Below are 72,089 nucleotides of genomic sequence, written 5' to 3' on the forward strand. Positions count from 1 at the left end.
TGATGGAAATGTCAGAGGCCTGTCTCTATTCATCCAGAGCTCTGTCACAGACTTTTCTCTCACTTTTCTGCACTGGGCTCTTGTGAAGCTGTCAAAAACAACCCAACCCCGTGACATTATGCCAGAGCTCTGTTGGTGATGCTCCTGCTGCTCTGGGCAGGGGTCGCCCCGGTCGACCTAGTCCACTCACAGAGCTTCAACAAAGAGGTCAATTAAGCAGAGAGAGCTTTTGCTGATAGAGGTGTTCAGTGGGGAAGGGGGCAATTAAGATGGTGAAGGTGTGAGATAAAACATGTTTAGTAGACATCTACTAGAGGTCATTATTTAATTACGGTAATAAATATTTGTATTTATATCATGTATGTACATCCAGAAAGACAACAGCAACATGAAAAGATGTAAAACAATATTAACTGAATGTTTTCACAAATAAGATCAAATAGTAAAACAAACTCCATCTCTCACATTAAATTAAATCTGTGTAATTCTAGTATATCGTATTTGTCTATCAAAATGGTGTAAAAAAGAGTAAAAACAAATCTCTATAATCTTTGAAGTTCAAAAGCGAAGCATTAGAAGGTTTTTTTTGTGGGGGCTGTATGGGACCATAGTGACAGACTGCATGGGTGTCAAATGAATGACTGACTGACATCTAATGACAAACCAGTGACCATCCCATCTGCCTACGTCCAAAGTCAGGTCCACTTTTGTTCACAGGCAGCAGATAAATACAGGGATCAGGTCTAAAGCACCAGCTATTAGGGCTTCAGAATGGCTCAGCAGTTTATTTGAGGTCCTTGAGGTTCTGGTATCAGAATCTCAGCCTACAGCAAGTACAATGTAGGATGGTCAGCAGTCCCAAACCTGAAATCCACTGGGCCAGTTTGGGTAAGACAAAAATCAGCTCCTGGTGCATGAACTTGTCTGAATGACCTTTTGCTTACCGCTTCACCCTCCTAGCCCCAGTGTGATGCATTGTTGTGCTGCTTTGGTCAGAGGCGGTAATGTCTGGCCCCTGTTCTTTTAGACAGCTTGAACTGATAGTACATCTTGGAGAGTGATTGGCCAGCTCTCCTCTTGAGGCAGATGAAGCCATCTCCTGAGAACCCTTCCCGACACTGGCAGCGATAGGAACCAGCAGTGTTAGTGCACAGTGCATTCCGACTGCAGTGGTGTTTGCCAGTCAAGCACTCATCCTGATCTAGTCAGTGAGAACAGAGAGACTGTTAGACAATGTGGACTACCATATAGGGTCAAATAATGTGCAAACACTAATTAGAAGGCAATATTATGGTGTTTACAGTTTTCCCAGAGAGGGGGTTCACCAGTATACAAGCAAAAACAATGACAATAATCAAGAAGGACACATCCTTCCATTCCATGTCTATCCATTATTAAGTCTTCATGGTGGCATGAGGCGTCTCAGACTCTGGCCTGGGGGAGGCTTTGATGTCTGCTGATGCACATCATATCTCCTTCAGTGTTAAAATCATGGGTCCTTTCTGTTCCATAAAGATTCTCCATGACAGAGCATTCCCTTAAACCACATTATTATGGACAATCATTGGGAAACTGTGTGATTCCTGTCATATCCTGTCATTGCTAGACGTGCCTCTTTGTGTATTTGTATGAACAATGAAAGATTTGCTCTATTGGCCAGCCTTTCTACCATTTTACAGGGCTAACCCACTATGAAATAGGCCATTAAAAAGTGCTTAGCTCAGTAAAGAGTGGTGCGAGAATGTCGGTCATGTACGTCACTTGACTTGTTCTACTTTGTGTGGGTTAAGTAATGGTGACGGTTCCAAAGCACTGGGATGAAAGTGTCACAACACTCTCCAGGCGCTAACACAAAACAGTTACTCCAGCAGGTCGACATACTGGGAGCACAATAAATATCAGCACTGTCACTGCCAGAGCTTGTATCTTCAGCCAGACTCACGACTCACTCAGCCCGTCTTCAGCTGGTGAGAAAAGCATGCTACCAGTGAACAGGCCTCTAGCTGGGGGAGACGGAGAGTAGAGGAGCAGGTGTGGAGGTACTCTACTGTCACATGCTGCAGAGGTTCTCTCACTTTCTCCACAGTAATCTATTGGCTGTGTACTGAGGTTTATGGAGCTCTGCACATGAAGCATAGTGTACTTCCATTGCAACTAGCACTCCAGCAGAGGCACCAATGGATGTAAAACATCTCTGCCTCTCTACCATTCACCATAATGTGGTGGCCCATTTTTCAACAAGGCCCCACAAAGAACTCTACCTTGTACTTATACCTCTGCATGTGATAGAGTTGTCCAGGGTGCCGAGGATGAAGCCTTGTTTGCAGACACACACAAAGCTTCCAAACGTGTTTTTACAAGTCTGATGAACTGGACACACTTCAGGTGAGCTCACACATTCATCTATGTCTGAAAGGCAAGAGCACGGAAACATTCACCAACAAGGACATGTACTCACACAACACTTGCCTGTCCAAATAACCATTACTGCACTCAAAAGATGAAAAAGACACAACAAATGACTGTTTTGGCTCTTCTCCTTTGAAATGGACACCACTGTAGTAAGTCAGAGAATAAATCAGCAGGAGCAAGCCCTATAATGTAACAGTTTGTGACACTATATTGTGAACTGTTTCACATTCATAACAGGCTTGTGCAAAATTCAGAATTGAATTGAGAATGACTCCTAAATTCCAATTCAATTCTTGAGTTTGAACTGAATTTGAATTGAGGTCAAAGACAGGATGCAGCTAATTCGAATTCTAATTAAAGGAAGTAGAATTAATTCAATTAAAATCAAAGAAAGTCATATAGGCCTATTTAATGGTAGTGTTTAACAATGAAGTTTCACAAAATATATCAGATATGATTGCAACAAACACACCACTTATAATTGAAAACAGTAATAAATTACATTTCCAAAATAACCTTCCCAAAACTGAATGTATGTGAGATTCAACACATTCTTCCTGTTATGTGATTGTGTACTGTTTTGAATTGCCATGAATTGAATCCCACTTCCTGTCATTCCAATTCCAATTCCAATTCAACTTCCTGTGGGGTGGGGCCAATTCAATTCAAATTCCAATTCATGAATTGAATGGAGGCCAATTCTATAATTCGAAATTGTGCACAAGCCTGATTCATATATTTTGTTTCTTGAGCAGGGTAAGTCGTAAGGCAGCAACTATCTTTCCCTCTAATTTCATAAGCTTGTAAATGATATCATCCCAGCTATTCTACATCCATACATGTCTTAAAAGCTGCCATATAGCTGCCTCATCCCAGTCAGTCTCCAATGAGTGGGCTACTGCTAATCATCACCCACGTACACATGGAAGTGTTAATGAGTGGAACTATTCTCCTGAGAGGACACTGGGGTGGCCTAAAAGGAGTTTGCCAATGGTGTAATGTTTCAAAGGGATGGGACTGGAACGGGCTTTATGAACAACATGGAAGGCGTCACAGAGAGTGGTTTTGTGAGATTGAGAGGGCCTGTTCACAGGCAAAGCAAGGCGAGGTCATGCTAATGACCACTTTTGTCCAGTACACTAACATGACTGTTTAAGGGCTGTGTCTGGTTTTCTGAAGGCATGGCTAATGACAGACTTTATCACTGTCTGTTCTTAATAGCAGCCCAGAGACAAAGGCCTTTAGCTGGGCTTAATTCTGTTCTCTCAAGTGGTCTGAATCACAGTAACTAGTGCTTTTATCTTTCAAGTTTGGGTCTGAATGACTGATAGTAGTTGAAATTTTGCTACAGAACTTCAGAGCTGCCTCAGTTCCCATAAATCCGTGGGTTCATGGGTGATGGAAAATAAACTAAATTATGCAGGAATCAAATTTTTCACTCAAACTCAATTTTATGTAGCCAGTATGCGCTGATTAGCAAGATGTTGTGTGTTCTCACCTTTGCACGTCCTGTTATCTGCAGCCAGTGAGAGCCCTGGAGGACACAGGCAGCCATGCCCACCTCCCTCTACACTCTGGCAGCCATATTGGCAGCGCAAGGCCCAACATTTTGGCTCCTCTAGAAGGCACAGATAGACAATAGACATCATAGTTGATTGGGTATGACAGAAAATAAATGTATACATTTGCTGTCCTGGTGGTAAGAATAACAATATGCCCTGAAGCACATGTCTTATAATTCACAGTTCATAGCTTGCGTTTATGATAAAACTGGTCGGAACTGAGAGAAAATCACAATGTAAAAGGCTGAAATTAGACTTTTGAATCACAAGACCTAACAGAGATGTCAGTGAACTAAAATATATGTACAAATGACCAAAATTATTTTCAATTAATCAATTTCCAATAATGTTTCACTGAAGTATCTCCAAGACTGAACTTTAAAAAGAACCTATTACTGTACCTCAGGTATGCAGCCTTTACCGACTCTCATTTACTAGGGAAGTATTTACCATGTTCAGTTAAGTGATTGATGAACCAGAAACATGTGGCCTTAGGGAAAACAGTATGACAGCAGTGCAACACTGGCCCAATGACCTGTACACTTTGACTTCTGTTGCTGCTTACTTGGGTTGCTTCAGAGGCGGCTGTACAATTGTCATTGCTCTCTTCACAAACACCTCCAGACACCACATAAAAGCTATTTTAAACTCAATAAAGCCTAAGTTATTGTCAATAGCAATAACAATATTTTACAAAAATATTGTCTTACAATCTCAAATATTTTAACTGTTAGCTATAACAGACTACAGACAAAACGAAAATAAAAACCCCGAATAAATATTTAGCTCACCAAGCACAGGGCAGATATGAGAAGAGAGTTTAAGGGATTTTCCATTATTTAGATTAGATTGGATTGTCAATGGCTTTTGACACAGAGGTAAACTCCTGTGTGTGAGTTCAAAGAGGAGTTCCTCAGTGTGGGGAAGCTAAAACTAGGACTGTAATGTACACGGTATACACTGGGCCTCCCTCCTGTCACACACACACACGCCTTTGGTCAGCCATTATTCTGAAATATGATCATTATGTTTAGGAACATACAACCAGCAGCACCAATTCATATTTTCCAAGAATAGTGACGTCATTTCATGCAAAAGCCATCCTTCTGAGACACAAAAATAGTAATAAGAACACCAATCTAAATGTTCATGTGCTCATTGGATTATTTCAGCATCTCCTTCGATTCTGCTATTTTCTGTATACTCACTCGTACAGGTTGTCTGGTCCATGTTCAAGGAGTAGCCTGGGTCACAGTAACAGCGGTAGCTCCCAATGGTGTTCATACAGCTGTGAGAGCAAGGCCTTGTGGGTAGGCCACACTCATTTACATCTAGAGGCACATGAAGGCAAATATATCAGAGTAGTCACATTAGAGCAGTGGTTCCCAAGCTATTCTGGCTCATGGCACCCCTAAACATATCTCTCTTCCAGAGCACCCCTATTTTTTTTTTTACTCTCAACCTACTTTGTGCATTGTACTTCCATGCCATTTTATTTAACCTTGTGATATGTTGAATAGGCCATAACTGCTTTCATTATTATAGCATTACTATGAGAAGGCGAGGATTGTCTCATTTTTGTTTCATTCAAATGAACCACTCTCTTTAAGTTAACTCATTTAAAACTTTTGGAAAACAGAGTATGAACAGAAATATCAGGAATAGGCCTTCAACTAAAGTGCACAAAACGTCTGTACGTCCATCACAACTGTATTTTGAAATTGATAGGCTAATTTCTTTTAAATATGTCAATAAATGATCAAGCCTGGGACTATTCTGCGGCACCCCTGAGCATGCGTCACGACACCCACAAAAACCCTGAGCCGGTACCATTTCTGTGCACATCTTACAATAAAGTAACACAATATAGAAATGTGCCTTTTTGTCTGTTTAGCTGACTGGGTAGGCTACACCTTGCATTGAGAACTGACAAAATGGTTAATGGCAGAACAGCAAAGCTAGATAGTGTAATACCAGCTAATCCAGGTGCACATCCACAACGACAGGCACGTAGTTCTGACTATTATTATTAAGTCTTTGTATCATCAAAATTATTCTGAAGAATAGAAAGGCCAACTCTGCTACCATGCAAAATCATTTAGAATAATTTGCTCAATAAGATAAGCAAATAATGATAACTGGCTGACTATGTGAGTGTGGAGGCAGTGTGCTGCAGCCTTACCCTCACTGCACTGCTGGCCTTGGTAGCCCTCTTGGCAGGAGCAGGCATCAGGGCCGACACAGCTGCCCCTAATGCAAGGCTTCACACAAATAGCTAAGCGCAAGAGAGAACACACCGGTCAGATGGGGCCATGGGCCACATACCCAGCACCATGAACATGGACACATCTTCAACGGATTAGTAGTTTTCCAATATTGTTACGATAATACTGGTGTATTGCTATACATTTGTGAATATGTACCGTACTGTGATGAATAAATTGTCAAATAAAATATTTCAATCAAGAATATTCTGCTGTGTTCGGTTAGTAGTCTAGATAATAGATAAACTCATTTATACATTTTAAACTCAGATGGTCAAATATTGCGACTGACTTGTATCTATTGACGTAATGCTAAAAATGATATCAACTTGTCGACCATTTAGTTATGTGAATTGGCAAATCATTTGAATCAGTGTTCATTGGGCTCGCACTCACGCTGGCAAAAGCCACTCTCATTCCTCCAACCATGGCAGCATCCAGTAGAACGCCCAAAGACACACACCCCCTCTGGCTGAGTCCACTTCCACTGGTTCAATATCCCTGTGTCAGTCCTGGGGTCCCAAAACACATCAATCTCTCACATCCAGACATTGAATTCCTAACCACATAGGCCTTCTACCTGACAAGATATTACATAGACCCTGTTACTGTGATAGACTTTACAATGTTACTACTAGCCAAGCTCAACATCGGAATGGATAGAGTATGCCCTCCTTCTTAAACTAGAACTCTGTTTCTCAATGGACATTAATTCAAATGTTGAAGTACTGAGCAAACAAAAATAAAACCAGTTTTTTTTTATTATTATTTAAACGGTTAGATAATAGGCTGTTGAGGTGAACTAGGCTATATTCACAAACAATCCACTTTTCAATTGGTTAAGATTATCTCAATGAGCGAATGGGCCAAATAGGCCTGAAGACTCAACTAGCGGACTCAGGTAAGGAGCTACATCTGTTATGCCTGCACTAGCTATCTGCCCTAGGAGGTTAGTGTTGCATAGCTCTTACATAACCGCTTGTACCTGACAATTTACTTATTCGCACAAGGTTTTAAAATATTCAACAAAATTTGACAGCTTCATTTTGCGCAAAGGCCTACACCACATTGTGGTGACTTAATCACGTCATAAAATACGTCTCATAAATCTACCTCACCATCATAAAACCACGCATTGGTCATTAAAATGAATTTTCTCGACCATTAAATGAAAACAAACAAAACAACCAGTCAATCAGTCAAGGACTACACATACCTCTCACCATGAAGAGCGGCTGCGTAGAGCGCAGCAACGGAAAAAATAGCCATAAGGAGACGAAAAACGATGTAACCTCCAAGCTGCATCTTGTTGAAGAAATGTTGCATGCTGCTGATCACGAAGCTGATCACTGGTGAGTTTAAAACGATGTAGCACAAGCAACCCCCATATGTCCTTTCATTCGGAGACTGAAGTGCAGGAACTTTTGGAATTCCTCCGGCAGATGGAACAGGTGTGTTTGTATTTGTGTGTGTGTGACCGCCTGCCCATTAGAGTAGCTTACATGCTCAGACGAAAGCTTACCTGAACAGGTCATTAAGTTTTGTGTGACAGCAATGGCTAGTGACTGCCAGTCAACTAATGCTTTGTTTATTTATTTTACACCTTGAATGGTGTATTGTAAAGCGTGTGTTAATGTGAGGTGCCAATCACAACAGTTTTGATCACAGAAAGCATTAATTTATCACCTAAGCACGATGCGACACCATAAAGTGTTTGTATCGTGTCCATAACATCTTGAGAGCACATGATTCAAATTCGGCATTAAATAATTATTATATATTTCAAGATAGATAGATAGATAGAGTCTTTAATAACCCCATGGGCATAGTCGTTTCCACACACCATTCCATGTTCTACAGCTAAGATTGTGGGCACAGCACCACAAGACATGTAACACATCCGACATGACATTGGAGCATTGCTAACTCCATGTATTGGACTATCGGACTATATAAATACACCTTCTGTAGGCCTACTTCAGCAATAGCTATTGACATCATTTTGTTTCGCACTTATTTTGGACATTGCATTCTGTAACTGATATATTCCTTGAGTCCTTGAGCATATCATACTGTTATTGAATAACTGTTTTAGGACAAACTTTACACAGCATGGATTGATTACAGTGTATGAATGTTCTCAAAGTGAGAATTGCATTTAGTCTTTTGTCCACAAAATGAAGAACACAACAGTTTAGTGCATGACATTTGTCCTTTTTTTTTGTTGTTGACAAAATTATGTGATCTTATCCGCATGTTGTGGACTCAAAGCTAGCATATTTGAGTTTTTCGTGGACAAAAGATATTGTGGTACAACATGTTTTCAAATGACTTAATGCTTGACATAGCGCAGAATGCATTCTGTCTACAAAAATGGTCTATTACACTTGGCGCCCCATAAATGTGAGCCAGGGTGCATATGAGGTTATTTCTCATAGCACAAATCTGAGTGGCTTCATATTCCTACAGAAACCACTGACAGAGCTTAAATTCTGGGCTTCCCTCCCAAGCAGATCAAAATGAAATATGTCCAAGAACAAAGTGCTTTGGGAGCCCATCAGCAAGTGTAGTGTTAATTTATGGATTGTGTGATGTTAGGCAGGGAAATCATCTCTGACAGTGCCAGTGCCTTTGAACTGGGAAGCCACGGGTGATTTTTCAAAGAATGATCAGTGAGCAATCGGCCTGCATTAGCCTTAAGAGCCAAGTGCGTGCCTAATCATCTCACGGCTCATTCGGTGGTGGGCTGGATGAAACAAAAAACACACATATTTCTGTTTAACATGATTGTCTTGGTTCAAAAGCCCACCTTAGGAGACTTTTTGTATCTCTTTGATGGTTCTGTATAGTCAGGCCGGGCTGAACAAGATGTCCACTTTTGGCAATAGCCTAGCACATGCATGTATCCACTAATCCACGTGCCATGTCTGATTCTGTCCCCCTGTAGCCTAATCCTAATCTTTGTCTTGCTTCTCTTAGAGGCTCATGGTGTTCGTGGTTTATGAACATTTATTTTGACACCTAATAATTAAACTCAAAAGAGCTCAATGATTTCCCAGAAGATGTGTAGTCTATTATGTGTTCAACTTTTGTAATGGAGGTGATTCATGCTGATTCTAAAATTTCATAATGTTGCTTAATTTGTTTGTGGTTAAAGTGGTTTTTGCAATTCCAGTGCCATGATCTTTTGACAATTTCATTAGCCAAAGAATAGCCAAAGGAATGCCAAGAGGGAGAATGAGAAGAAGAATGAGTGTAGTTCTGGATTATGATGAGGTCCCCACATTCAAATGAATGCAATCCATCAGGCCCAAAACAAGTAAAGATGCACAGTAAAACTGCACATTTTCAGGCAAAGGCAGATTAACAGGCGTTGTGGTAATTTATAAGATTGCTGCGGTAGATGGCTCACCCCTGGGCCCGACATGTGAAGGGGGATGTGGGAGATCAGAGGAAAGTGTGAGGAATTTCAGTCTTGTGAACCACACAGACTCTCTCCAGTCTTTACTGTTGAAATCATTTGGAATAGGGAAAGGGAGTGTGTTCGTCTCTCTCTCTCTCTCTCTCTCTCTCTCTCTCTCTCTCTATCTATCTCTCTCTCTCCCTCTCTATGTATTTGTGTGTGTGTGTGTGTGTGTGTGTGTGTGTGTAAAGGATGTGTGTGATGTAGCGGGATGTTGAGCCAGTGTGGTTTTGTCAAGTGCACTGCTGTGCATCAGCATGCGGGTTGGGGGACGATGAATGGTCCAGCATGATCAGCCTTTGACTCCCGGCCAAGCCTCCAAGCCCCGTTCGTCATTATAATACAATTAAACATAATCCTGGCAGCTGGATGACAGAGAGCGAGGGAGTTGGGAGAAGAAAGGCAAGGCGCATTAGACGTGCTGGCCCTCTCTGTGTGTGGCACGTGGAGTGTGTGTGGCTGCTCGGCTCTCTGTGTCATGATGATGGTGTATTATGGCTAACCTCTCCTTCTCTCATCCTCATTCCTACTCAAGCTGTTTTTAAACCCAGGGCTCAAAAGGTTCTGACATTTTCTGGAAACCTGTGCTTTGCATAATTATGACCTATTCGTTTAACTCCTCTTCACATATAGAAAAACAGCATCAAGACTAATACTTACTGTAACTGCAAAATGTCTAAAATAGCCTTTCACCTGATTGCTAGTCATTTTAGGTTGAAAGACACATTATTTCTTCACAGTGACAGTGCAGTTGCATGCTGTTGTAGTTGCCTGCTTGAGAGCTGCACTGGAGTGGGAACAGTGATGTGTGGAAGGGCTGCCACCTTCTGTCAGCTCTGTGAAGATAGGCTCAAACAAAAGCTTGGAGCATTCACACAGCACCATATCTCTTCTCTTTTGTTCTCCTGAAGCCGCTGGGACAGCCATGAAAGCACATGGGAGCACTAATGCAGGAGCTGTTCCCTTCACAGTTTTTACTATTCCATGTCTTCCCTGGCACCGGAATTGCAGCATACAGCTTGGTTTGTACAACCTGTAAAGTTAGTGGTGAGAATTCAACGTCTTATGCATTTAGTGTTGGCTAACTGCATTTTCTAGCATGTAACAAGCCCGCAAAATGTTGGCAGAAAAATGATCTTGTAGATCTTATCTAACTGATACCATGTAAACCCTCTCAAAGTCATATTGAAGATATCAGGATAGATTTCCTTCCCCAGCCCCTGATGTGTCTAACAGGTGCCCCTGATGACTGACAGGCCCGGGTCACATGGGGCATGCTCAGGGCTATACCAGGTGCTGGGGTCAAGGGTCGGGGCATGTGGGTCAGTGGTGGTGACAGGGCACCTGCAGGGGTGCTAGATATGCCAATGACATCACACCTGACCCTTTGTCCGAGGGAGTGCATTGTTTGGGCGGTGTGAAGTCGGAGGCCACTGAATCCATCAATGCAACAGCCTTCAGCCCCTCAATGGGCCCACCTTGTCTCTGTCCCTTTGTGAGCGCCGAATTGCCTGTGACAGACAGATGCTGAAATGTTTCCTTCTGCTTCAGATGAAGGCCTGAGGTCCATCAATAGTGGGATTTGGGTCTGCATGTCATCACAGCTTCTATTCACATCTACCACTGTTTAGTTGCGTAAAACATATTTAAATCTTAATGTAATGATGAGATTAAAGTAACTTAGGTCAAAATGCATTTGATATTTTTGATCAAAACAAGGAAATCAGGGAGGGGTGTCAGGGCGGGTGGGGAGATGTAAGTATGTTATGAATAATGCTATGTTTATGTTGTATTTTACGGCCTCCATGTGATAATTCATTTTTGCAGATTGCGTTTAACAATCTGTGTAGGATTGATTGCGTAGGTTTGCTACGCAAAACGTTTGCTTTTGTATTCTCTTGGGTCTGACTGTCAGCTTGCTATGACAGACTTTTTCCAGTATTGAGGAGAACCAAATGGAGCGTGCTGAGATGATAGGGCCTGGAGGGGGAAACAGAGATGTCAGAGCATGTTCAGTTACCACGGCGAGCTTTCCACCGCTCCTGAGCTTCATTAGGGCTGTTTTGGAAATGGCTGTGACACTTAGACAGCATTTTCTCCATCAGACTAAATGGAGGAAACAGAGAAATGTCAGGAGGTTTTCCAATCATGACGTGATTCTCTGTCCTTGTTTATGTGTTTATGAATGCGTAGGTGTGTTTTGGAGGCCTTTTGAAGTGTCATCACTGATGCTGCCAGTAAGTAACACACACGCACGCACGCACGCACGCACGCACGCACGCACGCACGCACGCACGCACGCACGCACGCACGCACGCACACACACACACACACACACACACACACACACACATGCATATTACACACATAGATATGCATAGTGTGCTCAATGTCCCCACTCTGGTGACAGTAGGCAGACATGAAAGTACCATCAAACAGATCTGTGCAACCAGCTGCAGCTACTTCACTTTCTGAGCCTTGGAACAGACACCTCCATCTGTATTTGGTCTTAGTCCAGGATGGTATTGATATACAGTATCAGATAGTAGGAGTTTAGTTCAGCTTGATGTGATGGTAGATGGTTAATATAACCCTATGGCTGTAAGGTCTTATTTGCTTTGGAAATGGCAGGACTGAAAACTCAAGGTCACCTAGTACTGCTGACTTTCGTATTGGTCACCTCTGTGCCTTCATTGCTTAGGCCTGATAGGACAATGAGGCATTTGGATGGAATGTGATGGTGCCGAGTGAATAGGAGATCTAACTGGTTTCTGAATGTCTTTTTCTAGTTTGTGTCATTTGGGTGTTATTGTCAGAAGTGACACCTTCTAAGTGTTTGTGCAGTAAATATGTCTAGAGCAGGGAGGAGCCTTCACATTGTCTATATTGGCTTCTGTCTGTCATTTATGCTAGTTCCATTCACCTTATTTGTAGAGATGACATAGCTACTCGGAGAGTGTTAAAACAGACTCTTAAGCAAATAAGAACTTTTGTTTGCCACTTTAGACTGGAACTGGAGTGCGTAAAGCTGTTCCACACCCGTGTCTATTGGGACTTCTTTGCTCACTTTTTTGTGCTTTTTCCACCTCTTTTCAGGCAGACCCCCATCTCCCTTAGACGCACAAACCACATCATGTTGGCTAGCTGTGAGGATGTTGACATAGCAGTGTTGACTTTTGGGTGAGGTAAGCGCGATGACCCTGGCTGATTTGGAAAAAGAGAAGAATTAGTAGACGTGTGCCAAGATGAGCCTTGGTGTATACAGGTTAATACAACAATACGCAGCAAGTGAGGGGCCACCATAAACCATTTGCATAGCTCCTTTTAATGTGTTTGGGAAAATTCCGGACCTTGCTTTGAAAAGATACCTGGACATGGAAACTTTCCCCTAGGTGGTCTGCCTTTTCCGCCTCCACTTGTTTACTGAGTAGAATTCTGAGTCACAGAATTCGTAGTCACACACACCATCACACATACACAATCAAAACACACACACACACACACACACACACACACACACACACACACACACACACACACACACACACACACACACATACACACACACACACACAGCTATTCAGCTGGTACTCTTTGATCAGAGTCTGGTCATGCACCTTGAATTTTACTGTCTTCTTGTACCTGTCATCACTTGTGAATCTCTCAGTCACATGCCATGTCTGTGTTGTGTGTTGCGTGTTTGTGTTTGTGATTCCCTCTCCTACACACTTGGATTCTGTCTCTGTCCGTGTCTCTCTCTCTCTCTCTCTCTCTCTCTGTGTCTATGTGTGGGTCTCTCTCTCTCTCTCTCTCTCTCTCTGTCTGTCTATGTGTGGGTCTCTCTCTCTCTCTCTCTCTCTCTCTGTGTCTATGGGTCTCTCTCTCTCTCTCTCGCTCTCTCTGTGTGTCTATGTGTCTATGTGTGGGTCTCTCGCTCTGTCCCTGCATGTGCATGTGTCCTCTCTGTGTTCTCTGTGTGTTTACATGACAGCTTGGACCACAGTGGGAACCCTAATTGCATCATTTCATGGATGCAAGTCAGTATGTTGGGTTAGGCTGGCAACTATATGGACACAGCCCCATGTTCACAAAGACACAGATACTCAGACACATGAATGTGTGTGTGTGGATGAAACACACGTTCCCACATACATTCAAAACAAAGCGTGTATCTCAGTCAAACGTGGTGAAAACAGAAGCAGCATGCAGAAGTAGATTGAAGAGGAATAAACACGCTGTGACCTGAATGAATCCTGAAGATGATTAGATTTGGGCTTTTTTTGAGAGCAATGAGATGTAAGTAGGGATCCTAGATATTCCTTTTCAGAAACACTCATGAAGTTAGAGACTTACTTGCCTGACTTATCGGCTCATTTGACTCTAGAATGTGAGCTATAAATAGAAATGAACCAGATCAGAGTTCTATAGCCTGTTCCCACTTCTGTTCTCTCATCAGGTCAGGGAGCCCTGAGCATTGTGTTCTACTCAAAAGTACATTTTGCCTCATTCATTGACATATTCAGAAAATGAAAAGAGGGTGTCTACCAGAACCGTTGGCGATTTAACGCTGTAAAAGCCCATTTGGGCTCCAGTGGAGCGGAGCCCACTGAGTTTGGGAATATCAGCATCCAGACGTATGTTCTGTGCGTCAGCTCCCATAAACACATGAGCTCATCTGACACACAGGGTAATTAAGAGTGCTACACAGCCACATGCGCATTGGAGAGAATCACCATGAATGGAAAGAACGCACAATGTTTACCCAAAATATTTGCCCAATCCATTATGTGGGAAATCAGTATTGTGGAACTAACATGTCGAAAACTGCTTTCAGCTTTTGTAATTAGCGCATAGGTACATTTAAAAGCTAGATTTTTCCCCCTGTTTTTGCATGAGCAAACCTGTCATTACATTTGCATATTTTTCTTCTAGACATGCAACTAAATCTGTTAAAAGTGTTTTTGTTTTGAGTATGCATATTTATTTGAAAATATGACTTGATAGCATGTTTCAGAGACAGTGCTGCCTATTATCTACTAGTCCAGCTCTTCAGCTGGTGTACACAATATAATAACTCCCAACCATCTGAGTGTCGCAAATATTTAGTATACAGGGTCCTGGTGTTTACTCAGAGTGCAGGGTTACAGTGTTTATGAGAGATAGCCAGATGAGGGCCCTTTGGGGGAGAAAAAGAAAACCATTCCAAATGCAAAGCAATGATTCATGCCACAGATAGTGTACAAACCAAAATAATATCCCCCCAGACACCACCACTCAGTTACCCCGGTTCCAGTCCACGCAATTTTGATTGGCTCTGAACAGTGCACAGAAAACGTAGTATTGCATTACTCCAAATACGTCGCCCGGGACAACTGAGGTGGGTGGTCTCCACTCATTATCATTACATCCACTCAGACTGATTGATATTAGGGGATGGAATTTAATAATGCCAACCGGCGTCTGGATGTGTGTGCACGCATGTATGTTTGCTTGATGGGGTCTTTGAGGGCACTTCTTTCTTCCCTAAAAAAGCTGCCTCCCTTGCATGGAGAATAAAAATTGTAACATGTTCAGTAGATTATGGTAGATATAGTTTAAATATGTGCAATATATATATATACAGTATACAGTATATATGCTGTATATACTGTATTGCTCCCATTGGTCTTCTAGGACAGGTTCAGTCTCAGTCTCAGTTTGGTTCTGGTGGCTCATTCCTTGACGCCGAGTTCACTTTCCAAGCAGAGCTCTGCTTCAGGAAACACCCAGGAGAACACCGGGCTAGTGGCCACTGCAGCTTCCCTCCACATGACAGGCTCTTACCTCAGTCCAGTCTGGAGGAAAAAGGGAGAAGAAGGAAAAAGCCCTAATGGAAAGATGGTGTGTGACGTACATGAAGTGGCAACATCCCGGTGGAGCATCCCAGTGACCAGCCAGAGCACTCGAGCATTCAGGTCCTAAAGGGACAGACCATTCTCCAGCCTCCTTAGTCTCACAATATGAATACTGTATGTACCTTTTCCTTGTACCTCTCATCTCCTGCGTATCAGGATTTGTAGTCACATTGCCAGTTAAAAGTATTACAAATGACGTACATATGGCATTGAATCTGTCCAAATAGAAATGTGAGTGTAGATATCCTTTCAGTCCCTTGTGTGCTCACTGTTGACTGTTTACGAGCATGTTCATTATGTTTATTCTGCCCAGTTGGGACTTATTTTCCCACAATGATCAGTGGAAAACAGAAAGATGAGACATTCAGTTTCAAACATGCTATAAACTTTAATAGACATATTGATATTTCTGAAAAGAATACCAAGATAGCCCTAGACTTATTTACATGATCAAAATCTTCACAGATAATGGTAAAAACAACATAGAGAACTTAAATAACTTTATGGCGTAACTACTTAAATAAGGAAGAAAATGGAAGAAAAGGATTTCTCTATTCACATGTTGCCTTCTCAGCAGCTGCAATGCAAGTTTCACATTAAGTGCTTAAATTAAAGGATAAACTTACAGCATGGATACTTTAACATAAACTACGACCACAGCACGGCCAATCAATTTCAAAAATACATTTATGAAAACAAAACAAAAAAAAATTGACAAACAAACAAAAAATGATGCAACAACCAACAATGATAACAGCATCTGCTGTTGATGGAATCCCTCCAGTAGGGCAAGCAGTGCTGAGAGGGATGCACCCATGATGACTAGGAGTGACAAATCAACAAAAACAAGCTGATGACTGGCAGCATGCATCAGTTACCACATACCAATGCTAAAGAAATGATGACATGTCATGAACATGGGAGAGGGTTTGGCTTGTTCTCTTGACAGGGCTATAGGGCAGAGACTGGGCTGCTGCCTGCAGGGCCTCAGGCCCACGAGCACTGAGCACCAAGACTGCCACACAGAGCACAGGAGGAACACATGAGCCAGCCCAACATTTGCTTCCAACAGTTGGGAGAGTTTGTCAAATCCGATACGATCAATAATAACCATTATTGATCTTAATCTCATTTAGTCGCTCTTTCACCATTGAGGGTGCTGATGGATGCTGAGGTGTTTGCCTTGGTACGTTTTTAACATGGTGGTGATGGAAATACAATGTTTTCAAACCAAACAACCAAACCATAGACATCAAAGTTAGACAACTCTTACAACACCTGTATAATTGAATGTTGTCACACTTTATTTGTGTTCCAAAACTGAAGCAAAGGATATGCAGTTCTGTGACTTTCAACTGAAATACAACTAATTAGTCCATGCTTGAATGATGGGAAAAATAATTGACAAAACCCCCCCATGTAAATAAAAACACTACTGGTAATCGACTGGGGATTACACAGTGTTCGCAGACACACTAATATATTAACTGTGCTCCTGTTAAAACACATGTTTTGATTAGGAAAAAGAAAATGAGGTGTGAAAGCAAAAACCTTAATGTAAAACCACTCTATAAACATCCTCCTCTCCCATATATTATCACACTTACAAAAATAAATGCTCCTCTATCAAACAACAGTAATGCTATATTATTTTGTGAGGCTAAAGTAGTACGTCTCTCAGTACAGTTCTGTAAGAAATATACAACAGCGTGTTCTGTCCCTTTTGTAGCTGAATGCTGAATATGCTGTAGTATTCTTCAATATAGCTCGTATGTGTTCCCAAGGGGGTCAACCCTGGCCCTGCTCTTCTGCTTTTGGTCTCTGTACAGTATGTCTGTGTTGTCTAGTCATACACATAACATTGCCTGCTTTTTCAAAGGCAGGCTCTGGACTGTAGAATTGGTTGGACCCTATTTTATGCGGAAAATCTTTTAAACATGATTAAATCGATCCGAATATTCTTTTTCAAATTGGCATATATCAACTAACTTGTATCATGGTATCAAAAAAGAAAGCAGCTTCCATGGATATGGTGAGTAAGTAGAGAAAGATATGTGTTTCATACAGTGGCACTTGTCTCAAGAACAGAACACTGACCAAGTTCAATTCCCCAGCATGGAATCTACTTGACATCAACAACTGTAGGTACTGCTACTTTAAGACATTTAGACTCTTACGTACCTAGAAGTAAACTAGCATATTGATGTACAATAATGTATTTCAAGATGCAATATTTCTACAGGTCTGAAAATACAGATCAAGATGTTATTCATCTGGACCTCTTTTCATTTAGCTGTGCTGCCTATGGCTACATACATATATCAAGAATATACTGACTAGTCTTTTAACTACTGAACAGGTTGTGATGAGGAAAGCCAATGATGCATCTAAATCTCAAACAGACTGACGACTGGCCCTTTTGATAGTCTCTGAACCAGTGACATGGTCCGAGAAAATGAAATGGATTTGGCACCATGATCCTCCAGCAGGGCTATGCTTGAAAAGCTCTGACAACCGTAATCTTTTTTTGGGGGGATCTCAAGTTTACAAAGTTACAATGCAGGTTGGAGCCATGTAAATCTCTGAGAAGATTGTCACAAATATTCTTCATCTTGTATGCTTATTCTTTTCAAGTTAGCATATCACTAAATCGTGAGCTTTTGAGTTTGTGTCAAACTGACAGATGTGCATTCATTTTTAAATGTTTTAACGTGAAGTCTTTAAGAAGGCAAAGACCAAGGCAAGCCCCTGTGTGAGGTGGCCTTAGGAATCCTGGTGAGAATGTGAGTTTCTCCAAGGTGCAGTTCAGTTCCATGGACTGCTGCCGGGGGCGGGGGGCTTTCCTATTGCATGCCCACAGTATCCAATCTGTCTGCAAGTCACTGGATTTTTCATACGTCTCCTGCTGACTCCGTAAACAAGCTGGCCTTTAGGGGTAGTGTAGGGGGTGCAGGCCTGGCTCCACTCAACTACACACTTCTAATCAGATCTCTTCAGCTCTAGAAGGTCTGAAAGGCTGTTGAACAAAGTCAGGGGAACCATCAGCGATGAAGGGAAAGCTCACAGTGGCTGTTAAGACCCAAGAAGCTGGAGGAGTGTTGAGGGGTGCTGTCTGATCAGCCTGCATGCATGCATCTGCCTCTGGTGCTGGTGCCGTTCAGCATGTGAATAAGAGTGGGAGCTGGGCCAGGAGAGGGGGAGACCTGTGCTGGCTATCTCTGAGGTGGAGTGATCTGAGTGCTGCTCGGCTGCTTTGTTCAGGGTTGGTGAGGGCTGGTCACTAACTGGGGGGAGATCTCTCTCCGGGGGCCAGCCTGCCCAGCAGAAAGGAGGCCATGCCGAAGATGCTGTCCAGGAGGCCGTCTTTGTTCTCGTCCCCCTCATCGTGCTCGGAGCCCCGCTCGCCCTTCTCACACTGGGCGCCGGAGAAGCCGCTCTTGCACAAGCACTTGCTGGGCTCCACACACACGCCTCCGTTGCGGCACGCCGGCTCACACTTGGCTGAAAGAGAGCGCACACAGGGGGGGGGGGAGGGTTAGTGATGCTCAGCCTGGGCTAGCACACAGTACAACATGGAGCCTTGAGACATGGAGCCATGGCACTGTCCCTTGCAACTGTAGGAAGGTTGGCAGCCACTCACCCACTCTACAGAAGGGGCCCTCCCAGCCTGGGGTGCAGCAGCAGGCTCCTGTGGGGGTGCAGTGTCCATTCTTGCACTGGCGGGAGCAGGGGCTACTCAGCATCTCTGGGGCCTCCACTGGACGACGGCATTCTTTAGGCACCGGGGGTCTGGACACACAAGCATAGCAAACAATAGGTCTCTCTCTGAACACAAAGAGTGAAGGGATCCTACAAACATTAAATAAGTTCAATCCATTTTCCAGTACACAACACAAACTCATATTTATTTTCTCTCTTTCTCTCTTCTCCCGTAATCTGACACACAGATGCACGTGTAGAATGGATTATTATTAGAGTTAAATTAGCCCTGCTCTGATCAATTATATCAAGCCCTCATCATGACCATGTCTGGAAACAATAACAGGCTTGTGCGTAATGGAGTTGAAGCCTCTGGAAACAAACATCCTCTTGCCTCTGTGTGTGGCTGTGTGTGTGTGTGTGAGAGAGAGAGGGAGGGAGAGGGAGAGAACATGTGTGTGTGTGTGTGTGTGTGTGTAAAGAAGTGCGAGAAAGAATGACAGAGTGTGCATGTGGGTGGGTGTGTGAGGGCACTCGGAGTGTATATGTGAGTGTATGAGTGAGTGTGAGTGTATGAGTGAGTGTGTGTGTGAGTGTATGAGTGTGTGTGTGTGTGTGTGTGAGAGTATGAGTGAGTGTGTGTGTGAGTGTATGGGTGAGTGTGTGTGTGAGAGTGTATGAGTGAGTGTGTGTGTGAGTGTATGAGTGAATGTGTGTGTGTGAGGGCACTCGGAGTGTGCGTGTGTGAGGGTGAAAGTGTGACAATACAACAATGACAGTATGTGTGGGGTGCAGGAGCCCGGGATTGTCCTGACAGCCCGTGTGACTGATGGCTGGGCTACTGTGGCAATGTGTGTGTGCGTGTGTGTGTGTGTGTAGTGGGAGGTGGGGGGTGGGTGGAAACAGGCTCTTGTGTTGAGGGTGGTAGTTCCCATGCTCCTCTCCACTGTTCCCCACACCCACAACACAACACATGCCTCCTTTCTCCTCCGCACAGCACTCCCTTCCACTTGCTCCCCAGCGCCCCCCTGCCTTTGTGTTGTTGTTGTTGTTGTGACAGCCTGTATATTGTTACTAACAATGAGAAAGGGAGGGAGAGACTGAAACGGTGAGAGAGGGAGAGAGAGAGAGAGAGAGATCCAAGACTCAAGGCTGTGCGAGAAGAAGGGAGAGCTCAGGGGTGAGACGAGGAAGGCAAAAAAGAAAGGGGGATCTCCCCAGAGGATTGGGCTGCCACTGTTAATGGCTCGGGAGGTCAGTGGCGCTAGCGAAGGGTCTGTGTGTCTGCCAGGGTGGGCTTGAAAACAACACCTGCTGCTCGCAGCACCAACAAAGGCAGCTGGGTCAACAGGCAGTGTGGGAATGAGGCAGCCCAGGAGGCCGCACATACAGCACGCAAGGCTGATAAATTAAAGAAAGGAGGGACCGCGGCTTATTGGTTTAAGGCTGTCCCCAGGACAGTGGGGAGAGGGCTGTGCTGCTCTTTGTTGGGAGGGAACAAAGCGTTTGTGTCTGATGCCAGTCCAGCCTCCCTTCTGTGTCTCCCCATGAAGCTGGTGATAAGACACAGTGGGAAAAGACCGGCCCGGAGTGACCAGACCAGACGGAGCGCAGGTCATCTCTGTGGGCCGGCCCACGTGACCACGCCTCCGGCTGAGCTAAGAAAACAGAGCAGCCACAGCGCAGGAGTGGAGGGCTTCCCGAGTAGCACACACACACACACCCTTGGCCTTGGCAGCTCAGGTTAAGCCAACAAGCAGAGGTGCAGAGTCCCAACCAGGGGGTCCTCCCGAGTGAGGAGTCTCCACAGGGACAAGTCAAGCCGTCTGAGCGAGGGACAAGGAGAGAGAGAGAGAGAGAGAGCGCGCGCCATATTTCAGTTTCCCACAGAATGCATCATCCAATGGCTCAGAATCCCTCTCCCCCACAACCTCCCTATTGTTCTGCTCTCTGTGTGCTTTCATCCCTGCTTTAATTGTGTCCAGAATTTACTGTGTATTGTAGCGGTGGCCCTATTCAGCGCGCCTGGCCAGAGGCCTGGGGGTGGGAGCAGAGCAAGAGTGGGCCTGAGAGATTTAAGAGAGATGGGCAAATGTGCACATTTCACTAGTGAAAAGAGCTGGACGCAAAGTCACTCTCTCTTTCTCTCTCTTTCTCTCTCTCTCTCTCCCTCTCTCTCTCTCTCACACACACACACACACACACAGATACACACGCACACACACTTACGTAAACACTGGCATTGCTGAAGCTAGAACTGCACGCAGTGACAGAATTAATATGGACAATTGTTTCATTTATTTGTTTGTCTTATTGTTGTGGTGATCCAACTCCATAGCTCAAACCCACAGAGAAATATGGTTGAACCATCTGTCAATCTCTCATCCCAAACTGCCCAGCGTTTGACTCATTGTGTGTTTGTTGTTGTGCTGCTCTGTGTGAGTGTCCTCTCTGCTGCAGCACACTATCTCTGGCTCAGGCGCTCCTCATCAGCGCGAGGAAATAGCCTCTGGTCCCCTGGGCCTCTGTGCCTGCGTGTGGCAGGCCAATTGAGATAAGAGCCGCTTCAATGATGCATTTCTCTGTCTCAATCAGACACTCCACTGGGCTCATTACAAAGAGGGAATAAAGACTCGGGTTAAGAGAGGAGAAGGAGAGCAAGAATGTGGAGCTCTGTCTGTCATGGGCCCACCAGGCGCTAGGAGATGTTTGTTAAACAGTTCCATCTCTCCGTCAACGGCAGCGGCTGATAAACAATCCCATAATACTCGGCCGTCCACATGGGACAGCGATGTCTGTGTTGCTCATGTTGAGCTGTATTTATTATCCAGAGTTAGGCCCCCGACAAACAAACGCTGGTGACAGGCGCCCTTATTGTGGCATGATGTATTTATTCCAAAAACATTGCAGACATTTCACTTGATGCTACAGGCGAACCCTCCCAGTCTCAAACACTCCACCACAGCACACCAAGTGCCCCGCTCCCCCTGCTGAAGAATGCAGGGAGATCAAATCCAAACATGCTGTGGTTGTTGCCCAGCCCCACACACACCCTCCCTCCCTCCCCCAAACAGAGCAGGGAGGCCTCGGGGTCTCAGGTACACAAGACCACCCGACGCGATCTCGCGCTTGAGGTCAGCAATGTTATCCGCTTCCCTTGCCCTGCTCTGTAATGAGATCCTACATGATCGCAGTGTGTGTGTGTGTGTGTGTGCGTGTGTGTGTGTGCATGTGTGTGTGACACTCTGTGTCTCTGTGTGTGTGTGCGATGTTTGTGCAAGCATGTGTACATGTGCATGCATGAAAAAATATGGAACCAAGCAAAGGAACACCAAAGGTCTCAGACAGACTAAACAAGCCCAATCGATGGTGGAAAGAACTGTTCCTAGGAAAAAATGTGTGGATGCCAGAAAACGTAAATAAAAACGTTTGAGACGGAGGGGCCTCAACATGGGCAGGGACTCTGGAAACATCTGTGAGGTAATTAATTGTGTTAAGTCTTGGGTGGCACTGTCATCACCTAGGAATAATTAGTTAGGGGTCCATTTCTATTGTAATTCCCAGCAAAAGAAAAACAAAAGCGTCTGCGGAAATTGAGCACAGAGGAGGGAGTCGGGAAATGCTGGACTGAACCGCCACCCCCGAGGCCTCTCGCTGGGCGGAGGGGCCCCGGCTCCCAGCCTCCTCACCAGCCAAGCAAAGGTGATGCTACAGAACCACCTCAGACAGACGAGTCCAGCTGTGTGTATGTCTGCGTGTGCAGGCTGGGGTGGGAGGGGGTGGGTGGGGAGCAGATGCTTTATGGGTGCTTGGTTTGAATTAGAGGCTGTGGCGGATCAGCTTGTGCCTATTGAGAACTCAAAGTGCGGGGCAGACATCTCTTGTTCTATTAAAAGCGCGCTCGTCGCTGGAGCTGCTTATGGCTGTGTGGGAATTCTCACGCTTCATCTGCACATTTCCTAGTACTGCGGCCCGCACTGCTCTTCACATACACTTGGCTTGACACAAACAACAGATTTTAAAGATCCATCATTATTGCAAATGTCTGTCTAACATATGGGACACATTACAGCCTATTGTGAGGTGGCGTGCGTACACACACAGATACACACAAAAGACACCCAAACGTTAAAAGCAACTGCAGTGGTTGATGCACATCTGCTACGAGAGTCTTCTGACACATAATTCTAAGACAGTTTTGGACCAGTGAAGGTTGAACTGCATGATTTCCCTCTCTCTGGCTCACACACACAGTACTCTCTCTCTCTCTCTCTCTCACACACACACACACAGATACACACACACACACACACACACACACACACACACACACACATGTAAACCTGCAAATTCGCCCTGCCATCTGAAAGAAAACATTCCTGTGTGCCGGCAGGTGCCTGGGTTGCTCCAGAGTGTAAGTTCTGTCAAATCTCGGAAAATACCCAGCAGACCACACAAGCTCTGCAGTGAGCCTCCACCGGCCCAAGCCACCTAGACAGTGTTGGTGTTAGGAACACGCTACACTAACATTTGGAAATACTATGCTTACCCTCCAATTATGAGCTGCGTTTGTGTTGGCTATAGTCGGCAGTTGTGTGATGATTTGTTTAAAGGGGATAAGGCCCTAGTGTGGGAGCCTGTGCATGTGTGAGTGTGTCAGTATGACGGGCTTATATGTGTGTGTGTTAGTCTATGTGAGTGTGTGTTTGCACGTGCCTCAGTAATATTAAGGGGCTTATATGTCAAGAGAGTGTGTGTGTGTGTGTGTGTATGTGGAGGGCGATGTGATCTCCTATTGATGATCTTAGCTTTGAGTAATCAAGCCATGCGCTGGCCAAAACAAATCAGCCCCAGAATGTGTCTATATGTAGAGTGTGTGTGAATAGAGAGAGGGGCTCTCACTCCACACTGCACTATATAAACTATGTGCCTGTCTAAAGGGAAAGTCAATCACCACTGTCCCTCATAAGCCACAAATACACGCACACACACACACACACACACACACACACACACACACACACACACACACACACACACACACACACAGAGAAAGCGGGAGAAAGGGAGAGAGCCTTTGCAGCTGTCAAGGTTTCTGATGCTGCCTCCCTATAGCTGAGAGAGTGCCAATGTTCTCCTCTGCAGATGAAGCACACCTACTGTAGTAATGATGGCAACATGCTATCAGGTATCACCAAGCCACTGGATTTGTGTTTCTGTGCATGTGTATGTGTCTGTGTATGTGTCTGTGTCTGTGTATGTGTATGTGTATGTGTATGTGTATGTGTATGTGTATGTGTATGTGTATGTGTATGTGTATGTAGGTGAGTGTCTGTACCTCTTGGGGTCCAGGAGCTTGTAAAGTTTCCCGCTGTGAGACTGTGCCATGCTCTTGCTGGAGGTCAGAATATAGATTTCACCTGTGGAATACATACAGAGAAATTGAAGACAAACTGAAATTAGTTTCACTAAAGCAGATGCTTTGTTGATCTCAGATAACCTTTGCCACTGCTGTTAATTCTAGCTTTGAAGCTTTGAACTCTACCCTTTTCTAAGGGAATGAATTGATCCCAGAGGTTGTGTTTCTACAGTATGCGTGCTGCTACACTTGACAAGAGGATGAGGCTGATGACTTGGGCTCGTCTGGAATCATGCAAGACGTTTAATTAGGAGCAGGCGGCAAAGACAGAGCCCAGCAAGTGCACATCACAACCATGTGTGCGAGAGAGGGAGCAGCACCACACACACGTCTGATGCAGCCTCCCTGTAAATCACTAACACACCACACACATTTGTCTGTGCTTCACCAGCGCCATAAAACACCTTGCCGTGACCGAGCACGAGCCTGTCATTAGCACTCAGTGTGCACACTCGTGAATGTCTCTGGTCATTACTGGTGTTTGTGCCTGCTGACTTCTGAAAACGTTCTGCGTTGGTGTCCGATGAAGAGAGGGAGAGGCTCACTAGCTGAGTGGAAAGGGACGTGGTTAGCAGCCAAGCAGTGTTGTGAGGCTGAGCTCGGGGAGGCCTGTCTTGTGTCCTTAAGTCCCTGAGGGGGCTGGCAGTAACACAAGTCATTAGGGGTGTGTGGCGAGAGGAAGAGGACAGCAGAGGGAAATCCAACACGCGGGGTGATCCCTCTGCCCTCCCAGTCCCAGCCGTATCTGCTGTCGGCAGCAGCCGGAGGGGAAACGATCTGTCAGGAAGCTCCAGGAGTTTCATGTCACCCTGGAATGTGCCACAGAGGAAGAGGGTATTGCGTATCAGGAACACACACTCTCCTCTCCTCTCTCTGTCTGTCTCTCTCTCTCTCTGTTGTGTGTGTGTGTGTGTGTGTGTGTGTCTGGGTGCGTGGGTGTGTAGGTGTTCTTTGACCCCTGTTGGCTGGCGCTGCTGAGGATTACTTGGATATCTCCTAGAACTGGATACAGAGAGGTTTCCCCCCAGCAGAAGTAGGTGTGTGAACAGCTCCAGCCTCAGTTCCACCCTTCCTGTCTCATCATTCCATGACCTCGCCTGACGCATGTATCTCTGCTCCATGACCACATCTGAGACTCCACTCTTTCAACCCCAAGGCCCACTGAATGGACACAAACAAGCTTCTTGCTTGTGCCATTTCACTTGCTAAGCTGCTACATATAATAGTACTCTGAACCATTTATAGACACGAATAAATGTACAAATGTCAAAAGCCTGTCATATTCACACACAGCTTACATGCAATCTTGAAGATCTTCATGTTTTTATCATGTTTTTATGTATTTTCCCTAAAAATCTACTTTGCTCACAAAAATAAACAGAAGGGAGTGATGGGTTAAATTAGTCTAACAGAAGCTGTTATCATTCGCAAAACCGATGGCCATCTGCAAGCCAATCAAAACGTCTTTGCATCCATTTGCACACATATTCCACTTGAGCGCATCTGCGTGTTGCTTAGAGCTGAAGGTGCCACTCACCCAGCTCGTCCTCCCCGAAGCCCAGGATGTTCCCGGTCAGCGAGGCTCCGCACGAGGTGCTGCTGCCCAGACAGAGGCTCTTCTCCTGCCAAGGCCCATCTTCTCCACTCCTCTGCAGGATCTGCAGGTTCCTGACCACCAGCAAAATACACAACACTCAGTCTCCACAGCAACACTTAACACTCAGTCTCCACAGCAACATTTTAACGCTCAGTCTCCACAGCAACATTTTAACACTCAGGGACAGATGTACTAACGCTTTTGCGCCCACTTCAGGCGTATTTGTTTTGCAACGTGCGTATAAAAAGATGGCGAGGTATGTACTAACAAGCCGCAATGAGGTGAAGGCGCAGACTGCCTGTCGTGGGAACTGAGAATGGCAAATTGCGCTTTTCCGTCTGATGCATATGGATTTATGGGAGTGTCAGATGATAGTAGGAGGTTCGTGTTTGCTGTTAAATGCATCTATAAGAGAATCATTCAAAGACAACAGAATCGGTCATTAGACCACCAGTTTTGCGTCTTTGTACTACATCAAAAGCAACCTTAACTTTTGTTGGCCTTTCGAACGTCTACTTTTACTTTAAAGCCATCAGCTTAAACTTTCCTACTTGTTAGATTTGATAGATCTTCCATAGCCTACGTGCACAAGTAAGCCTAGTTTGAGTAGAACTACTGCTCTTCATTATCTTCCTGCTTGTTGACATTATGCATTATATTATTTCATGATCGCTAAACGTTGGATTCCTTTTAATGTTGTCATCAGTTAACTTCATTCAACTGCGCTTCTGATTGAAGTGTCGTTCAGTTGTTGTCCTTCTCTAATTGCGTTAGGGGGCGGAGAACGGCACAGATTACCCAACGAATTTCAGGATTGGTAAATAGGACGTAAACTGAAGTATCATAGTGTGTGCTTTCTGCGTGTTGGCCTTGGCGCAAAAAACGTTACGGTCGCTAATCTACGTACATCTGGCCCTCAGTCTCCAACAGCTCTACTTTAATGATGTCAGTTCACATGTTTATGGAGAACTGATCTGTTCCAATTGTACTGGGAATTATAGAGCAGAAATGGCATCAATGGAAGCCAACTCATTGTAAGGGCACAGGCCCTCACACCCACTTCATCTGAGTACAGGCCAGTTCAGGCACATTGTAATATGGTGCAAAATGGGCGTTGAAAACAACTGTCTGTGACTTCAGTGCACAGAAGAACATACAATAGCAGGAATGGAACTGTATCTGTTGAGAGAGGTGGAGCTGGAGAGAGGGACAGAGAGAGAGCGAGAAAGAGGGAACTTGTCGACCACCCTATATTTCCTGTGTTTACTCTAGAATGGTGTACTGACACCAGTGGAGGAGGATGAATGACAAACTAGTGGTAAGTGTGAACAACACAAGGTGGTAGCCAAATGACATGGCAGGAAAAGCCAGCTCATTTTACACAGAATGACTTGTTTTTTCCCCTCTTGACTTGATAGCAAAGAGCATTTACATTGGCACAGATGGAGACACAGGATTGATGGAAGGCTATACTGAGCAATTCTTAATCAAAGCAAGACAGAATTTCAAACATTGGGAATATACAATTCAGTTCGAGAGGACCTTGATATGAGAAAACCTTCATGGGCTACTATTGCCACATTCAAGTACGCCTAACTACGTGAGAACTACACCACAGTTATACCATCTGAAGGCAGACAGAGTATTCATTCATTAAAATGGAAGCTGATAAGTGAATATGTAGGCCTACCCATTTCTGTCCCCAAAGACATAGCTGCCATAGAGCCGCCTTGATTGGCAGCCTCTGTAGATGAAACCTCCAACGGGAGTTGAAATGCCAGTTGATTTCACATCAAAGATGGATGGCTCATTTTCTGCAGCAAAATAAAGACAGAACATAAAACTTGGATTTAGTATCATCTGTTGAACATCCATTCTAGAAATGTCCTTTCTCCCACTACAACAGTTAGATCAGACCAATGTGCACTAGTGTGGAGAAACATCAACAATGGCAACTCCTTTGCTTTAGAGTGTAAAAGTCTGTTGTGAGTGACTTAGTGTTAGCATCTGGGTATATTACTTAATTTCAGCAGAGAGGTTGAGTGAAGTAATTCTGCAGTGGTGTGAATGCCTTTACTCACGTAGTTATGACTTCATTTAACATATTGTCATTAGGGTTGGTAATGACTTGAGGTTGATTTACACACTCCCTAATGAGAGCTGTTTTCTGTGTTTGTGTAGGAATCTGAAGGGATATCCATGTTTACTGGAGTCTGTCAAGAGTTCATTAGTGCGTGGCACAGGGTGGTTTTAATTATCCAGCCCTCAGCTCGTTAAAATCTCTCCATTCTATCGTAACAGATTTTAGAGGGATGCCAACAGCATTCACTTTCACAAAACACCTCAATAAACATAGATGGGTCTCCACATGGCCAGATACAGTAATACACAACGTCTTTCTAGTGATGTTGTGGATATAGTTGTGTGTGTGTGTGTGTGTGTGTGTGTGGAAATGTGCGTTCAAGTGTGTGTGTCTGTGTGGCTTAACATGTTAACATGGATAGAGTGGGGTTTGGGGACGTTGTAGTTTGAAATACTTTAAAGGGGTATATTTTGGTGGGCACTAGATGACATGTATCATTGTGTGTGTGTGGCAGGGGGAGAGCACTGCTATAATCTAAACCAAACAAGAACAAAAATGTTAATTTTTTGTCTCTTTTCCCCACAGGAAATAGCATTTTTGGGAAACTCTGGCATTGATTAGCCTTGGGGCTCAATCCCCACCACTGAGGGATGGACTGCCATCATGGTCGCAGCATTTCAACAACACTAAACCAGAATCTGGGCTTCAATTGTTGCTGACAGTTATAAAGCGTATTCATGGCCACGCATTCACATTCCCTTGGCAAGCGGGACCTTATGTGGGAATCACAGAGCATTGTGTCTAAAGGCTCTCTCTTGCCGCTATATTCTGTTGTGCACAAGTGCAGATGTTTCACTACATGTCCAGCTGGTGATGTCCCAAAAGAGCACAAACACAGAATCTCTGCACTGCGTTCATGAGTACGGCTGCAGTTTGGCTTCGTGGAGGAGGGCAGCATCACCTATTTTCAAAACTTACATTCAGGCATACCTAGAGAGGGTATTCAAAACACTGCATGGAACTCATGTAAATCAGTCATGTTTTCTGACATCCATATCCCAAGATGTGGTTTTCTCGCTGAGGGAACTTGGCCCGTATTGACGCACAACTCACCATAGTCTTTCCCTTTGACGATCTGCAGTATTCTCCCTGTGCTTGTGTTCCTGCCTGAAGAATCTGTGCACAGGATGAGGAGACTGCCGTTAGTGTCAGAGCGGTGCCGGTCCACCGCACACCTGTGGTGGAGACAGAGGGCGGATTAGGGGACAGATGCACTTAGGAGAACACCACACAACATGGCGCTCAGCAGCTCAGCTGTCACAACAGGGCACCAGTGGCTTCCATTCTCTGGGGCACCAGTACTCTTACGGTCATGACATACATTGTTGGGCAATGTTACAGACAGATGCTTGGCCACTTTCCCATTGAGCAACAGATTTGAACGATTTTTAATAGATTCTTTAATCATCAGTAGGCAACTTGTGATCATCAAATCATGTGATTGCCTGGCAACATTTTTGATGGCTAACAACTAACAGACCTAACCTCATACAGCACAAAACGCAAACAAAATACAACTCAAATGACCTCTTGGAACAGTAGAATGTAGCATCAGACCACAACTGAAAGCTTTGATCAAGTCTGCACACACTGTACTATTGATCACCCACCTGCCCGGATCATGAAGGCCATGGGCATAGATCTCCGGGGGCTGGTTGGTGCTGTTGAAGTAGGGGTTGTTTTTAGGGATGGTGTAAGGAGAAACGCAGGAGTCCGTGTCCACGTCTACTCTCAGAACTGCTCCTGTGAAGTCACTGCCGGGGAGAACATCTTAATTCAGTTCTATTGATATCATAGACATCATCATAATACTGTGTCTACTAGGAGTACTATATATTACACAGGAAGCACATGTAGGAGAAACGTCTACCATGAAGAAAAAAGTGAAGGTGTGGAACAATGATGAACACCTTACCTGAGGCCATCCATCTCTTCCATGTCATCCAAGGTGATCATGCCGTCTCCCAAGAAGATGTGCAGCAGGCCGTCGGGGTTGAAGAGAAGCTGGCCTCCCAGGTGTTTCCTGTGCAGCTCAGCCACCTCCATCAGCACCCTCACGGTCCTAGTGTCCACCTGATTTGGATTTTTTCTGCCAAGAGTAAATCCAAACTATCGTCAGATGTCTTGAGTTTGGATACACATTGTTTCATGACTTGAAGTCATTTGTGATTTGTGAGTTGGTCCTGTGTTAAATTAAATTGAATATGTTGTGAACTGAACTGGTTGGAATACCAAGTTCAATAGAACCAACCAGAAGAGAGAATGCCTAATCCCCGATTATTGCTTTAAAATGTGTTGCCAAGAGTTAGTTGAGTGAAATTTAAAAGGCCATATGTGTGTCAGGTGTTCTTTTAAATACTGCTGGGTTTAAAGTGGGCATGAGCACATGAAGGCATTCAGAAGACAGATATGGCATCGGCCTCTGGCCCCACATGGCCATTAGCACAATGGACTGGAGCAGAGTTACTGTGGAGCGGCACCTGAGCACACTGCCTGCAGTCTTACTCATGCCCTCATCACCTCACCGCCATGATAGGAAAATGACTGCGTGTCAAACTGAGCCCACAACAGTGATTAGGATAATAAAACATAATACTTTTACTAGTTTGTTAAGGGGACTGTTGTTTTCTTAATCACCAGGTGTGATTTAGCAACCTTAGTATCCAAGCAGCAGTAGCAGGAGACTCATCACCCAAGCCATGAAAGCAGCCATATAATTATATGCCATGATTAGGGTTTTGGATGAAAACATCCATCACTGTCAGCCAAACGGAATTCAAAAGTTATGTAGGCTCTCCCTCTCTCTCTCTCTCTCTCTCTCTCTCTCTCTCTCTCTCTCTCTCTCTCTCTCTCTCTCTCTCTCTCTCTCTCTCTCTCTCTCTCTCTCTCACACACACACACACACACACACACACACACACACACACACACACACACAAACACACACACTTTGTTTTCATAACTACACGTTCTTGTTTCCCTGGTATCTGATTAGTACTCACACATTACCTGGAAACGGTGTACTCAACCACACGGAGTATGTGGTCGTGCGGTCCGATGGCCCAGCGCTCCTGGTTGGTGGTGTAGGACACGTAGAGCTTTCCATTCTTCCTGTAATTGGGGTGGAATGCGAGGCTTAGCAGGCCCCTTTCATCTCCAGCCTGTCAGTGTGGGGGAACCACAAAGGATCCAGAAGTTAATTATGTTCCCTGTTCTCCCACTCTGCCTGTGCCCCACGCTCATGGCCAAATCCAGGCCCCCCATGTCCCTTTCTCTCTCCTTTTCTCTCTCTCTCTCTCTCTCTCTCTCTCTCTTTCTCTCTCTCCATCTGGGACCACTACATATCCCTATGCCCTAAAAAAAATCTCCCCCTCTTTCCCTGACGACTGCATTACAAACGATTATAAAACATTTGACTCTGTGCAACAATGCCACCCCCCAACCCAACGGCGTGCCTCTCTCAGCCCAACCCCCAGCTTGGTTATGCGCGCCTGTCTTAGGGCCTGGGCCCCTGTCAGACTCCTGGGGCCGCCCTGGCGGCCTCCATTGTGTGAGTGATTTGTGTGTGTAATCTTTGGGGGATATCCGTGAATGCAGTGCAGAGTGGCTCAAAGAATTTATTAGCTCACTCGCAGTTCATAGACAACACAAAAGTCCAGGAGTCCTTCACTCCCCCCCTTCACCCCCTCCCTTCCTCACCCCCTTCTCTTTTTAAAAAAGTCTGTGAAAAATCTATGCAAAGGGGAAAAAAGACAGAAAAAACACACTATAATAAAAGAGAGTGAGAGAGAGAACTAAACAAGGAGTGGGCTGCCAACTCCCACTGTCTTGGCAACATGTTTAGAAAACAGTGAAATTGCTTGTGTAGTACATAGCGCTTTGTTTGGCCTGGGGGCAGATACATCAGTTGTCACTACTCTGGTGGTCCACTCATCATAGGCCGCTGTAATAAGCGGCTATATCGTTTCAGTCCCAAGGCAAGGCAATCAGGTTGGCCTTTCTTTCTCTTGCTTCTCTCTTTCACCCAGTCTCACAGTCACCCACTCTGGCTTCGCCTTCTCTCTATTTTCACAACCAATAAAAGAAAGAACTGAGTTTCTGGTTGATGTGCTACGAATGTGTTAAAATAAGATTCTGATTCATATATGTGACGTACAAATGTCCCAAAAGCCTACACTGTTTTCTGCCACTGAATACTGAGAGATATTCAACTCTAACTCAGTAGATTCAGTAGATTTCATAGTAGTCCATTTGTAATCCCTCACACCCTTTACACTACAAGAACAGAAAGAGCATAAGTGGGAATATGGACAAGTCACTTTTACAATAAATACACAGTGATTAAATGCATATAAGGTGATATCTGACAGTAGCAGCAGGTTGATTTCAGTTTTGTGCTTGCCTTTATATATATATGTTTTATTTTTTTTCTGTGTGACTTTTTGTGGTTTTGAGCATGTGGAGAAAATATTCCTCATGCACCTTCAGGAGATTGACCCATATGCTGGATTTGAGAAGCAGTGACCTGCATATCCCAAAACAAACACACCCCGAGCAGGACGAGGCTGGAATGGCAGCAGCAGGAGAGGGATCCCTGGCTGAGGACCACCAAGGAGTCAGCTTGAGCTCCTCTAATGACCATACCTCGGCAGAGTCAAGAGAACACACGGAAATCACACACCCCCTTCAGAAACAAACAGCGGCCTCACAAGGCTGTTCCTTTGGGTCGAATTGAACATTAACAATGATTAAGTGAAGGCAAACTCCAGACCAGCTTATGGGCCATCGATCACCACAGCACTGCTGGGAAAGAGCTCTCGCAGACAGTTTACTGGCAACTCTCTAACTGTGTGTGAGTGTGTGTGTGTGAGAGAGAGAGAGAGAGAGAGAGAGAGAGAGAGAGAGGTTGCTGTTGTTTAAAACACCTAAGGTATGGACGTGGTCCCGTCCTATGTCTACATTTTTTTGGAGAGAGGACAGAAACTGAGCAGAACAAGAAGTATGCATATTTGGCGCCATTTTTGAGAGCAGGGAGAATGGGAGCAGGTGGAGATCTGTGTTTTTGTGTGTGAGGGTGAGTGTGTGTGCGTAAGCATGGGGGGTTGAAATATCCGGGTTCTTCACTAGAATGTCAGTGAAATTCCACGGGGAGCGGAATCGGAGCCAGGAGGAGGGAGTGTGGTGGTGCGCTACTGTTCCCCCCGCGCTCCGCACTCCCCCCCCCACCCCCCCAATCCCACTGCGGGCAGCTGCCTTTGAGGACGTGATGCATGGCTTGGCTGCTGCATTGTTGCTCTGCACCTTTTGATCCTTACTGGCTCGGGCGAATCCACAGCAAAGACAAGCATTCCACATGAGCTGATTGGAGAAGAACAATGCATGCCCACCTCAAAGGCAATCGGAAATCTTCCAAACTAATGCAGAGGTTCCTGGTCAGCCGAAACAATGAAACTAGAGATCCACATCAAATCAAACCATCACCACCCCCTACACACACACACACACACACACACACACACACACACACACACACACACACACACACACACACACACACACACACACACACACACACACACACACACACACACACACACACACACACACACACACACACACACACACACACACACACACACACTTCCACCTGTTGATACGCATTAATCCTGTGACAGGGAGGGAAACTTGGGGTGAAGATCACTCTGTCAGAGTACGGGAGGGGAGAGAGGGGGTGGGTGCAGCCCAGAGAAAAGAGCAGGACAGGAAGCATTGTGAAGATCCCGCCCCCCGCCCCAGTGTGCGCCCACCCCGTCTCTGGAGCAGGCGCTGGTGGAGGGAGCTCCACTTCACAACATGGGCCTGATAGAGGAGCAGGCTCCCCTGACAATGACAGAGAGAACTCTACTTTACTGCTCTGCCTGAGAAAGCCTGACAGCTGTGTATGTGTGCATGTGTGTGTGTGTGTGCGTGCATGTGTACGTGCGTGTGTGTGTCTATATGTGTGTGGGATATGTGTGTGCGTGCATGTTTGTTTGCATGATCTGTGTGTGTGTTTGTGAGTGTGGTGTGTGGTGTTGGGGGTGGAAGAGCAAAGCAGAGAATAACATGCTGTGAACTATTTGTTTCTTTAAGAAATGCTTCAGGGTGGTGCAAGAGCCCGTAATACACACACGCACACACATGCACATCCAGGCTCACACACACACACACACACACACACACACACACACATGCTATCACATACAAACACTTACAGATTGCCAGCAGATGTTTGCTGTGATTTTACTGGTGCACACAACAAAGTAACAATGCAGAATCCTGGGCCCACATCATTGTCTAGGTTCCCATTCTGTTGTAAATGTGCATGAGCGGAGCAGCTGGAAGCCTTCACTGGGGCTCCACTGAGCAGCCCGCTCCACTACCAGCGTTGGGCCACTCATGCCACACAGCACACAGGACTACAGCCACAGCAGATTAGGCCAGAGCGCTTTACAGTAGGACAACACTGGAGACAACTCCACAGATCTGCCAAGAGCACAACGCTGGCACAGGACTCAGAAGCGAGCAGTGAAGACGAGCACACTGCTGAAGGTGTTGGAGCAGAGCAGCTACTAATACTCTATCAACAGTAATGTGGAATTGAAGGAGACAAATTGACAACAGTCTATTTAGCACAACCGCATGACAACAACAGGTTGGTAACACATGGAGATGAGAATGTGTGTGCATGAGTGTGTGCATGCGTGTGTGGATTCCGAGGATTATGTATTGTATATACTATTGCTCTGCGTGTGTGTATGTGTGTGTTTGTATGCAGGGTGGGGGAGTTTGGTGCACACAGATAGTGTTTCATCCCAGAGAACACCCACGGTGCCTCGGGCCACATTGTTTCAGAGCAGCCTGACTTAAGTGACACGGTGTGCTGGTGGGGGGTTGGTTTGGGACGCCAGCGCTCGGAGGAAACACACAACATTAGAATCAAAGCGGTGATAAGGCCACTATCTCTGGCCTTCACTCACTCCACAGCTCCCCGCGGACCCTCGCTCGTCCAGCGGCACAAAGCCAGCGCGGCCTGTTGACATGCCTGGTAAACAGGGCTGCTGCTCTGGGCCGGGACCGCTGGCCCCCTGCTGCCAAACGCTTACAGAACAGCTCTCTGGGGGCCCAGCCGGGGCTTGAGACACTTCTAATGGGTGTAATAAGGGCCTTTATCCGCAAACAATTAACTTTAATGATGATAAGGGATTGTGGGGGAAGGCTTTCCCGGCCTGCAGCGAGTGTCCAGTCGGACCCCCTCCCCTCCCATCAGGATTTCTTCCCTTGGAGGGAGACAGTAGGCCTGCGTCATGCATAAACACCCCCTCCAGTCCCCGCCTACTTCACATCCGGTACGGGATCTAAACAAGGCCCTCTTTTGTGAAAAAGAGGCAGTCTCCAGTCACCATGGATATGGGTAAACATCCGATACAAGCCATGACACACTGTTGGTGGTGACAGACATGCACAGCTAAATTGCACAGCTGCCGACGTGCGGATGGCAATCCTGTAATCACACGGTGAATTTTCGAGCCGTCTTGAGATCCGTGGCCACTAAACAGATGATGTTTCCACAACTGGCAGTCGACAGGACCAAAACAACCCCCTGGCGCACTGAGCATAACTATGTGTCACTGTGCCAGCATGCCAGACTGCATCCAACACCCGAGTCTTGCATCCAAGGGCACGAAGAAATGACTGAATAAAATCCCATTCTCATTCAACCCCTGCCCAAATGGAGGCAAAAAAGCCCTCTGAATGGCGGGACTAGTGGTGTGATTGCGCTTCTTATTGGTCCTCGTGGGTGGGTGTGCTTCTTCCCCCATGTGCGCTCCTCCACTGTGGAATGGTGCTGTGGGGGGTGAGACTGCTGCACAGTGTGTGTGTGTGTGTGTGTGTGTGAGTTCCACTGTCCCCACTGTGATCATTCTATCTTCACTGTGGTATACTGGCCATTACGCCACATTCCATTGTTGCACAAGCTTCACAATAAAGTCCAGTACATTCCATTACGTGCAATGCTGTATCCTGACTTGTTGTGTCCTACGCACCTTGTTTAGAACTAGCAAAGGTCAACGTCTAATGACCAGAAGGTGAAATGTGCATGAAATTGATGACAGGTGTGGACTGAGATGGAAAAAGACCAGAGGCCCAAACCAGCAAACATAGATATTGACACAGAGAAAAGATTAAAGGCCAGGCTTAGTTGTGTGCCTGAGAACCATGGGTGAATCTTGCTATTTGCTGTCCACCACACGAACAGCAGTTGGACATACAGAATGCTGTCTCTAGGGCTCCAAGGCACTGAAATTATATGCAATTTAACTTCTGCATCTCTTATTTACTAGTCATTAAGTGCTGATTAATTTACGGCTTGAGGTATTATGAAAGTGCGCAATTTGATGGACACCCATTATGAGATTACTGTGACAACATACTGTAGTACTACACAGTAAATTCACAGAGAGACAAATACCCAGACACATTTCTGTACATTAACTATCATCCAACCAAACTCTTAACAACCTTGGAGGTCAGGCATTTCTATAGTTGCTTTTGACTTATGTCAGGAATATACAGTCCATCTGTGACAAGCTAATATACTGTACTTCTATCCACAAGAATGATGGCAGATTGTGCTAACAATCACTGAGGAGTATGGAATGTGATGTTCAAACATGGGTAGATAAAGTGTTTCTGATTTCTTCTAATGTGATTTGGTAGTGAATAAAACACTTTCTACACATCACATAGGCACAGTGGTGCAGACATGTAGCCCTTTGGAGACTGACTGCCTTACCTTCATGCCGCTCTGGACCAGCTTGTGAATGTCAAGGAACGGCTCCTTGAGCAGCTCCATGGTGTGTGTGAGGATCCGCACAAAGCCCTCTTTCTCTAGAATGAAGAGGCGATGGGAGCCGTCTCCACAATGCACCACTCCAACCGGCTGTCGCAACTCGCTCAACACCTCCTGCACGCAGTAGCAGTTGTGTTTGTGCTTCCTGAAAGCAAAACAGAGATGGGGTCAATTGCTGTTGGAATATTTTGAGAATGCAAGTTTCCGGTCTTATCTCGGCTCGGCTCATATCTGCGCTCAATCAGGAGCTGGTTTCAGTGTACTGGTTGCCCATAGTCAGACTCCCTTTTTAGGCTGCCAAGTCTTTCAGTCATAACGGTCATGAAATTCAAAATCATGTCCTCGGTCTTTCCTGTTTCTCCTATCCTTGCCATCTGGACATATTGTCCCTCCCACCTATCCTTAACCTTAGGACGTCTATTTTTGGATAATAATGAGTGTAAACTTACCTTGGGGACCAAAACAACATTATTCCAAGTAGTTGTGAGTGATACCGGAATATTCCTTTACAATGGCACCTAGTGATAGTCTAGGGCAGTGGTTCTTAGCTGGAGGGTCAGGGCCCACAAGTGGCTCTCCGAACTGTTCTGGGTAGGTTACGGAACTTGTGCTTAAAAAAATTTACAGTAAAATGCTACCCTATCAGATCTAATGTCAGACCTTTATTTTGATAGACTTTATTTGTTTGCCAGTCTTTGCCAGGGACATAGACAATGCTTATGTGACAGGTCATGGTAGACATCATTTCAGTAGTAAATATGGCAAAACAACCCTGAAGTATGGATTTACATCACAACATAAAGTGACAGAACCCCCAGTGCGTAGTGTGCAGTGACTCACTGGCACATAAGACCATGAAGCTATCAAATCTAAAATATCTTATGGAGACAGAGCACCCTACTGTGAAAGACACACATGTTGAGCACTTTGAAAGGCGACTTTGTATAACATCAGCATGTTTCAAACAAGTACGGGCACTTTGCGTGTCTTACCACATAGCTCACCATATCAGTTGTCTTGAACGTAAAATCTACAACTAAATGACCATGGGAAATGGAGAGGCCCACAACCACAGCAGTTAAGAAACATTTGTGTAGGGGCCAGCTACGTCAAACTACATGATATCAATTTGAACATCAGCTCAACTGGATGACAACAACTTCAACTGATTTCAACTGAATGACAAGAAAGTGACAACAAGAAAAGCTTTCTATGCCATCAAATAACCTATTAAATCTGACATGCTCATTCGAATCGGCCTAAAAATATCCTAGACCCAATTGCATTACAGCAGTGAGGTGAGGGGTGGTAGAAAAGCCACGTTCAGTAAGTCCTTAGAGGAGCATACCTAACAATGCATGGAGGGCCAAACTAGGCCAAAATCAATTCAAAGAGAAAAAAGAGCCATACAGTTCATTAAGAGATAAATGTAAACACAAGCCCCCTCGTCTAGCTCGTCTCACACAAACTAATATAGCAAATGAGCATAACTCAGTTACTGTAATACAACTACTGGAGCAGTCAGCCTCAGGACCATGCCATGGCTCAAACTAGTCTGCGGAAAGCAAGAGAGCCGCACCAAGATATGCTTGGCAGAGAGAGAGGGAGTCACCTCATCAGTGAAGTTAGTGCACACACGCACGCACGCACGCACGCACGCACGCACGCACGCACGCACACACACACACACACACACACACACACACACACACACACACACACACACACACACACACACACACACACACACACACACACACACACACACACACACGTTTGTTTACTTTCCTTTATACTGTAATTTACTACCTGTAAATTATGAATACTTTGGCTCTACTGTACAGTTGAATTGAATTGAATTGAGAGAAAGTATGTGTGTGTGCACCTGTGTGCATGTGAGTGTGTGTGTGTATGTGTGTGTGTGTGTGTGTGTGTGTGTGTGTGTGTGTGTGTGTGTGTGTGTGTGTGTGACTGACTAGTGAACATTCTGTCAGTGAGCTTAACATTCCTAATAGATCCCCTGTCATTGATGTACACACTGTACACTTTTAAGGATCTGCAAAGGAAAATGCAAAACATACATTTAAAGTAGTATGTTTATAATGATCAGACATTATAGGGGCCCATGTGTCTTTGTGCATTTCTATAGGGGCCTTTCAGGCTCTCAATAGTCAACCCGGGAGTCAGTGGGGCTTCCTTCATGCAGGGGTGGCCCCCTGTTATCTCCGGCCAGTGCCTGGTAGGCCAGCCTGTGTGTGTGTGTGTGTGTGTGTGTGTGTGTGCGCATGTGTTTTTGCACAAACAATATGCCAGTGTATGTGTCTTTTCATGTATGAGTCTGTGCCTCTGTGTGTGTGAATGTGTCTGTCTGAAACTTGTGTACACTGCCAATGTGTCTGTGTGTACAGTATGTGTGCATTTGCATATGTGTATGTGTGCCTGTGTGTGTATGTGTTTGTGTGTGCTTGAGTGTTCATGTGTACCTGTGTGTGTGAAAGTACAAAAAATATTTAATGCATGAATCAAATGTGCACATCCACTAATATGTCAGTTGCAGTGCCCCCTATGGATGGAATTGCACAAATTCAGTGTGTATGCACGTTCAGCAAGTCAGATCTTGAATCTTGAAAACACTGAACCATAACATCATGAGATATTGGCACATTTCTTGACATGCTAAAAAGTGTCAGCCGAGGCCCCGTCGTGGCGCTACTGGCTGGGGCACCTGCACCGCGCGCCGGCGACCCGGGTTCGATTCCCGCCCCGTGGTCCTTTCCGGATCCCACCCTACTCTCTCTCCCACTCGTTTCCTGTCACCCTAAACTGTCCTGTTTCATTAAAGGCATAGAAGCCCCAAAAAATATCTTAAAAAAAAAAAAAAAAAAAGTGTCAGCCGAAGCGCCCCCTATGGATGGAATTCCCTCAAATTGGACATCTGAAGAATGTGGTGGTCAGAGCCCCTTTAGGGAGAGCCGGTCCACTTCCTATTAACTCCATTGTACCGGATTGTTCATGCAATCTGTTGAAATTCCGCTAGGGGCGTTGCCGAGCAAGTGATTCATGAATTGTGGTCTATGGGGCTAAGCGGCTAGAACTCGTTTTTTTCACAGTTGACAACTTCATTTCTTAATGTACATTGTCGTAGTAGCTACCTGAGTATAGGTTTTCCACTGGAAATGAAATGAAAAGTCACTCATGTCCTTTCTGCTTTTCATAGGATGGGCCGTTTTCCCTGTAACATGCTAGCATTTAGCTCATGGATGCTCGCGACAATCGCGACCGATTACGACCGTCGTGAAGCTGAACCTTCTTTTAGGTGTATGGCCGTAAAGTGGTTCGCTTGTGTCACGTGACATGAAAACTTTGAAAGGGTTTTTAGGAATAACAACACATATTGAAAATTGTATTGGTCAGCTGATTGTCAAGTCAAGTTATCCTGCATCGCATGCATTAATGCAATTTCAGGAGAAAAAATTATATAACGAGAAATGTGGTACTGGGGGGTTCAGCTCCATTGCTACCCATTGATTCATCACTTGCTCGCGATCGCCCTCTAGTTGCAGTACCATGCGGAAGTATTTCGCTAGTGGTCCTTCTCCCCTTATTAGACATTCTCTGGTGGTGGTGCTGTCACATCAGATCAACTTTGACCCTTCATATAGCGACTGGCTACTGAATGTTGATTGGCCGTTGGTGGTCATTTTGTTGAATGCACCGAATGAAGACATGAACAATGTTGCCAAGTGTAAATTGTGAGCCAAATTTCAACATAGGTTACGCAATTCTAATGATAAAGAAATATGCCAATTGCAGCTCCCCCTATAGAATTTCATGAATCTTGGCGTGGGTACAGAGGTCGTCATAGTGATCCCACATGTCAAATTTCATGTGGTTCTCACCTTCTCACAACAATATATTGGCAATCGACGTGTCCAATTTTGCATTACATCTTCCACAAAGTAGCGCTACACCACAAATGAGCGTTAATGGGTCAGTGGTTTGATGCGCTTCCATGAGACAAACATACCACAGAAATGTTGTCATTTTGGACAGTTGACGATTTATTCCATGAAAACTGCTTTTGGCCAAGCCAGCTTTTGGGAGGCCCAGTGCAGAGGGGATGGGCCCCTAGAACCAAAATGTTCTATTCCTTAGTTATCAGCCTAGTGGGGCTACATGCCCACCAAGGTTCAAGAGCCCTGCTGTTTTGGGGTCCCAGGAATCATCAACTGAAAATAGCTGAACAAAAAGTGCTAGTGCTTGTGGCAGTCATAACGAAAGCAACAAGGCAACAATCAATCAAATAAAAAAGAATAACAAACATGTCTGTAAATCAGCCAATGCGGAAACACAGCATAGAGAACTATGGGAAACTGTGTGCAGTGGCTTCAGTGTGGATGGGGCTGAGTGGGTACAATATCACCATAATGATTCAACCAGACTGTATTGCATCCTCAGAAGATTAACACACACACACACACACACACACACACACACACACACACACACACACACATACACACTCCAGTATATCCCCAAAACAATCTGTGCTGTATGAACTTGAGTCATGTAGGATTGGCAGGAGCCACCCGTCGCTGTGAGAGCACATTTAATCCATGTGAAGTGAGGAGGGCCTTCAAGCTGTGAAACAAGTGTTCCATAAACCACAGCTTCCATCAGATGTGGACGAGCTCGCCCAGACCGCGCATTAAATATCACACATGGAAACGAGTCCCCAGTATAGACACACACACACACACACACACACACACACACACACACACACACAGTGCATACACTGTCTAACAGGTTATACTACTGTAAGTTATTTTTCTTTTAGGCCTTTGGGCAGTCCAGTACACACAAACAGTGTGTGTGTGTGTGTGTGTGTGTGTGTATACATACAGTATCTATGGCTGTCTTTTGAGCATGCTTTTATTGAAGGACTGTGTATTTGTATGCTCATGTTGACAGACCATGGGTAACAGGTGACGTGTGTGTGTGTGTGTGTGTGTGTGTGTGTGTGTGTGTGTGTGTGTGTGTGTGTGTGTGTGCATGTGTGTGTGTGTGTGTGTGTGTGTGTGTGTGTGTGTGTGTGTGTGTGTGTGTGTGTGTGTGTGTGTGTGTGTGTGTGTGTGTGTGTGTAAGTGTAAGTGTGTGTATGTCAGGTATCTCTCCCCTCATTTCCTGTCTGGGCTGTGGTATGATGTCATGGTAACATGTTATGGCAGATGTGAGGGCCAGCTGGAGCCTGTGCAGACTGAAGTGAATGGAGCACACAGTCAGGACACTAGTGACAGCACACTCTCATTAAGGACACTAGTGACAGCACACTCTCATTAAGGACACTAGCGACAGCACACTCTCATTAAGGACACTAGCGACAGCACACTCTCATTAAGGACACTAGCGACAGCACACTCTCATTAAGGACACTAGTGACAGCACACTCTCATTAAGGACACTAGAGACAGCACACTCTCATTAAGGACACTAAACTGCACACTTTATTAAGGACACTAGAGACAGCACACTCTCATTAAGGACACTAGAGACAGCACACTCTCATTAAGGACACTAGAGACAGCATACTCTCATTAAGGACACTAGAGACAGCACACTCTCATTAAGGACACTAGCGACAGCACACTCTCATTAAGGACACTAGAGACAACACACTCTCATTAAGGACACTAGGGACAGCACACTCTCATTAAGGACACTAGACTGCACACTCTCATTAAGGACACTATAGACAGCACACTCTCATTAAGGACACTAGACTGCACACTCTCATTAAGGACACTAGAGACAGCACACTCTCCTTAAGGACACTAGAGACAGCACACTCTCCTTAAGGACACTAGAGACAGCACACTCTCATTCTAGAGACAGCACACTCTCATTAAGGACACTAGAGACAGCACACTCTCATTAAGGACACTAGAGACAGCACACTCTCATTCTAGAGACAGCACACTCTCATTAAGGACACTAGAGACAGCACACTCTCATTAAGGACACTAGAGACAACACACTCTCATTAAGGACACTAGAGACAGCACACTCTCATTAAGGACACTAGAGACAGCACACTCTCATTAAGGACACTAGAGACAGCACACTCTCATTAAGGACACTAGAGACTGCCTACTCTCATTACAGGAGGAGGACACTCATCAAAATGCCATGGCTACAGTAAAACGCATCTGTATGCTTCAGCATGACCACACCAGTAGGGCAGGGATCGCGCCGTTTTTTCCAAGTACAAACTCATAATTTGGAGAAAACTATAGGACGTACTATACACTGAAAAGCATGTCATTACATTAATAAACAGTGAATTAACAATACAAAACAGCTGTTTCATTTTCCATCAGTTGTCCTGTCATGTTTATGCAATTATGTCTCCATCTGATGATGGTGACCATGGCAATAGAGTACAAACATGCCCTCCCTCTCAGTCTTGTGTACAAAAGGTCAGAACTCTGTGGCCTTAGCTAAATGCGCGCTGTCTAAGCATTTTCATTGTGTCCTCAAAGCTGGCCTAACTCCCTTTGAACCAACAGTGGCTTTAGGAGGGCACAGGGAGCTTTGGGAAGGTTGATGTGGTGGGAGGGAGCTGAGCTAGGAGCGGCCAGAGCCTGTGGGGTCATTCAGACCTGCCCTCAGTCAAACTGGAATAGCACCCCAGTAAATGTTGACTCTAAGTGCTTCAATGCTACAACGTCACATAATAAACGAACTAAAGTAAAAGATCGATCTATTTTCATGACAGACATGACTGTCAATACCACTATGAATATGACTGACGATAGTTGAAAAAAAGTGTTGAGTTGCTCCTAGCTGTGAGAGGCAATGGAGTGAACAAGGGCTAATGAGAAACCAACAAATCAACAAAAGGACAAACCTGCTGATGTCTTCAGTCTTGTCATCCCCAAGATAGTTGGAGTCTGTCCTTCGCCCTCGCTGGAAGTCTGGGAAGCACAGGCCTGCGTCTCTCCTGCTGTAGTACTGGCAGAACTCATCCACATCGGCCTGGAACAGCTCTGCACAACAGACCCACAAACAGGAGACAGGTGATCCACACTTCTCCTGAACCACAGAAATCCCCTCATACTCACGCTCATCTGATGATCTACTGTATGCATTCGCAATTTTCCACTTCATAAAATCAAACAAAAATTTACTATTTATTATGTGTATAGTGTGTGATATAATTATAGTATATTATAGTAGTATCACTTCTAGGAAAGAAATGGTATAATGTTAACTAAATATTAGCTTGTGAAAAGGAAAGACTGTTGATACACAATTAAATGTAATTCATGAAAGGACCAACTATTTGAAACATACATCACATATTGAAAGTCTAAATTATATACTGTATCTTTGAAATCTTACAGGTCACTTGTTCTGGACTAACGCCCACTAAGTGTTTTTGTTGAATTATATATGTGTGATTGTGTGTGTGCCTGTAGACTACTGTGTGTGGGCGTCTATGGCTGCATAATATGTGAGATTCTAATATGGAGGCCAATCATTTAATTAAGAGCAAGGAATCCAAACATTCCCAACTGCAAATAAATGCTGCTGGCCGTCCAGTGTTAACTGATAGTCTTATCCACTGGAGAGTTGGAACTCCTGTGAAGCGCCTCCCTTATTGCTTTTGGAATGGCTGTGTGAAACTGGCCAAAGACAGGGAGCTTCGGTATCACTTTCAGGACACTGAGAAATGCTCCCTCTGGGAGCCAGCAGACAGACAACATTATTGTAGAGAGTTTCTAGGAACTGCCTTTCTCCCTCTCACTGACGCTGGCGGAGGAGAGGGCAGAGCCTCCAGGGGGAGGGCATTAGTGGAGGATCTTGAAAGGCTGGCACAACCTAAAAACAACCCTGCTGCTATCGTTTCCCCTATTTCCCCCCGGCTGAACCCTCAGAGGGGCAAGAGCGCAAACACGCTGGTGATGGAAACACAAACACAGTACACCATCCTGCCTTTCATCTGTTCACACAGGCACACACACACAAAATGTCACAACCATACTAACTGTAGATGATAGGATATCCTATTGAAGCATCAAAATACAACCTGGAGATCAAACACAAATGCCCATATGGACACACGCACACGCACACACATACACACACACACACACACACACACACACACACACACACACACACACACACACACATACACACACACACACACTTGTGTGCCCCCCCCCCCCACACACACACACACACACAGGCATGCGTGCATACACAGACAGACGCACAGAAGCACACTCTGGGGTCATACCACCCACCTTCAAGTCATCCTTGGTTATTTTAACCCTGCTTGTGCCACTGACTGTGACTGAAACAACTGCTTCATCCATTCTCTAAGTCTCCACATACCAATGATTTCCTTTCGCGCCATCAGGGGGGTTGTGCAAATCATAGAGCACAGTGAACTATCTGAGGCTGCAGGTGACATCAAATGTGGGGATGATATTAAAGGGCCAAGGAATGGTCACTCCAGCGGTAAGTGGAGGGGTTCGTGAGGGCATAACAGGGCTGGTTGAACAGCTGAAGGACATTAGGCATCCTGTAAATGCTACTGTTTAAGGTTTCCCTCCCATCTGCACTCTGTCAAACTGAGCCAAAAAAGACGCCGTTTCATGCACTTTTCACCGATTACTTTGAGAACAGAAAATGACCTGTACATTGGAAAGGTTTCTTTTAGAAGGGTTTCTTTTAAAAGCTTTTAAAAAAATCCATATTCCCTAACTGCGCTGTCCGAATCTGGTAATTCTAGACAAACATGCAGTATGGCAAGACCAAGAATTAGCACAGCGAGCCCATTTTTTCAGCACCTCTTCAAACTCACAGTTTTATTGCACTGCCGAGAGAATAGTGAGAGCGAGAGAGAGAAAAAAGAGAGCGAGTGAGATGAAGACAGAGAGAGAGAGAGAGAGAGAGAGAGAGAGAGAGAACGCTCTGGCCACATCCCCAGCACTAACATTATACTTCCATCTGGTTATCTTCCAAAGCAACCTGGGTGGCCACCCAAAGTACTTGACATCTTGATGCACTTCAGCAGTTTTACATATACACAACCTTTGTAGAAAAATAAATGTGTCATTCGTCACCACATATGCTGATTTGGAGGGTGGGGGTGGGCTAGGGGGGGGGGGGGGGCTCTTGGCTCTGGCTCCTGTTTTCTTGCTCTATCTCTCTGAGACTTTACTGCGGTTAACTCACTTATGGCTGCTGTTTCTTCTTTCTCTCTCTCTGTCTTCCTGTCTGTCTGCTTCTCTCTCTCTCTCTCTCTCTCTCTCTCTCTCTCTCATGCTCTTCCTATATCCTCCTGCTAGGCTTAGATCACCTAAGAACCTGCAGCAGTGTGGACCCTCTCTAGTGGAATGTGTGTGAGTGTTTGATTTGGGGTGGCACTTTGTAGCATCCCACTGATGTGCTGTGTGTTTGTGCATCTCCGCTGATGTAATCTCCAGCTGATAGTGTGATAGGAGGCACGCTTCGCTCCGCTCCCCTCCGCTCCACTCTGGTCGGCCCGGGCCCGCCGCACTCTGACACCATCATCTGGAATGTGGGTTAGAGCAGCACAAGCACTGGGCCCACACAGAGGGCTGCTCCGCTCCCCTGGCCTCTGTGCCTTGGACAACGGACGTGAGGATTGTCATTTGCTTGCAGCTCAGTTCAAATTGTGTACTGTAGAGGATAGTGAGCTTGTGAATTTTAAATCACAGCCACCCACTCTGTCCTCCACCACAATGACTTACCAAGCGCACAGGAATATGGAATGTCTGCTTTGTGTTTACACTGTGTGATTGTATGTGTGTATAGGAGTGCCTAAAATGTTGGAAATGCTACAGCTTAAAGACATGGAATTGTGCAGAATACCTTGTTCGTGACCTAACTGGAAAAATGCACCTCTTCTGAGGAAACATTCTAAATGCAATAACACAGGTGGAGTCCACGAGACGAGAACCGGGGGAAAGAAACATTCCCATTGTTTCTCCCTCTGAAGAGAGGCCAGTCCAAATGATGAGGACGGCTACACATATTTAGAGAGTCATGAACGTGCCGGGCTGGAGCTGGCTTCACCTGCTGCCAGGGGGCATCTCTGCCTCCATCTCTGCCTCCATCACCAGGCATTCTCACACACTGGGAATAGGGAAGAGGAGAGCAAAAACACGCCCTGGAATGGCAAAGCTGAACTGCTTAACCAATTAATCAAATGCATTTGCCTCGTTAGAGCTTGCCAGCATCTACTCTACCATTAATCTGTCTGTGTGTGTGGGAGTGTGTGTGTGTGTGTGTGTGTGTGTGTGTGTGTGTGTGTGTGTGTGTGTGTGTGTGTGTGTGTGTGTGTGTGTGTGTGCATTATGTATGCATGTGTACTGTTGATGACCGTTAAAACAAGAAAGAATGCAGAATAGTGTGTTTATGCATGAGTCTGGTGCATGCTACAGTGTGTATGTGTGTGTGTGTGTGTGTGTGTGTGTGTGTGTGAGTCTGGTGCATGCTACAGTGTGTATGTGTGGTGTGTGTGTGTGCTGATCTCCAATGAGCTCTACTCGTCCATGCGCCTCTGAGCATCTTGTGTTTACCTGGAACGTGTCCTCTGCAGGTGTAGTAGAACTCCCTGCAGTAGTCGTGGCACAGCAGGGGCAGGTCTGGCTCTCGGGTGGGCACAGCTGCGGCTCCGTGGGAGGTGTGGAACAGCATCTGGGCGTTGGGCGAGCAGCGGGCACACCTCAGCTCCTCCAGCAGCCGGGAGCACTCAGTGTTGTTGGTGGAGAAGGTCTGCATCATCATGAGCACACACACACAAATATGAGATGAGATGCATATTACAATCAGCATTTTTGGAAACGTTCAACTGCTGTCAAGTTAGAGGCACCTGACACCAAAGGAACTTCAGAGACACCAGGGATGCTGCTGTTTTTATCAATGCTTTATGAACCAATAAACACTTTCATTCTTCTTCAATAAAAAGTAAAGCCTAAATTCAGTATGAATGTTTGGGAAAAAATTGGCATCTCAAATAAGGATTTGTGCAAATATACTTCAGTCACTAAAAAAGGAGACCTAGTGATTATGGCTGAGTAAATGAGTGGGATTATTTACATAAGAAATTAGCTGTAATAAAATAACAATGTAATCTGTCTTTATCCCATCTCTCACCCTCAGCACTCGCACACACACGCCACCATCCCCCCAGCCATGTGCTGTGGCCACTGCTGCCTGTGGAGGCTGGCCAGCCGCTCTGTGTGAGGTCCATGTGTAAACATCCATTTCCAGATAGACAGGCCCATCGCTCCCCACTATGCTATCAACAAATTAGCAGTCTGTCCAAGTCAATTAGCCCAGCAGAGCTCTGAGATGGACGCCCACTACTCCCCACACACACACACACACACACACACACACACACACACACACACACACAGCCACAACACACACACACACACACACAACCACACATACATCCAACCTGCAGCAACTGAGATGCAGGGAATTAACACCTCCTCATAAGGCCACCCAGAAGAATCTACGTCTCTCAACATACCAGCCTGGGGGCTACTGAAATGATATCAACACACACACACACACACACACACACACACACACACACACACACACACACACACACACACACACACACACACACACACACACACACACACACACACACACACACACACACACACACACACACACACACACACACACACACACACACACACACACACTAGTGGCCTCTTTAAGCCCTGAAAGTTCTGTAAAGATGAAGTGACCACCTTCATCATGGAGGAGGATGGTTTGAATAGTGCTAATCCTGAGAGCAAACCATAACATGGAGTGCTATGGGACTTGTTGTTGCTTATTCATAGGGAGTAAAGATCAGACTATCCCCTGTTCTTGCCCTATGGTCTGTCCCCAGCCTCTCTGTGAGATGGTGGGCCTCCCCTCCCGGTGGTTGTAAATTGCCCATTGAGCTGGTGTGCCGTGGACTGGCACATGAGCTGTGGAGAGCAGCATTTGTGCCCTCTCAGCCATGCCCTGTGCCCATATGTTGCTGGGATGGGCTCCAATGTTGCCATCACCCACCTACAGAACAAGAGGACCGTTGTTGTGTTGTGAGGGGAAAAAACTATTCCTCAAAAGCAGCACACCAGCCTAATTCTTTCTCTCTCTTCTGCCTCTTTCTCTGGTACTGGATATGAATCTGTTTTGATATCAAGGAATGGAAAAAGGGAAAGGCAAAAAAGTCCATATGACTTTAAGGGCATATGGTGCCCTGTTCAACATTAGAATATGTTCTCCATGCTCTCTGAACAATATGAGACAGAAATGTACAGACATTACAATTAGAGGCAGATTAAATGAAAGACTGAAGGGATCTATTTAATTTCTATGGACGTTTCGGATTAGATGAAAGTGCCCAAGAAAGGAACATCTCCCCATTGATCCAACATGACTGATATTCCCTGACAAGAATTTCCGTACCAACTCTTGTAACCCTGATGTAAAACATGGAGAGGACATGGTTAACGGCTTACATGTTCACACATCTGGTGCACAATCAAACTTCCAACCATCCTTAGGTATGTTTTTATGATATGCGATGTTGTACAAGCCAATGGCTGTTAAGGTAAGAGCTGAGAGGTGTTAAAACCACCTTCCAGTCTATGCTGGTTTTCAGCATTTTTTTCCAGCAGGGGAACAATAGCCTTTTACTCCTGAAGCCAACAGCACAAAGTGACAGCCTTCTTGAGAATGATGGGTGGCCATTCAGTCAACAAAAAACATGAAACGAACAGAACTCCTCGCTTCTTTACTTTACTGACAATAATCATAGGAGAAAATAAAATGGCATCACTTTGTGCATATGTGAGAGTGGATGAGAGAGCATGCAAGTGGTAAAAGAGAACTGATGGAACAAGACAACAGCATCTAGAACTGAAACACATAGAAATTCCTTTCAATTCATCTCTTCACAGAACAACATAAAGTAAAATAGTTAATGAGACAGGGAGAGAGGAGGCCGATAAATCCTCGCTACTCTCTGCACTCGGGTGTTAAACAGCTTAACCCAAACGCTTTGGCTCCTCTGGGAGTGTGGGAGGAGAGGGGGGGTCACACTACCACACCGAACACGCTCTAAAGGCGATAACACCAAGGCTGAATGATGTTCTCCGGCTGCTCCCATTAGTGAAACTAACAAACACAATGGTGTTGTTGTTATTCTTTTGCCATAAGCAAAAAGCCTCCGTGTGTGGCCAATGGAGTGAGGGGGAGGGTGGGGGGATAGAAGTCGACTCCCTTTTTGTTCTATTGAGCCTTTTTCTTTTCGTATTTGCATGACTTGAGCAAATTAAATCAAGCAATATGGCTTTTTGTCACAAGAAAGTTTAACACCATCCCGTCAAATAGCCTATGCCTGAAGCCGTTTCCATGAGAATGCAGAGCTATCATTCGCGAAGCATGCAAAAAGTGATTCCGTTTTACGCATCATGCCTACGGTAAGTCGTTGACCAGCCTACGTATCGATATGGGCTAATTTCACATCCAATTTATTCACTAGGCCTACATAACTTTTCCTCCGCGATAGACTAGCCTACTCAATAGGCTATCTGCTGATAGATGTTGATTTCAGTAGCCATAGCCTACCACAACTGTTATTTTAGGCTACATGCTTCTGGTTGCAATAGTAGGTTATGACTTCCACATTTTTTTAAAAAGAGATTTACAACACGCGTCCCAAAACATTGTGCATTTACTTCCATACGATTCACGTGGACGCTGGTGAACCAAGAATTTGGCTACATGTTCACCAGTCACACCTGAGTAATACTCCGGTCAGGCGCAACTGCTCATAGTAAAACCACCGATAACCATGGTAACACGGCCACGCACTGGGAACGCTCAGTAAGAGACTACTACCTTGTTTTTATCTTTCATGTGTCATAGCCTGTACTACAGCTCCCATGTGTAGCACACGCAGGGGGCGGGGGTGTAGTGTCCGTACAGCATGAGGTCAAGTAGGGGAAACATTCGGACAACAACATGTGCGAATACATTTGCCCAGAACATGCATTCAAGCCTGTCTTTAGTCATCTACTTTCCAGCGACATGAAACTGAACCTGTTAAGCAAGCATGCAGCAGGATGGTTGAAATAACAGGAAAATAGTGCAAAACCACATTTTTTACGCTGAAAAGGATATCGATCCTAGTCTCAAATGAAGGCAACATACCCTGGCATCGCGCCGGTGAAGTATTTGAAAAGCAGCTCTCCGGTTGGGGCAACAGGACACGCGAGGGTAGAGCCTGTGGCAAACCTCGCTGCCGCTGCCGCTGTCCAGTGACAGTTTTCTGTCTCTCTTCTTCAAGCGCTTCGGCAGGCTTCCATCGTAACATCTCCTCCTTCTTGGACTAATTTCTCCCTTTTCTCCACCGAATTTCGTGTCTCCGCATTCCCACACATTGGCGGCAATAGCCAACACAAGTACGATTTTCAAATGCTTCATGTTCAGATAAATGCAGCGCCAAAGCGCGACTGATTAATAATTATCCAAGCCCTCCAACTGCGAATATCCAGCGGATAGTATAGCCTATAAATGCTATATTAAGAGCCTCTTTTTACACGTTCAGGCGAGAGGTAATTGCCAAATAATTTAGAAGGGTACACTATGCACATGAATGAATCTATAGCCTATTAAATATGCAGAAACATTGAAGACTGTTATGCATGTAGAATAAATTAATTCAAGTGCTAGTTATGACGGCATAACTCATTATCTTCTTTGTAGCCTAATAAAAGAAAACAATAATAAAAGTGTAAAAAAAAACACAACTAGAAGATATACAGGAATCCTAATAGATCTCCTTTCCCATTAGATAGACTCCGTTTCTGCGCAGTGGTTGGTGTAGTAAGTAGCCTATGACACAAAAAGTAGTACGAAGTTGTCTGTCTCACTAGCTCTTCGGGCCACTCACATGTTTCTCGGTGCTCTTTCCTCCTGCTTTTTAACCAGCGCGCGAGATGAGATGCGCGCGCGATGACGTCATTTGTGCGTCGAGAGCGCGCTTATGCTCCGTGTCGTCTGCTCCTCTGTGAGGAATTACCTGTCAGTTCGAGATGTGTGTGTGTGTGTGTGTGTGTGTGTGTGTGTGTGTGTGTGTGTGTGTGTGTGTGTGTTTACTAATTTATGTCTTGCTACAAAGACTAGGTGATACATGCAGCTGGAAAAAGTGTAAGTGTATGGATCTGACATGTAGCCTATGTGTAGGACATATTATATAAAAAATGTCTTATAATTATAATGGCAGCAATATCTCTTGTTCATATTATGAAGATATAGCGTATGTGATTTGTATGTTTTTCTCTTTTTTCTTTTTTTCTTTAAATGTGTTAAAATACACTTCAAAACGGGGACCAGGAGGCCACTTGAAGGATGGTTGGATTAATTGAAAAAAAGCCATACTGCCCTCTGTGTCGCTGGATGCGAGTATGCAAGGTATGCTCATTTCTCACAGGGCATTCAGATAAGGCTCAGCCAAATGCTGGACAAGTAGTCTTTCATTCTCTCATCTTTTGAGAGATTACCAGATTGCAGGCCCATGGGGGAATGTCCTTGGCAATTAAAACACTCACTCACACACACACATACGACACACAGACACACACACACACACACACACACACACACACACACACACACATGCTAAGGGAGAGAGAGGGAGTGGGTGGGAGAGAGAGAAAAAAGGAGAGGGCTAAACTTGAACATTACCTCAGAACCGCACCTGTTCTTCTTTGGGGGTCTGCTGTTGACCAGAGCTCATTTCTGTTATCTGCTCTGGAATCCAGAATCCAGGAATCCAGAGTGATTTGACTGTGAACAATTATGGAAATGGTTGATTCACTAGCAGGGGGGGACAATGATGATGATGATGATGATGATGCCCGATTTGACCCAACTCCTTCCCCCCTCCCCCGCTTTTAGTGGTTATCCCCTCAGCATTTACTAATGTCAGGTTAAAAGGAAAATGTTGAGCTGGGTCTTGTGTTACGGTAAGTCCAGCAGAGCTAAAGGAGGACACAGAGCTAAATAAACAGAGGGAGGGCTTTAGCGTGGATGCTGCTAGCGGAGCGCCCGGGCTGGGCTGGGCTGTGCGGAGTGGCGTGGCGTGGCGCAGCGCGGAGAGGAGAGAGGCAGCACATGTGGGCCGCAGCTGTGGAGGCAGTGCTGCATCTGCTGAGGGAGCTTCAGAAGCCCGTGGGTAAATGGCTGAGAGACGCACCACAGACTTGTGGCTAATGTTAAAGCTAATGGTGTGTACCCTGCTCTGGGACAAGGAGAACTGCTTACACACTCCAGGCACTCACAGCGGCTGCTATGGACATCACATCAGAGAGTGGCTCATCCCAGCGAGAGCTGAGGTACTACTGTGGATGTCGCCCACTCAATCTGTCCTCATGCACAACTTAGAGACGGGAACTGCTGAAGGAGTGACTTTATTGGCTGTGCTTGAAATGAAAGGAGAATGCCATTTTAGACTCCAAAGGATACAGACACTCAGAGTGCATTATGGTTTGCAAGGTCAGATGGGGGAGTCCCTGGTCGCCTGATATAGTTGTGCTCTTCAGCAATTGCAGGGCTGCACCAACATGAAGAAAGCCTTGTGGTGTCCCTGAAGGCTGCCTAGCTGGTCTGACCACACATGAATCCAGCAATATCACACCCTGCAGAGGCCAGTGGTAGGCATGTGGATAGCCCCCCTCAGTAACAGCAGTGATCCTTAGTTTTAAGTGAGCCTTTTTGTATTTGCAGGGGGAGGAGATATTTGAGGGGGTAACAGACTCCTGTCAACGGCCTGACAGTCACACCTCTCTCCCTTCACCTGGCACCATTTGTGGACCCCTGTTCCACGACCCTGTTGGCTCTCCTCTAATGAAAGAGAATTCAGACATTTAGACCAAAGTTGTGATTTCCACTTCTGTAACTGAAAACATTGATTAAATGTGGTGCTGGGTTCACTGCTCAGGAAAGACACCTGCCAAATCATTGTCAATTGCGGTCTTTAGACACTGCTGTCATCCTACAGCCATTAGCCTCATTCACACTCTTGTGCTACATTGAGTGAAACACAAGGTAGCAAGGCATCACTCACGAGACACTTAGAATTGGGTAGAGTATTTTGTAAATTGGGTTGGGTATTTTATAGATATGAGGTTCTGGAATGCAGTGTTCCGACTTCCTTTGGTTACATTTGAGTTTCACCCTCTGTTTTAATGGTCTCAGTTCTAAATCTTTATGCTGCTATGGGCCACTGTGCTCTTTTCCTGCTTGCCCTATCTGGGCTTCTGAAATGACTCAGACCAGCTGAACAGAGGAGCTCTGTGCATTTTCGGGAAAGAAACTGAGTGGCAGTCTATTTTCTCTGAATTGACTGAATTGGACTGAACTGAACCTTAACCGAAGTACATGCTGTGATCTTTCCGATATCTCTTGGGTTTGATCACATGTAGCCTACCCTTGATTACATCTTCTCAAGCCCTGGAGAAGTGAACATGCAGATGGATGTTTTTTTCCCCCATTCTAATTATTTGTAAATGACTTCCAGGGGTTGCTCAAATCAGGCTTTGACCCCCAAACATCACTGCTGTGTATGTATGTGCCTCACATGTGTGCAAATTGCGGCTTCATTACAACTCTTTTGCATCACTGTGGAAAAGGAGGAGGGAGGCAGCAAGTGCGGTCTGGTGTGGGCAGCGTCGATGGTGGTCTCTCTCTCTGATGGCCAGCCCTCTAGTACCCCACACTCAGCCCATCTGTCACAACTTGGCCTCGGCGTCTCCTTTGCATCAGGTAGGCTTCAGCCTCTGATGGACTCTAAGTACCCTCGTGTGATCCAAATCAGTGGAAATGATTTTTTTGACCATCAGCAGCCCCCCGCCCCGGCCGTGGCCCCCTCCTCCACTCTCCTCTCTTGGCCATGTGCTCATAACAACTGAGTGCACAGAACACAAACACGGCGAGGAGAACACACAGTAGGCTCTGCTCTGCTCTGCTCTGGCCCCACTCCTCTGTGTGGGCCTTACCCAGGACAGGCGGCAGCCATTCCAGCAAGTGGAATATGCCAAAGGAGACCATAATTCACTGCTTTGACTTGTCACTTGACTGAATTTTTTAAATAATGTTCGAGCCACCCTATCAGCAATGTTGCTGACGCAGGGGCTATCTAAGCAATGTCTGTAATGTTTTAAGCAGCTCTGGTCTCACCTATTAACTACCAAGCCCAGTTTATGCACTAAATTCTTATTTGAGTCAGTTTCAGTGGATGTCTCTGTAAACATCCACCTATCATTTCAGAAGAGTTCTCTGAAGTGTTGCTTTATCCTTGCATATATATTTAACTTTCATCGTTCAAACAAAAGGACTGAAACTAGATTCAGCCAGATTAGTTAGGGGAGAGCTTATTTAGATTTGGGAAGGTGAAATTCATTTGACGTCTGTTATTTTGAAAAGGCAACCCCTCCCAGGTTGTTCTCTGTCACGGTGGTACAGTGCTGCAGGTTTGTGAGACACTTGTGGAGTGGACAGATGATTCAGTCATACCAAGAAATGAATTTAAAAAAGGCACCCATGAATCATCAACAACATAGCCGTTATGATTCTAGTCAAGGTGAGGTCATTTGGCCTACATGACAGTGAGACAGGGGAGGTCACTGAGCATTAGAGCTAGTTTAGAAGTCGTCAGAAACGTCTGGGCGCAAACAGTTGATGGAAAATGTGTTGGTTGAATAGAGGTGTTGTAGACAATTGTTCACTATTTGCATATATTTATGTACGTAGGACCAAGGGGAAAGCAATACTTGGGCATGGTAGGTGTGGGTGGTGTACAGTAGAGTACAGTGTTCTTCTGTCTTCACAGAAAGGGAAAGAGTCTGGCACTCTTTTGACGTTTTTGTTCCTTAGAAAGTAGATTTGGTTCCTTGGACAGCAGCAGATGTGCTCTGTTCCCTGAACATGGCACCCCAGAGTCTGTTCATATCTTTGACATAAAAGTGAACATTTCCCTTTGTGATGGGTTTAATTACTGAAGCACTAAATAATTTTTGTAATGGGCTTCTCTCCCATGTCAGGATGTTTTCATTGCAGCCCTGTTCACCCAGAGGAAGGTTGGCCCACACCAGAGCTGACCGCAGTGCTGTTGTTTGAGTGGGGATTTAGTAAGATGCCACCCAGGCTAAGATGCAAACCCTCATCCATTTTTATGTTTGTCTATACAGCCCATGGAAAATATTCGTTGTTGCTATGATGCCACAGATAGCATAAAGCAAAGCACAAGTGCCACCACCCTTGATGTTTAGTTTTCTCTGCATGTGTGTGTGTGTGTGTGTGTGTGTGTGTCAGTGTACCCTTGTTATGAAGTGTTTGTGCAATTACAAAATGTTATTGACGACCCTGGAGGCCTCACTATTTGTGGGCCTGTTACTCATCAGGCTTCACCACCAACTAACATAATCCATCAATTAGTCATGCACATCTGGGTATTAGTCAGGTCTCCATGTCTTGCCCCAACCCGTAAGGTTCTCATTAGCTGATGGGTGACGCTGCTGTCAGGGTGTTCCTCTGCATCAGTCAGCCCCCTCGACTGCAGTGAGAGAGAGGGCATTAGTGGCAGGAGAGTCCCAGGTCTCAGTAAGGCCTCTACCTTTTGTGCAATGGGGTCATCACCTTGTGTTCCTCCTTATATGCTCTAATCCTTCAAGATGAACAGGAGGGAGGAGTGGGCTCAGGGAAGACATACACGGACGCATACACAGGGGACAGCCTGTTCTCTGAAACAGTGTTGCAGAAATGACACACATACCCTGCTATCTTGCACAACAAACAAACACACACACACACACACACACACACACACACACACACACACACACACACACATACACCCCCCCCCACACACACACCATTCCTTGAGGCCAGCGCAAACCACTTCAGCCAGGCAACAAATTAAGTAGCGCCAATTACCATAAACAGAGGCTATATTTTTCTGCTTTTGTGTGGGAAAGTTCATTTTGTAAATATTTTAGGGAACAAAGTCTAAATCAGGACAGTGCACAAACCCAAGTTTATCTTAAGCTAATTGCAACGACAAAGCCATGGGTTTACTCTGTTGGTTGTGGCCTGCCTCCCTCCCCTAACGTTTGCATTCCAGATGCCGATAGCACAAGAGGACCACCAAAGACTTTAAGTATGCTTTATTGACTTAAGATGTATAAAGTTGCTGATAAAGAACTTCCCTCTATGGCCCATTCGTCTGCAGGGCCTGACAGCTGGGGCTGGACAAAACTGTCTCTGCAAGACGCGCCCCGTCCATCTTTGCTCGCTTCTTTAAGGGATCCTGTCCAGAGGCTAAAAGAGGAGCTCAGACTCTAGTCCTGTGGTGTGATCTACACACACTCAGACTCTAGTCCTGTGGTGTGATCTACACACACTCAGAGGAGCTCAGACTCTAGTCCTGTGGTGTGATCTATGTACACACACTCAGAGGAGCTCAGACTCTAGTCCTGTGGTGTGATCTACACACACTCAGAGGAGTGCTCAGACTCTAGTCTTGTGGTGTGATCTACACACACTCAGAGCTGGGGCATTTCAGGATACACTAGCAGTCAAAGTTGCGATCAGTGAGAGGCAGAGCTCCATTAAAAAGAAGCGATGCATAAGCGCAAATGATGTAGATGCTGTAGCTGGATGGCGTAGCTGGATAGTATAGCTCAACCCCCCCAGGAAAGTGCAGAATCATTGCAGACTAAAGCATGTGTTTTTCAAATTTGGATTTGACATCCATTTCCAAGAAAACCTGTCCCTGCCAATGTCAGAATCAATACACCATGCTACAGTCTTTTGATTGCTGGAAGATGGAGACTACTTGCTTTGTTTTTATGAGCCAAAATACAGAGCAGCATGGTGTGGTTTTTATTAAGATGCTAAATGAACTGCGACGTTATATTCTTGCGGCCACGCTTGGCCCACCAAGGCTCTGGTGCCTTTGCTGTGCACTGCGATAGCCGAGATGGGAAAAGCAACCTGCTTTGTGACACCACAACAAAGCGAGGATGCTGATCGATCGTAAATCATGCTGCATGTGTGCGTGCACAAGAACGTTTCAGCACTTGTCTTTCCTTTGGGATGCCAGTGGAGAGGATTTTTTGAACTTTTTCTTAAGCTGCAGTTTCCATGCTGCTTTTGAGGAGGCCAGGACTGCCAAGCATGAGCACTTTGCTCTCTCCAAATATTTAGATGGTCAATTGCACAGTGTGCGGTTGCGCTCGCCCGACCTTATGAATGGCTTCCAAATACCCTGAAGTGTGTTTTTTCAACTTTAACTCTTTAATCATTTTTTTTCAGGATATTGGTGTGGTCATGTTTGTTATAGCTGAAGTGTGCCAACGCATTGTTTAGGGTAATAACCAATCTCTTGTTGGTTCAAATCAAATCATATGAGGCTTTTGTGTGTTTGAGCACTCTGGCAACCAGCCAGCGGTTCCTGTATCTGGCAAAAGTCTGCATTTTTATGCTCAGAAATGCATGAATACAGAACTGTAACTACATCAGTCCCAAAAGTTGGAGAAGTTCATATTTTCTGCAACTGAAGAACCTAAATATAATCTATTATTAATATCAAAACAATGACACATTACGTGCCACCTCAGAGTGTTGTCTGTAATGTGAAAGAACAACTTCAGTGGTGATCCACATATCACAAGTTGGTCATTGTTTGGTGAGTTGTTTGGACTACTGGTGTATCGTCTCATCCAGAGCCTGACTAAATATTTATTGGGGTGGGGCTTTTGGGTGGTCCTCTGGTCGCTACTGGGGTGAAGTCATCGGCCAACATCATGACACTAGCAGGGACTGTGTTAGCATACGGGGGCCCCTGACCTGCTACGAGTGTTACTGACCCAGGGGCCGAATGTGGCATGTTTGGGATCTGCAGAATATATTCCATGCGCTAATTTATACAACAGCGCCAATTATAGCTTGCAAAGGCCAAACAATACGATCTATCAGTCATGGACACAAGGCTTCAGGGTAAACAGGAGAGGGGAGTTGAATGGGAGGCAGTAAACTCCCCAATCAGAGGATGCCAGGGGTCACAGGCACTGTTTGATTGTCTTATTTGGGGTGTTCCAGGGTGGCAGAGGGTCCAAATGAATGTATGTTTGTTCTTCCTGTCTCTCCACACACACACACACACACACACACACACACACACACACACACACACAGATGCACACGTGCGCACACACACACACACACACACACACACACACACACACACACACACACACACACACACACACACAACATATTTATTTTAACATCTAGCGGGTGCCTGAAGTGTTTTCATGCTTTGGGTTGTGTGTTTCTCTCTGTGTCACACAAGTGTGTTGCATATGAAGTCAACATCTGTGATAGTCCACCTCACCTATAAACAGTTTACACAAGAATTGTCGGTGCAGAATCATGTTCTGTCAGAGGGTATTATGCTCATTTGACGGCATTTTGAGAAGCATGTATTGTGTTGACCAGTTTAAGATTTTACGTAAAAAGAGTGCTCAATTTAGTTTCTTTATTCTAGAATCATGAATAGAAATAACAAAGAGGGAAGTATAGGGGAAGAGAGCGAGAAAGAGAGAGAGAGGGAGAGAGGGGAAGAGAGAGAGGGAGAGAGAGAGAGATGGGGTGAAACTGTTCTGTGTCAGTGGAAGTGGGGATTGGGGTCAGTGGCAGTCATTGGACAGTGGTTTGGGGAGTCCAGATCCCCTCTCTGGACCACCGGCGCGGCAGCCCCTTGGCCATCCATCAGGCACAGTGCTCTTCCCCACGTACACAGCACACCACGCTATCACAGCGGCCGCATGCTACAGCTGATCCAGGATCTGTGACGCCGTGGGATGCGTGTTGATGAGACAGACACACACAATGCTGGGAACAGCCCCCAGGGCTAGATCACAAGAGACACAAGGCTATTCAACTCAGTCCTCAAGGGCAGCGCAGTGCTGATAGAACAAACTGCCTCATCACTCCCACATGCCATTCATTAATCTCCTGCAGCACTGGCCATTGGTCATGTTTTGTGCTTAGCTGATATACAGACTTGATCAGAATTAGGTATGCATGAGGAGGCCGAACGTGCCCAAACACTGGCAAATGACCAAGAAGTCTTTTGTGTGGTTGAAGCGGCTGGGATCTCCCTCTGGGATGTTACTGTGTCTTCCTTGTTGATGTAGGTCTGGTGCGGTCTGCGCTCCAGCTGATCCAGGACCAGTGTTTGCATTCTATGACCCCTGAAAAGCTAGAAACAAACGAACCTTTAATCACCATTGACCAGCATCTTAACTCCTGCAGAGGCGTCTGTAGCTTCTGAGGCTAGCTAATCCTATCACGTTCTTTGTAAGTGAAAGCACTAGAAATACCCCCCCTCCCCCCGCACACCCCCCTGCTTTTCTGTGTCTGTCCACCTCAGCATCTCCTCTCCCTTTCTTTCCACTTTCTCCATATCTCTCTCTTGGCATGCAACTCTGACTTGATTTGGCTCTCTCCCCCTATTTCCATACCCTTTAACTAGTGGATACTCCTCCTCCCCCTCTTTCTCTCTCTCCCACTCTCTTTCTGTTTCTCACTCACTAACATACACACAGGGGGGAAAAGGCGAATTTGTGTGTGTGTGTGTGTGTGTGTGTGTGTGTGTATGTGCGTGCGTGCGAGTGTGTGTGTGTGTGTGTGTGTGTGTGTGTGTGTGTGTGTGTGTGTGTGTGTGTGTGTGTGTGTGTGTGTGTGTGTGTGTGTTGTGTATTGTGTTCTATGAGAGCTATGAGAGCTTCCCCTCTGAGTCTTTCTGTTGTCTGAAACTCTACTTCAGTTCAAGGCCTTATTGCCCACCCATAGAGGTTATAGGGCTCCAACTGCCCCCTACACCCCTAAGTGGGTGGTCCACTGGGGTACAGCGCAGGCACAGGTGGGGTATTGTAGGGGTGCTCACAAATATAGCCCCCCCCCCCCCCAACAACCCCAAACACCCTCCTTCTCTTTACACACACACACACCAATGCCATGCCTTCTCCACTGGAAAGTATAATTATTTCTCAGACCAGGCTAACAGATTCAATTCAAGATTCAACATGTAATTAATTAGTTTAATTAAATTAGATTTGATTAAATCCTCTTGCTGAAATCACATTGAAGTAAGACCTCTTTCAAAATTGTGTAGATGTACAACAACACACATGTAATAATAAATTCAATTCAATGTAGTGTAGTTGTTACCAATTGATTTGTGTTTGTAAATGAATACAGTATGTCATATGGCTGCCCTCTGTTGTCTTCAAGACTTTGCTAAAAAGATCATTCCAATGTTTTTTCCTATTATCATTGATCTGGGGAGGCCTGCATTTCATTTTTATGTCCACCACAATTATTATCTGAAAGATATTTCCTGTTTTTGCTCCAAGTAAGGTTCTGCAGAAGATACAAACAGCCCAATTCTTTGCAAAAGCATGGACTAATGTGCAGTCGTGGAGCTCTCCCAGATAGATAGAGGAGTCCATGTCTCCCTCGTGTTGTTTATGGCGGTCCACAGAGAGCGCAGTGCCCATCAGGATGATGAGAAGGAGCCCTTCTCCACTGGAAGCACATAAACACTAATCAAGGCTCAGATGAAGGCCAGCTCATTCTTGGATTCAGTAATCAACCGAGGGGGCTCATAGGAACATGCGCACAGATACTGTAGCTGCTGATGCACTCATCATGTAGAATGTTGTTTTCCTGTGGTATAAATGTTTTGCCCAGGAGTTTTTATTTTATTTGTTCGGGCCTCCTAATAACCTGTCAGTGTACTCAGCACAGCCTGAGTAAATTAATTTGCGCTACCACCTGGGTGAGGTGGAAAGAAAAAAGATGTATTAAAAACCCACCCCTTGCACGGGTCTTTGTAAATAATTACAGTTCTGCTGAATGCGTTGTCCAAAGTTTACATGGCAGGTTCACTTCACCCTATCTGTTGTTTGGAAGTCAGGGAACCACCAGTCCGATGTTGACATATGTCTGCTCTGCTGTGGCGCACAAGCCATGGTCCTGAGCTGCTCCATAATAAACAAGAGCATAAAGAGAGATCTGTGCTACAGCCCACCAGCATCCCCTCCAGCCATCCACTCACACACACACACACACACACACACACACACACACACACACACACACACACCCTCTCTCTCTCTCTCTACCCTTCTCTCTCTTTCCCACACACACACACACACACACACACACACACACACACACACACATACACCCCCCACACACACCCACACACATACTTAACTTAATATATACAACAAATGTACATATATCCACACATTCCGCATACATACACACACTCATCCATGTTCAAATACAAAGCATGTGTCTCCCCACTGTACACAGACATGACAAATGGTGTTGATGATTGAGTTTGTCAGAAGTGAGACTCATAATCTTGCAAAACATTTTTCAAGTTCATGATTTTCCTTCTGCTGAGCCAATGTTACATTGAGGAATGGAACATACATGTACGTTGAAAGCGTTATTGTGTAGCATGTGGAAGCTTCTGAGTTCTCCAGGACGGCCTGTAATTGTGAGGGCTTGTCTTTGTCAGACAGGGAGCCAGCGGCCCACCTGCAGAGTCTCACCCCAGGGTTTACACTCTCCCACTGCTGATACTGATAGCTCTGCAGGGCCCTCCCTCCCGATTTACAACGCTTCACACACACACACACACACACACACACACACACACACACACACACACACACACACACACACACACACACACACACACACACACACACACACACACACACACACAAGGTCTTACCTCAGGGCAGGGTGGGGTGGTCAGAGGGTGAAGGGTCACTCTAGAATGTTTGGCCTGAGGTCAAGAGCTGCTCTAACCCTACTCTAAAGGTGAGGATTGAATTACTTCCCCTTCACCTCTCCCTCCCTCACCCTCTGTCCATTCTCACCTCCACCTATACCTCCATCTCTCAATGTCACATGTACAACAACCTCGGGGCCAACCGAGAGAGAGAGAGAGAGAGAGAACTGTGGACTCATGTAGACTGGCTGAATCCAGGAAAAGATGTTAGACATTAAACATGTTTTATGAAGGTGTTTTATGACATTTGATGTGCGCAAAGGGGGAGCGCTCTGTCTGTGTGCAGGTCTCCACTGCCGTCACATTTATGGGTTGGAATAGCTGAGCACTAGCCTTCAGAAGCTCACACTCTCACTCCAGCCAGAGACTCTCTATGGAGGAGACACAGCACTCAGAAAGGCTCCATAGAAATGCATGGGGTTCGTTGGTAACGCCAATATGGCCGTTGTCTACATATAGCCTGCACATTCCACGACCAAAAGTCCACATATGAATGCATCGCACCAGTTATGTGTGGCGATCTCACCGCTGAGCGAGGCTGGTGTCGTGGAGCCGTGCACACACACAGTTCTCTCTGAAATAGATGCCTCATAAATGCCCAAAGTGCACTGCAATATGGCCGACCAATGGAGGCACGTTGCTCCAGCTCTCTTGTAGAAACAGTGTGAGATGGGGTGTATGGGGTGTTGTCTAGTGTGTGTTGGCTGATACGTTGTTCTTATCTGGCCTTTTGGTTAGGGGAACCCATGGATTAGAGCAGGGGTGGCCAACCAGTCTAGCATGAAGAGCCAAATTTTTTTTCACAAAACTCAAAAGAGCCGCACAACAAAAAAGGTGTCCACACTACAACAGCACAACATTAGGCCTACAGTTATAGCTCCTTTGTTTTTCATTTAAAGTAAGACACTTGGCAGATGCTCAATGATCATTGAAAAATGATCAGTAGCAAGCAACAAAGATCAGACACACATCAAATTCCCCCTCACTGAATGACTTATTACCATGAGCAATGCTCCAACAACTGATAATGCAATGTGACCGTCAAGTGTTCAGTTAACTTTTAAAAAGAAAATAAACAAAAAGAAAACGAGTGACTGACGTCTATAGCCATTACCTTGTAGCCTACTTGCAAAAGTATGTAGGAAATGTTCAGGTTTGAAGCTTTATGAATCAGTGGCATACCAAGTACCAAACTAATGTGTAGGCTAGAAACATATCACCTCCGCAAATGAGGTTATGTTTTCATTGGGGTTTGTCTGTTAAGCAAGATGTTAAGCGGAGGCGCGAGATGTTAAGCAGGATGCGCGAGGCGGAGGTTTGCGATCTCGGAGTGCTTTTGTTTGGATTACTTTGACATATTAACCAGAGGGGTTATGCTACAAAACGATATCAACCTCCTTTTCAATGGCACGTGTTCCTTCTACTTACGATTAGCTTCAGGGTATTCCTGATTGCAACAGTAGCATTAAACCTGGCTGAGAATAAACACGTCTGCTTCTTTTTGGCAAATTCCTATCCATATCATTAGGCTACGGTAAAATTATTATTGTTAACTAATACTTACTTTTGGCAATAGGCTACTATCAAATTCTGAAATTAATTTTTAGTTACCGGAAATAAAGGCTATTTTAAAAAGAAAAAGTTTAAGTCCGAGGAGAAGTGAGAACATCAGTTGAGCAGCCGCGAGCCGCACGAGAGGAGGCAAAGAGCCGCATGTGGCTCGCGAGCCGCGGGTTGGCCACCGCTGGATTAGAGGCTATTGGATACCTATTCTGTATCTTCAGCCAGTATTCTCTTTTTCTCTCTCTCTCCCTCTGATGTTGATATGCCACTATAGTGCGTGAGACTCTTATCAGTTTTGGGTGCCTTTGGTTCTGTTTATACTTTCATGTGTTTATTTTCTGCCGCATGTGACGTGTAATGTATTTATTACAATTATAACAGCAATAACTAATGCAAAGTGAAAAAGTATACGTAGTGGGTGCATTCACACACACACATACACACACACACACACACACACACGTACGTACACATACGCGTACACACACACGTACACACACACACACACACGCACACACACACACTCACGTCAGGATGCACGAGTGAACCCTCATCTCAAAATGAGGCTCAGCATGTGTGTGAGAGAAGGGGTTTCCTTTTATAATGCCCAAGAGGTTTTGCTGGAAAAATGTTTCTCTTTCAATCTTATAAAAAGTGATCTTATTAGCAAATGTTGTTAACATGCCTCTCACTTTCCCCTCTTTCCTAATCTCCTCTGATATCCTGTTGATCTCTCCCTCTACACTGTTCTTTCTTTTTCTCTCTTTCTTTTTCTTTCTTTCTTTCTTTCTTTCTTTCTTTCGTTCGTTCCTGACTGTCTCCCTGACTCAAGCCCCTTCCTTTCTGTCTCAGACTCAGTCTCTCCCCCTCTCCCTGCGTGTGTGTGTGTGTGTGTGTGTGTGTGGGTGTGTGGGTGTGTGTGCGTGCGTGTGTGTGCGTGCGTGTGTGTGTGTGCTTGTGTGTGTGTGCGTGTGTGTGTGTGTGTGTGTGTGCGTGCGTGTGTGTGTGTGTGTGTGTGTGTGTGTTGTCTGGTGATCAGGGCTCTTGTGTGCCTGCGCAGTGCAGAGGAGCTGCTACTTCTTGTGTGGTCCTCCTGGAAACTGTATGATTTATTGGGCTACAGGCAGAGGAGCAAGACCCCGGTGCCCACAGAGAGCGCTCGCACGTGGGTTTAATGATTTCACCACAAAAATGTCTGCTATGGCTGCTCCACCACAGAGAGAGAAAGAGAGAGAGAGAGGGAGAGAGAGACGGCAAGAGAGAGAGAGAGAGACAGCAATAGAGAGAGAGAGAGAGAGAGAAGTTGCACCGAGACATAAAACCCACCCACTCGTTTCCCTCTTTGGCTTGGAGTCTCAATGGTTACCTGACAGCACAGGTGAAAAAGATGGAAAGGGATGCCTTGCCTTTTTGCCATCATTTCTTTGATGTAAAGTGGCAAACTTGTGCATAGTTCAGCTCTCTTATTGTGTTCTAGTTTTCTGTGTTCTTCTGTGTTATGTAACTGGACTCTGATGGTTTTATTGTTTTGGTCTTCTTTTGTCATTGCTCCAGACGGGAGGGCAGACTTTCCCAACTCTGCTTCACATGTAGCCATAAGCACCAGAAGGAGGGAGTGCGGTTATGTTTTCACATGCCATGCGATGTTAAGTAACCCAAAGACATGCATGGACGATGAGAGCATGTATTTTGCCTTCTAGCGAGCGTGTTGATATGTGCATCAACTGTTTTGTTTGTGGAGGAAAGCGGAGGTGAATGAACTTGTGGACAGCATCATTTCATGTCTAGGGAGTGCGTGCACATGGCAGTGGAATGAAAGCACTCCATTTTGTTGGCTAGCTGGTTCCACTCATGCAGGAGTGGATCTCCATCATTACAAACGCAGTGGGAGAAAAGCAGAGTTGAAATTACAGTGAGGGCCACTGTTCTCTGACATCTCTTTTTTTAACCCTGTTCAATTAAGGCTGGAAAATGCTGTTTCAACATAAACAGACTGACATGGCTATTACCAGACAGCTCAGCACCCGCTTCTCCACATCATAGCATCTCTCTCTCTCTCTCTCTCTCTCTCGCTCTCTCTCTCTCTCTGTGGTGTCTCTCTCTCTCTCTTAACTTCTCTCCTTTCCCCCTCTCTCTCTTGCTTTGTGTCTGCATCACAAAATGAATGCATGATAGTAGAATAGACATAGAAACACCAAACTATGAAAGAATACACAAGAAACAGACATTTCATCAACTCTGAATATGAAGCAATGAATGTAAAATGACAGAGAAGCAAAGGAAGCAAAGCCCATGAAGCAGATGGCATCTCTCTCACTATGCACTCACTGATAGACAAATGCTAAAATACTGTAAGTAGCCCTCCTGACTTCACTGGTTGCTCCTCCTCACTAAGTTCTCTTCTTCCCTCACACCATCACTGGCTTTGACACTGGGAGAGACTGGCAATGTGAGGATATGAGCGAAATGTCCAAGTCTCTCTCTCTCTCTCTCTCTCTCTCTCTCTCTCTCTCTCTCTCTCTATCAAGAGAGGGTTTGTTTAGGTCCTAGTGCCCTGTGGGGCCTTGTGGTTTCAGCCACGATGGTGGCAGGCCATTTCATGCTAATTACCTTGGATCAGTCACTGAGAGGGAGTTGGGGAGAGCGAGGGACGGGGAGAAGAGTGGCACTTTCTCTATTTTGGGCCCCCAGAAGCAGTGACGAGACCCTCTCTGATCTTCCTGGAAAAGCCTGGACCTCCTCTGAAGATGAAGGAGAAGGCCTTTTTTTTTGAAGATCGCCCGTCTGGACTCAATTCTACACTTTTTCCTGAGCACCTCCTTTCCATGCTTGGTGTCTGTTCCTCTCCCCACACGCTCCTCTGTTCTCCTCTGTTCTCCCCTCTTCTCCTCCACGGCCCTCCCTCTGCAGCCCCTCAGAGCTGTCTTCCTCCTCCGTCACATGACAAATGCTATAATGCTCTACTTCAGATTATTTTAGCACACTCCACTGAAGTAAATCACGTTGTTTTGCTAGGTTCGGATTCATTTGCTGAACTGGTGTTTGAACAGCTGTAATGAAGACAGGGTATTAATAACTTCTCCTGAGGGCGACGAGTGAGGAAGGGTGTGTGTGTGTTGAAGAGGGTGAAGGAGAGGGAGAAAGGGACAGAGGGACGGGGAGGGAAACGTTCTCTTGCAGGTGAGATGAGTGTGGTGAGTCATACATGTTTGTATCTATCAGATACTGCACAGTGAGGTCACTGGGCTTTTGTGGAATACCTGGAGCATGTACTCTATGTCCCCTCATCAACTTCATAGAGCACACAGTGAGCACCAGTAGCTGTACTGTCGCAAGTCCTCTGGGGTTTGGCTCTCAGAAACCCCACATCTCCCTGCAGAGTAAATCAACAAGAAAAGCCAACGTCTCCCATGTGTCAACAGGAAACAACCCATTTGTCTCTGCTCTGCTAATAGCAGGTTTTCTTCATTTAGATCAGCAGTACTTAGTGCGAGTTGTCCACACTGGAGCCACACCAAATATAAATTCCCCCTCAATTTCCAAATGAGCAGTTATGGTCAGTTTTCTGCGTAGCAGCTTTAAACATCACTTAGTTCATGAGTAGTCATGTTAAAAGGTAACCTATTCTTCAGCTCCACATCTAGCTACTGTGTCATTACAGGGCAATAGGACGAGGGGCAGCGTTTTAGTCAGGGTTATAATAGTGGGCCAACGTGGCTGCTTCCTCTCAGGGTGCTAATCATAGCGTTCTCACAGCTCGGCCTGCTGCTGCGCTCTGTGCTGGCTGCTCAGCCTGTGGTTTGAGCACGCTGCCTCTGGACAGGCCTGTGTTTCTCTGGATTAGGGATGCTGTCTCACGAGAGCAAGGGCGCCATGCGAAACCTCGCCGTCTCTGCCCAAGAGGGCGTCGCTCTTATGGGACATGGTATTATGGAAATATCTGCGCTTGTTTAAATTGCGCTGCACTTCAAAGGCATGACACCTTTCTGAAGTTCAACCTTCCCTGCATGTTTCACAGCAGTTTGACGACAGAAATGAGTCATTATCCACGGGCTTCTGAAGACGTGTGTAGCATTGCTGGCTTGTTTTCATTTTTCACTTGTTTGTTCTAGTTTTTTTTCCATCACGAGCAGCATGCCGTGGTTGCTAAGCAAACAGAGTGTGGAGCTGCCGTGTGGCTGGCCTGCGCCTCCCTGAGCTGTCATCTCCCAGCGCAGCTCTGGAGCCGCCTCGCCAGCAGCCACTAAACAAGCACATGGCCAAGTTGGGACAGGTGATGGCTGCTACAGTACAGCTCACTGCGGTTGGGCTTGTCACCCATCTCTCTCTCTCTCTCTCTCTCTCTCTATCTGTCTCTCTCTCTCTCTATCTGTCTCTCTCTATCTGTCTCTTTCATTCTCTTTCCCTTTCTCTCTCACGCTCACTCCCTTTCTTTCTCTCTGTCTCTGTCTGCACTCCCTCACCCATAATGCTCCCTCTTCTACTTTCCGATGTGCTCCCTGTTGATCTCTCTCTCTCTCTCTCTCTCTCTGTCTCTTCCTCTGGTCTGTGTGTGTGTTTATCCAGAGTGTGCTTTCAGCACCTGTAGGCCCACCTTGTCTCTATCAGTAATGAAATCACTGTCCGTCATCAGTCCTGTGCCTTCACACTGCTTTCAGCACAGCAGCAATTGCACAGCTCTTGGCTGCCCTCACTGCTGCATCTGTTCCCCTCCAGCACCTCTGTCCTCAGCTGCTGTGAGGAGCCAGTGGGTGTTAGCGTACTGTATCTTCCCATGGGCACATGCCTGTGGACAGCACTGGAGCCTGACCCCACAGGTGAGCCCTCGGGGAGACCCAAGGTAGATATGTGCAGATTCAGAAGCAGTGTGTGGGATGAGAAATCATGGAAAGGAGTTCATTTAAATACCTTTGACATGAAAATTGCGTTTACTAACTGCTGCAATTGATATGTGTGGGCTATTAGCCTTTATGTTCTGTGTGTTCATGTGCATCTTACTGGATCATCACTGGTGATATTAACTTGTGTTGATGTATGAGTGTATGTATGTACAGTATGTGTGTTATTCATGTTGGTCATCAGTTAAACCTAGCCTAGCCCTCTTGCCAACACTGGTGCACGAATTGTATTGATAGAGCTAAGGTTGTGCTAGAGGCGTCCTTGTGTCCTGTGTGAGTAGTGTGTGTGTGCGGGGTGTGTGTGCAAGAGGCGTCCTCGTGTCCTGTGTGTGGAGTGTGTGAGTGCGGGGTGTGTGTGCAAGAGGTGTCCTCGTGTCCTGTGTGAGTAGTGTGTGTGTGCGGGGTGTGTGTGCAAGAGGCGTCCTCGTGTCCGTGTGTGGAGTGTGTGAGTGCGGGGCTGTGTGTGCTAGAGGCGTCCTCGTGTCCTGTGTGAGGAGTGAGTGAGTGCGGGGTGTGTGTGCTAGAGGCGTCCTCGTGTCCTGTGTGAGGAGTGTGTGAGTGCGGGGGTGTGTGTGCTAGAGGCGTCCTCATGTGTGTGAGGAGTGAGTGAGTGCGGGGTGTGTGTGCTAGAGGCGTCCTCGTGTCCTGTCTGAGGAGTGAGTGTGTGGGGGGGGTGTGTGCTAGAGGCGTCCTCGTGTCCTGTGTGAGGAGTGTGGGGGGGGGTGTGTGTGCTGTGTGCTGTGAGTGCGGGGGTGTGAGGGCCGTGCTGGACTGTGTCCTGAGGGAGGCCGGAGAGCACCCCAGACACACCGTCAGCCAGCTTGGGTTTCCCAGCCAACACAGACCAACGCTTCACAGCTTTCACAGGTAAGAGTCTACTCAGGTTTCAGACCTCTCTAACGGAGACCACCTGGCCCACCTATCTTACACACACACACACACACACCACACACAAACACATATACATGGGGCATATCCCTCTGTGTGTGTGTGTGTGTGTGTGTGTGTGTGTGTGTGTGTGTGTGTGTGTGTGCCCAGTGTGATGGTTGATGACCCGTGTCTAGTCTGAACAGGCCCACTGTCTGTGACTGACTGCTGGAGATGCAGTCCAGATATCAGTCAGTTTGACCTGCTAGGTGGGGGTGAGGTGTGTGTGTGTGCTATCAACGGTCATGGATCAGTAGTCTCAGTCTTCATGTCTCCACCTGCCAACACTCTTTACAACACACACACACACACACACACACACACACACACACACACACACACACACACACACACACACACACACACACACGCACACACATAAACATTGTGTGTGGCACCCAGAGCAGTCTATTCCATATCCTGTTCCATTCTATTCTACGCCTCTTTTCCCTGCAGTACTTTATTTCTCTAAAGAACCTCAAGATTGGGCAAACAGTTCTGCAGCTGGTACCACATCTCAGCAGAGAGCCTATTAGTCAGTGCGACTCACTAAGGCATCACCATTGTAATTTACCTCCTCTTTAATGGCAGCAAACAAAGACTCAGCTCAGAGTGAGGCCCTGACCATGGATCTGGAAGCCATTTTTCTACGCTGTTGTTGTTTTTTTTTTTTTGTTTAACAAATTCTTCAAAGCAAGAGAGAATGCACTGGTTTACCGCATGGGAATAAATATGGTTTTTTGATCAGTTAACTACCATGCAAGCGTAAACAAGGCCTGGCCACGATGGTGGGTTTGTGCCTCCAGTTGTGTGTGAGACAGACAGGGTCCTTTGTAGCCGTCCCCATCCCTCTCTCTCCCTCTGGGGGGTTTAATAAAGTGGTACATGCTGGCCGTCAGCTTAATGCCACAGCAGCCCACTGACAGGCAGGCAGGCAGGCAGGCAGGCAGGCAGACCTTTCATGAGCATAATTGGACCTCAGTGTAGACTGATCCGTTGTGTTGCAATGGAAGCTCTGGAGAAAAAATAGGAATTATTAGCCTAGTCAGTACCCAATGGGCTGGTGTGGATGAGAAAATAAGGTCATTTTTTTACAAATATGTACAAAAATAAAGAGTGTATTCATGACAACAGGCATCATGATTTGATTCATAGTGAAATTAAGCCTTCCTATTATGTTTTTTGTTACAACACCAGTCCCTAGACCACCCCTTATTTTGTGTCAGCAGACAGTAGTGTTGTGAATGCTTAATCTATTATGAATCATAGATAGAGAGTGAGTAGCACATCATTTCCTCCTGCCAGACTTTGTCTTCCCTCCCCCTCTCTCTGCTTTCCTTTCCTTTCCTTTCCTTT

General features: G+C 45.6%; 2 protein-coding genes across 2 annotated transcripts; both read right to left on the reverse strand.

Moving 5' to 3' along the window:
• Positions 1 to 338: 338 nt before the first annotated feature.
• On the reverse strand, positions 339 to 7,542 carry si:ch211-194g2.4 (nephronectin). The gene is made up of 7 exons (XM_062516739.1): positions 7,455 to 7,542; positions 6,635 to 6,750; positions 6,157 to 6,249; positions 5,183 to 5,305; positions 3,911 to 4,030; positions 2,275 to 2,409; positions 339 to 1,201 (listed from the first exon to the last, which is right to left on the reverse strand). The coding sequence occupies exons 1-7, from the start codon at positions 7,505 to 7,507 to the stop codon at positions 993 to 995; spliced, it is 849 nt and encodes a 282-aa protein (XP_062372723.1). The 5' UTR covers positions 7,508 to 7,542; the 3' UTR covers positions 339 to 992.
• An 8,421-nt stretch (positions 7,543 to 15,963) lies between these two features.
• On the reverse strand, positions 15,964 to 52,344 carry hhip (hedgehog interacting protein). Its single transcript, XM_062516715.1, has 13 exons — positions 51,618 to 52,344; positions 47,966 to 48,161; positions 44,257 to 44,395; positions 37,290 to 37,491; positions 31,463 to 31,614; positions 30,369 to 30,542; positions 30,064 to 30,207; positions 29,507 to 29,628; positions 28,001 to 28,124; positions 26,251 to 26,381; positions 24,633 to 24,714; positions 19,236 to 19,384; positions 15,964 to 19,096 (listed from the first exon to the last, which is right to left on the reverse strand). The coding sequence occupies exons 1-13, from the start codon at positions 51,888 to 51,890 to the stop codon at positions 18,876 to 18,878; spliced, it is 2,109 nt and encodes a 702-aa protein (XP_062372699.1). The 5' UTR covers positions 51,891 to 52,344; the 3' UTR covers positions 15,964 to 18,875.
• Positions 52,345 to 72,089: the final 19,745 nt, after the last annotated feature.

Source organism: Sardina pilchardus, chromosome 2 (assembly GCF_963854185.1).
Source record: "Sardina pilchardus chromosome 2, fSarPil1.1, whole genome shotgun sequence".
Lineage (NCBI taxonomy): Eukaryota > Metazoa > Chordata > Actinopteri > Clupeiformes > Clupeidae > Sardina > Sardina pilchardus.

Coding starts and splice junctions, on each gene's coding strand:
- si:ch211-194g2.4 (XM_062516739.1), bottom strand. CDS start 7,507: ATGGCTATTTTTTCCGTTGCTGCGCTCTACGCAGCCGCTCTTCATGGT. Junction 5,306..6,156: donor AGGCCAGCAGTGCAGTGAGG/GTAAGGCTGCAG, acceptor ATGTGCCTCTAG/ATGTAAATGAGTGTGGCCTA. Junction 1,202..2,274: donor CAACTCTATCACATGCAGAG/GTATAAGTACAA, acceptor CTCACTGACTAG/ATCAGGATGAGTGCTTGACT.
- hhip (XM_062516715.1), bottom strand. CDS start 51,890: ATGAAGCATTTGAAAATCGTACTTGTGTTGGCTATTGCCGCCAATGTG. Junction 48,162..51,617: donor TTCACCGGCGCGATGCCAGG/GTATGTTGCCTT, acceptor ATGATGATGCAG/ACCTTCTCCACCAACAACAC. Junction 26,382..28,000: donor GTCTTTGGGGACAGAAATGG/GTAGGCCTACAT, acceptor GCTGGTGGTCAG/GAACCTGCAGATCCTGCAGA.